At 42.5% G+C, this 72,089-nt stretch overlaps 2 protein-coding genes and 1 non-coding gene across 6 annotated transcripts in view; all 3 read left to right on the forward strand.

Annotated features, from left to right (window-relative positions):
• The first annotated feature begins 2,815 nt into the window (after positions 1-2,815).
• On the forward strand, positions 2,816-2,887 carry trnae-uuc (transfer RNA glutamic acid (anticodon UUC)). Its single transcript has one exon. It is a non-coding gene; the product is annotated as a tRNA-Glu (tRNA).
• A 5,119-nt stretch (positions 2,888-8,006) lies between these two features.
• Positions 8,007-54,501, forward strand: LOC106574335 (amyloid-beta A4 protein). 3 transcript variants are annotated; one of them, XM_014150193.2, is made up of 16 exons: positions 8,007-8,236; positions 36,092-36,259; positions 38,878-39,007; positions 39,145-39,257; positions 40,788-40,972; positions 42,032-42,306; positions 42,753-42,920; positions 45,585-45,718; positions 45,988-46,062; positions 46,253-46,411; positions 46,706-46,834; positions 47,236-47,335; positions 50,439-50,663; positions 50,893-51,038; positions 51,644-51,790; positions 52,473-54,501. In XM_014150193.2, the coding sequence occupies exons 1-16, from the start codon at positions 8,177-8,179 to the stop codon at positions 52,572-52,574; spliced, it is 2,316 nt and encodes a 771-aa protein (XP_014005668.1). In that variant the 5' UTR covers positions 8,007-8,176; the 3' UTR covers positions 52,575-54,501. The 3 variants fall into 3 exon arrangements, with proteins under 3 accessions (XP_014005668.1, XP_045553500.1, XP_045553502.1); XM_045697544.1 differs by having other exon boundaries at positions 46,262-46,411; XM_045697546.1 differs by lacking the exon at positions 42,753-42,920.
• A 15,689-nt stretch (positions 54,502-70,190) lies between these two features.
• The window catches only part of LOC106574334 (ATP synthase-coupling factor 6, mitochondrial), a 5,889-nt gene continuing 3,990 nt past the window's right edge, over positions 70,191-72,089 (forward strand). The window contains exons 1-2 of one of the 2 annotated variants that reach the window (XM_014150192.2): positions 70,191-70,300; positions 70,740-70,910. In XM_014150192.2, coding sequence (XP_014005667.1) covers positions 70,741-70,910 — 170 coding nt within the window. In that variant the 5' untranslated portion in view covers positions 70,191-70,300; position 70,740. The other variant, XM_045697547.1, reaches the window with a different exon arrangement.

A 72,089-nucleotide genomic window follows, 5' to 3' on the forward strand; every position in this document is an offset into this window, starting at 1 on the left:
GGTTGGTCTAGGTTGAGTAGGGAGACTGAAGCAGAGGCAGACAACAAACAGGACAGTTTTCAACATTTATTTTCACAAGGCATGGTTTCATTTCTGTAATCAAGTTTCAACACATTCTCAACTCATTTTTCACAATTCACTTAGAATGCTTCATTTCTGTATACCATTTTTCTCTTTGAGAAGGAGGTGAGGAGAGAGGACATGGGGAGTATGCAATTGGAGTTCTCCTTTGGGCAAACTCTGTCCTCCTCAGTGAGCCGGAAACTGAAAAGTGGTCAAGGAATGTTTCAGTTCATTAGTGGAAAAACGGAAGACGGTCCCTTCCTCAATTGCCTGCTTTTGGTGAGGAAGCACAACCTGAGTCCTTCGCGGAAGAGTTTGGAAAATATTTTACACCCTTTGAAATCAGCTATTGTTTACTCGAAGTAGAAAAGCATGCAACCATTTAAAAAAACAATATGCTAATGATCCTTTTATCTATAAAATGTATTGTACAACTATCTAAATTAGTTTTCTATCACTTTATACATTTATGACACACGATTGGAAAAAGAGAGTCTGATTTCATACAACCTCATCTTCGTTCACTATCCCTCTCCTAGCAGCATCTCTTCAATTAGCTTTGACCTTTTTCAAAAGGAGGTTAGAGAGGACAGGGGAGAGCGGATGCAGGAGTTGACCGAATCTATTTCAGAAAAGGGCATTGAGATTCTCCCAGTCATACAGCACAGACCCTGCGGCAAGGTAAAGTGACTAAGGGGACAGTTGAAATCGGTGAGGGGGACACACTTTTGGGGGGGGTTCTTGCATTGGAAATCTATTGAATTCTAATTATATCATGCTATACCACAATAAACATAAAGTTAAAATGCCAAAACTCTGAGACCATTGAGTGCTTTTGAAGTGACAGGTTGGCGCGAAATCTATAAACCCATCTCCGCTGCACTGTATCAGCACAATGGACAGCGCCTTACGCAGTAAAGCAAGGCCTATTTGGCAATGAATATAGGCTACAAGATAGATGGGGTAAATCACCTATTATAAACAGCCTAAATGAATGCAACCGAATACAATTAGTTTTTCTTTCCACAGTGCAGTGCATTTCAAATGCTCCATGCTTGATGCGTGCCTAGCGAATCCTTTGGTTTCATCAAAAGCTTGCTTCTAGTTAGAATACCCGCTTTGGGTGAAGGCCTTGTCTGCATTAGCAATGGACCCAATACTGAACTTTCGACATTGGAACCAAAATGCAGCATCTGCAGTAACTGAGTATTCCAGCCACTCTCCTCCTATGAAGCAGTTGATATTAAATTAATGTTTTTGGACAGAAAACATGCGGTTATGGTAGGATTCTAGGCTAACCTGGGCTGGCTCTTCCAAGATCGTCAGGAACAGTCAGGGGTGGAGGGGACTGTGGAGCCATTATCCTGGTGGCATATGTGAATGGGGGGGGGCTCTGGAGCTCAGCATATGGAGCTCAGCACCATCATTGCTGCTGGGCTTGGCGGCATCCTCGATGGTTTGATTTCTGATATCCATCGTGGCAGTGGCAGATTAGCTGGTTAGCGCTAAATAGGCTAATAACACAAACACCTTTTACAGCTAACTAAAAAGCTAACTAAACTCTGTAGTGGTGGGGCGTGAGGCAGAGTTGATTGAAGCTGCTTCAACTCTAAACTTGATCCCGTCCTTTTAAATAAACAAATATGACAGGCTGAGGCTTATCTCGTTATTCATAGCATACCACATTATTCACTAAGCAGCGTTTTTTTTCACACTTTCTATGGAAACCCAAAGAGTCATATCTAACTGCCCAGTGGCTTTCCATAGCTCCCCTACACATCATTTTGTTTAATGTTATTTAACCAGGCAAGTCAGTTAAGAACAAATTCTTATTTACAATGACAGCCTACCAGGGAACAGTGGGTTAACTGCCTTGTTCAGGGGTAGAACAACAGATCTTTAGCTCGGGGATTTGATCCAGCAACCTTTTGGTTACTGGCCCAATGCTCTAACAACTAGGCTACCTGCCGCCCCAAAACACACACACACTCCGCAGCACACCCTGTCCATGGTGCTGATATAGTGCAGCGCTGATTCAGATTTCGCGCCAATCTGTCACTCAATCATTTGAAAATGTCTGCTATTTTTATATGGGGACATAAAACTAAAACTACAACACAAGTTTCAACTTAGGGGGCTAAGCCTCCTAGTGGAGCCATGCCTGATACAGCGCAAAGTCCATTTGCCATGTGCTCTCATCGAACATTTCAGCCTTAATTTGGTATATTATTAGGATCCCCATTACCTGTTGCGAAAGCAGCTGCTACTCTTCCTGGGGTCCACACAAAACATAGCATAATAAAGAACATTTATTGACAAAAACAGCTCAACGACAGAACTACATACATTTAAAAACGGCACAGATAGCCTATATATCAATACATACACACAATTTCTAGGTCAAAAGGGGGAGAGGAGTTGCTTTATCAGTTTTTTTAAACTAGGTTTGCTGTTCATTTGAGCAATATTAGATGGAAGGGAGTTCCATGCAATAACGGCTTTATATAATACAGTAAGCTTTCTTGAATTTGTTCTGGATTTGGGGACTTTGAAAATACCCCTGGTGGCATGTCTGGTGGGGTAAATGTATGTGTCAGAGCTGTGTGTAAGTTGATTATGCAAACAATTTTCACGTTTCTTATAAAAAGAAGTGACACAGTCAGTCTCTCCTCAACTCTTAGCCAATAGAGACTGGTATGCATAGTATTTATATTAGCCCTCTGATTACAATGAAGAGCAAGACATGATTGGTTCCCATATGGTCTAGCGGTCAGGATTCCTGGTTTTCACCCAGGCGGCCCAGGTTCGACTCCCGGTATGGGAATTAACTGTTCTAATATTGGGCTCCCGAGTGACGCAGTGGTCTAAGGCACCACATCTCAATGCTGGAGGGGTCACTGCAGATACCCTGGTTCAAATCCAGGCTGTAACACAACCAGTGGTGTTTGGGAGTCCCGTAGGGTGGTGCACAGTTGGCTGGTGTAGGCTGTCATTGTAAATAATAATTTGTTCTTAACTGACTTGCCTAGTTAAATAAAAAAACATGGCACTATGTTCTTGCTCAACTAGGTCTTTCTTTGCACCACTTGACCACATGACTGGACAATAATCAAGATAAGCCAAAACTAGAGCCTGTAGGACTTGCTTTTTTGAGTGTGGTGTCAAAAAAGCAGAGCATCTCTTTATTATGGACAGACCTCTCTCCATCTTTACAACCATTGAATCTATATGATTTGACCATGACAGTTTAAAATCTAAGGTAACACCAAGTAATTTAGACTCCTCAACTTGTTCAACAGCCACACCATTCATTACCAGATTCAGTTGAGGTCTAGAACTTAGGGAATGATTTGTACCAAATACAATGCTGTTAGTTTAGGGATGTTCAGGACCAGTTTATTACTGGCCACCCATTCCAAAACTGACTGCAACTCCTTGTTAAGAGTTTCAGTGACTTCATTAGCTGTGGTTGCTGACACGTATATGGTTGAATCATCAGCATGCATGTACACACAGGCTTTGTTTAATGCCAGTGGCAGGTCATAAGCTCTGTTGCAACAAGGATCCACCATGCCTCTGGACTACATCCCTTCCTGTGGGGAAGGGGGATTTAAATAAACAATTCAATCACTTGATACGTTAACCATTCAATAGGAATGCTTGATTGTTGCACATGTAAAGTAGTGACTCCTGTGGCATTCTCACCCACTTTAAAATTAGTGTTTCCTCGCAGAGTGAGTGAAAACACTGCAAAATGACACACGTGCAATATTATGTTTGACACACCGATTAGCAAAAGCACTTTTTTTTAAATAAACCCCCCATATTTACTCAAAACAAACAACAAAGTCCCCTTGAACATAAAGGTCTCCAATACCTTCTAGCTAGCAGCTCTCCCACATGGTGTCCTAGGGCACCATTCTTGTTATCGTCTCCATCCACTGTTTCCTCTCTCCTGGTAGACCTGGGGCATCAGGTGGCCCCATCTTGGTCGCTTCAGCCCCATCGCTCACCTACTTTGAGTGGACCATTCCATCCAGCTCTCTGCGGGCCCCCATGGCAGTGTTATCCTGTCCTCTTAACTGGAACTTCCACCTCAGCTTCATCAGACCACACACATCCTTCAGCCATGTCCACAGAGCTGCTCAGTCTTCACTTATAGGGTACCTTAACACGCCAGGCCAGTTAGGTCGCACAAAGTCTCATAGACCAGCAGGGGTGGCTTCCTCTTCTGCCCCAGCTGCGTCCAGACCACCACGGGAGAGACTGCAGAACCTGGGAGGACACAGAAACACAAGACAGTAAAAGCAAAACAAAACTGTCCCCTGCTCCACAACTGCCCCTTCAATGGCCCAGACCCTGCACTTGTTAAGCCAAGTCTCACAAGGTAGAAAAGTGACAGGTTTTATAGGGACTGGGTTGAGCAAGCAGAGTGAAGCAGAGGCAAACAACTAACAGGACAGTTTTCAACATTTATTTTCATAAGGCTTGGTTTTCAAGTCACTGTTTCAGTAATCAAGTTAACATTCTAATAACATTTTCACAATTCAGTTAGAATGCTTAATTTCCATATACCATTTCCTCTTTACTTTTAACTTAATAACCATGCTACTTAAAATCATTAGAAAAACATACAAACTAAACCAAAGAAACAAAGGGGCACAGGAAGCAAAGCAGCCAGAAGGCAGGTGGCCATTTTTTCTCAAAAACGTAGTCATAAAGTGCTAAGTCCATTTGCCATGTGCTCTCAAACATTTCAGCCTTAAAGGGGAACTGCACCTGCTGATTTGGCCTCTTTTTTTTACTTGCTCCTCAAGAAATACTGGCGGCCATGACAGAAACCAAACGTGAGTTGACTTGGGGATGTGGTTTGATGTGGGTGTTTCTTGGGTGTGTCCTTGCCACCTCCAAGACACACCCATCAGTCAGAACCTTACCTGCAGCTTTTTCCACCCACTCAGTCACAACAAACAAATCTCCTGCAATGTTGAGTTCTACAGGCAGATGTATGGTGAGATTCCGGGGGAAGCTTTGGGCTTTATTAAATCCACATTGCAGAAGTTCAGCTAAGTGTGATTGAAATTTAAAGACAATGTTCCTGCTTTAGCGGAGACTGCATTTATGATAAACGGTGCATATGTCGGCTCAATCAATTTTGCTCTCAAGTGGCACAGCGGTCTAAGGCACTGCATCTCAGTGCTAGAGGCATCACTACAGACCCTGGTTCGATTCCAGGCTGTATCACAACTGACCATGATTGGGAATCCCATAGGGCGGCGGACAATTTGCCACCGTCATCCGGGTTAGGGTTTGGCCGGGATAGGCCGTCATTGTAAATAAGAATTTGTTCTTAACTGATTTGCCTAGTTAAATAAAGGTAAATTGTTTATTTTTTTTACGTCTGGCACCCAACTATGTACTTTGTCTAACAGAAAAACAGGGTCAACGATTGTCATCATCCCTCAATTATACATTTAGCTAGAGAAATAACAATCTCATTTGGAAGCTAATTCTATGGTTTACAGATGGCCGGTGACACCGTTACGCTATGCAACAAACTGTGACATGTTTTGCTATGGCCCTGGGTTGGTTTCAGTTTGTTGCTGCCAGTTAGTACAGTGTTGTAGTCAGACATGAGTTAGCTATTAACACGATAGCTGCATCCAATATTTATTTGTGTCCTAGTAGGCTGGACAATAGAACGAGTCAAAACTCACCCAAGGCTTAAAAATGGCCAAAGAACGTTGGTTGAGCTGCAACACCAGCGCGAGGTCATAGCAAATGAATTGATACGAACCATCGCTGAGCCTCTACTGACTGGAGTGATCCTTAGAATTGCATTTTCCCTAAATGGCACCAAAAATTGTCTACCTTTTATTTTACAACTACAATCTGTCTTTAGGATTAAGCTGAAAAATAACAACTTGTGTAGAAAGTAAACATCCGCACCTTTATGTTGCCAAGTGTGCTTTTGTCGGCATAACAAAGAGGTAGAGAAAAAAAGCTTTTGTGGCGCGATGGGTAACGCAGTTGTTGATGTGTGCAGAGGGTCCCTGGTTCAAGCCCGGGTTGGGGCGAGGAGAGGGACGGAAGCTAAACTGTTACACCAGCATGCCTCTCCATAGGAAAACAATGGGGGAGCTGTGTTCTAGGGCTAGCATTTCATGACAATAGAGTACGCTGCCCAGCCTTACATCATTACAAAGAGGAGATTCTCATTATTAAAATGGTGTCCGACTTGAAAAAATATAAATATACACATTGCGAGATACTTGGCGAAATAGACAGGCATTTCCTTATTTCCCCAAAACAATGGCAGTCTGAAAGTTCTAAGAGCAGTCTTTTTTATATAATTAACTAAATGTATGGTGTTTTTGGTTTGTCAGTTTCATTGTTTATTGTTATGCTATAAATTGTTATTTAATGTTTTTAACTGATAAAATGAACTACAGCATTTTATATTTTGGAATTTTTAGTAATTACGACATTGGTAAGTATATACACTTATTCTGTATTACTGCAATTAATAAATTATTCCAATAGATGGCAGCATAAAGACAATGAATGACATTTTGGAAGATTAGTTATCTCCCTGGATACACCACTCCCACACACAAGAAAACTCCCGCACACGTTTTTTTCTGTACCTTTCCACACTGCTAATGCAAGAGGAAGGACTGAAAAAGCATTTAACAGATTACTGTGAATTAATATAATGATCAGGGGTGTAACATTGGTTTTAGAAGTGTGGGGGGGGGGGGATATCCAGTTGAAGTGGAGTGTTTATCCAGTCGGATAAACACTCCAAACAACCTACCCTACCGATCGGAGGCGTCCGCATCACATTCCAATGATAAAACTGGGGGGGACAAAAATGCAATTTCAGAATGTGGGGGAAGAAGTAAGAAGAAGAGACTTGCTTGGGCCAAGAAACACGAGCAATGGACATTAGACCGGTGGAAATCGGTCCTTTGGTCTCATGAGTCCAAATTTGACATTTTTGGTTCCAACCGCCGTGTCTTTGTGAGACGCAGAGTAAGTGAACGGATGATCTCCTTATGTGTGGTTCCCCAATGTGAAGCAAGGAGGAGGTGTGATGGTGTGGGGGTGCTTTGCTGGTGACACTGTCAGTGATTTATTTATTGTTCAAGGCACACTTAACCAGCATTGCTAACACAGTTTTCTGCAGCGATACGCCATCCCATCTGGTTTGCGCTTAGTGGAACATTCATTTGTTTATCAACAGGACAAGGACCCAACACACCTCCAGGCTGTGTAAGGGCTATTTGACCAAAAAGGAGAGTGATGGAGTGCTGCATCAGATGCCCTGGCCTCCACAATCAGCCGACCTTAACTCGATTGAGATGGTTTGGGATGAGTTGGACCGCTGAGTGAAGGAAAAGCAGCCAACAAGTGTTCAGCATATGTTGGAACTCCTTCAAGACTGTTGGAAAAGCAGTCCAGGTGAAGCTGGTTAAGAGATTGCCAAGAGCGTGCAAAGCTGTCATCAAGGCAAAGGGTGGCTACTTTGAAGAATCTCAAATATAAAATATATTTGTATTTGTTTAACACTGGTTACTACATGATTCTATATGTGTTATTTTATAGTTTTGATGTCTTCACTATTATTCTACAATGTAGAAAATAGTACAAATAAAGAAAAACCCTTGAATGAGGAGATGTGTCCAAACTTTTGACTGGTACTGTATATATATACACACACACACCAGTCAATTTATTTATTTATTTTTACATAGAATTAAGCATAATCATTATGGCTCCAGATTGCAGGAAAAAAACTGTTTCAGGTGTTTGAAAAATGCTAAATTCAGGACACAGCCCCCCTCGGGACCAGCCCCAAACCATCCTCATGTACTTTGTGCCCCTCAGATTTTTGGGAGCATGGCGCCCCTGCACATACACGCACATGCATACATACACCCCCCCCCTCCCCCGGTCAGGTGACCTGGCACTCGAGCAGCTGTGCAGCCTCATTATCGTTCTCCATTAAACCAACACAGTCAGCCGCACAGCCACGGAAAAGAGCTCTGAATACATACCGACGGAACATAGAATAAACCATACATAGGACGCGTTCTGACAATAATTCGCCATGTGGGACCGTATGGCTTTGTTGCTGCTGGTTGTTGCGACCACGGCGCTAGCAGTTGAGGTAAGAAACCGGGGAAAGAAAGACGGGATAAGGCTGAGCTCCATGCCTATTCTTCTTCTCTTCCGCTGCTATTGATGGAGGGAGCAGCCGGGTGATTCCAAACCATGGGGGCTAATTACGCATGAATAGAACAAAATGAAACCAGTTATTCAGCAAGGCTGTGAACATATTCCACGCCTGAATACATGCTGGACAGCTTTTTATCTAATTTAGTCTGACTCGAAATGATAGTAGAATAGCCGGTGTTCAGATCCCTTGTTCTTTTTGCTCAGTGCTGTTATAAACTGCTCTGTCATTGCTTGAATTGAAATCTAGTTCTATAGCTTTTGGATAAGTTTTACTTTTAATAATTCAATGTGAGAAATCATTACATTTATTTTACACAAAGACCTGATGAAGCTTTCCAATCTGTAGGCTACGGCTGAGATTCCTGTGTAGCCTATGTAAACGAACGTGATTTGTTTCTGTGCATAATTGCGCTTCAACACAGCCTAGTCCAAACAGGTTTCTGTAGTGGCAATATTGATTATTGTATCCGGAGTTTATGGGTAATGTGATCACCATTTTGTAGCCACTTGTGCAGTGGTTTTTTTTTTCTTCTTCATGGCTCAAATATATATTTGAGGTGGTGGGCGTGAAAATAAACATCTATACTGGGTTATTCTTTTCCTTAGATTGAGCTTTCTGTAGCCTAAAGACATAAATTACTCCACAAAAAAGAGCCGAAGAGTAGACCTATGGCCCATTAATTCTGCACATTGCGTCCTTGGATAAGGGTAAAATCGCCTGTTTTCCCTACGTCAACCTGTTTCATGTAAGCTAGAGAATAAAGATAATGTTGTGAGACAGAAGTAAGATGGCGGCGGTGCACTGCAGCATTCCATGAACACAGGCAGAGATTTTGCACATAATCACCGATCATCCGTCTCTCTCTCAGGCGATATGCGATGTCGGTGTGAATTTGGCCTTGTAAAGAGAGAGACCACATTTTGTTCTCTTACGACAGTCTTAGTGTTACACAAACGTTACACTGCAATTGCGGCTGAGTTGCTAGATTTGGTATGTCTGAGTGTGGGAACTGCGGTTTGAATTTAACAAATGATTGCAGGCAGTAGCGGATACATTTGATGTGGGTGATACTTGTAACAGGTCGATGCCGGTCTGTGGGCTAGCTAGGCTAACCACACAATAAACATTACTCTTCACCCACCTCAAGTTCAAGATGTCAATGTCACTCAGGTTTTACTAGGCCTTTTCACCTCCAGACAGCTTACATATCTAGTTGTTGTATGTAGTACCCCTAGTGTTTCTGACTATGTATCAATTGTTCTTAATCTTAGTTCAGTATAGCCAAAGGGTGTTAGTGATATTTCAACATATTAAGAGACTTTAAATCAATTAAATGCCAAATGGGCTATGAAGTTGATGTTCAAACTTCCCAATACAGAAGTTCAGTTAGTTGGTATTTCCCCATATTGTGGGTTGTCAATAATTGACATTTCATGATTTTTTTGTGGGGTGAAAAGAAAGCTGATTTAGGCTATAATGCTTTATTGCTTGGTTTACACATGTATAAGCCACACATTGAACAGTCTAAGGACTCAGAGGACAGGGCTCTTGTTAATCCGGCCTTTATACAGACTGGAGTGTACGGTGTGGGAGCTGAATTCCAGTTTCCCATCCTTGAAAAATTGAAAATATAACCCAGGCAGTCTGTCAATGCACTGCAGTCATTCAAGCCCAAAGCAACACAGCCTCACGCCCATTAACGTACATTATAACCATTGTCTCCCTTTGGCATCCACTGCTCATGTTGCAGCTTCGTCCAACCATCCATTTAAAGCGCCAGTTTCCAATAGCGCTTTAAAGGGACAATTAGCTCTATGTTGCAGTCTCTACAATTCTTACCCTTGTAATGGTTAGTTGTTGTGTGCCAATCATTGTCTCTGTTTTGGGATGTTTCTCATGCCATGCCAACCATCCTCCATCTTAAGCCTCTTTTTATGTTTTGGTGGCGGTGCCTCTTTTTCTGCCTGCCAGACAGAAATTCCTGGCCCTTTATGGTGTTGTCATGTTACGTTTGTGTTGTTATGGGCTGTTGTGTTCTCCCCACGTTGGGATGTTCCTCCCCTTTCAGGATTTGTTTTATTTTGAACCCTCTCTCTCCCATGTTGCCACACTGGACATCCTCACCTTTAACCTGTTGAGGACAGATGTTCCGCTAGCGGAGCCCCGTTCCGTCTGCGGAACCCCTAGCCAATGGCATCGCACGGCGCGAAATACAAAACCAACTAAAATACCAAAATTCAATTTTCTCAAACAATCAACTATTTTACACCATTTTAAAGATGAGACTCTCGTTAATCTAACCACATTGTCCGATTTCAAAAAGGCTTTACAGCGAAAGCAAAACATTAGATTATGTTAGGAGAGTACATAGACACAAATAATCACACAGCCATTTTCCAAGCAAGCATATGTCACATAAACCCAAACCACAGCTAAATGCAGCACTAACCTTTGATCTTCATCAGATGACACTCCTAGGACATTGTTATACAAAACATGCATGTTTTGTTCAATCAAGTTCATATATCAAAAACCAGCTTTTTACATTGGCATGTGATGTTCAGAACTAGCATACCCACCGAAAACTTCCGGTGAATTTACTAAATTACTCATGATAAACGTTGACAAAATACATAACAATTATTTTAAGAATTATAGATACAGAACTCCTTTATGCAATCGCTATGTCCGATTTTAAAATAGCTTTTCGGGGGAAAGCACATTTTGCAATATTCTGAGTACATAGCTCGGCCATCACAGCTAGCTATTTTGACATCCGCCAACTTCGGGGTCACCTAAACTCAGAATTAGTATTAGAAAAATTGGATTACCTTTGCTGTTCTTTGTCAGAATGCACTCCCAGGACTTCTACTTAAACAACAAATGTTGTTTTGGTTCCAAATAATCCATAGTTATATCCAAATACCTCCGTTTTGTTCATGCGTTCAGGTCACTATCCGAAGGGTAACACGCGAGCGCATTGTGACAAAAAAATTCCAAATATTCCATTACTGTACTTAGAAGCATGTCAAACGCTGTTTAAAATCAATTTCTCGTAAAATAGCGATAATATTCCAATCGGGCAACGTTGTATTCATTCAAAGAGAGAAAGAAAAACATGGCGAGTTCTCGTGACCTCGCATCTCCAGTCTCACTGTCCCCAGGCTGACCACTTACAAACTCTGCTCCTATACTTTGCCCAGAGACAGCAGACACCCCATTCCACTTTCTGGCGGCTTTAGAGAGCCAATGGAAGCCTTAGAAAGTGTCACGTTACAGCACAGATGCTGTAATTTCGATAGAGATGCAACAGAAGGACACCAAATTGTCCGACAGGGCACTTCCTGCATGGAATCTTCTCAGGTTTTGGCCTGCCATATGAGTTCTGTTATACACAGACACCATTCAAACAGTTTTAGAAACTTTAGGGTGTTTTCTATCCAAAGCCAATAATTATATGGATTTTCTAGTTACTGGGCAGGAGTAGTAACCAGATTAAATCGGGTACGTTTTTTATCCGGCCATAAATACTGCCCCCTATCCCAAAAGTTAAGTAATGTGTTTGTCTGAAACGGTCATGTCACCTATCCCTTCAATGGCATAGGTTTTCAGGGGAGCTGATCACAGTGAAAACACCTGGCATGGCGGTGTAAGGCCGGCTTTGTGCGCTGTAACCTGGCCTTTCACATAGCATACATGGCTGGTTATCTCTTGCTAGCCCTGGGCCGTGTTCAGTTGGCATGAAATGGAGTGAAACAGGGAGTGACTACCTGTACTTGTCCAATAAGAGATGTTTGTTTTCACGTTGCAAAACATTTTGCGACGGTGTGTCCTAATGAACACAACCCTGAGGAGCTTCCCAGAGCAAATATATCATGGTATCATCTGATATGAATTGTGCAGCAGTCTCTGGTGCAGACCACATTTAGAGGATCTCACAACATCAGGATGGGCTCCATTGAGAAGCGACTCAAGCCCACTCTTCACAATCCCTCATCTATACAGATCGGTGGTTCTTTGCAGGTGCTGTTCCATTCCAATGAAACCTGGATGAGTTATCAGGGACCCCACCTCCAACCAGGAGAGAATGGGTGTGTTCCAGGGTGTCTTTTTGCAGTCACGCTGCACACCTCATCATAATAAAGTAGCTCCTGAATCGTTAAACGCTTCTCCAGGCTTTGTGAGTTCTGATCATCTGCAATAATGATGACCTGGAACGCACCCTATAGCCCTGCTGCTATGACAACCCCAGTGGATCACGTCTTAACCTGTTAGGGCTAGGGGGCAGTATTGACACGGCCGGATAAAAAACGTACCCGATTTAATCTGGTTACTACTCCTGCCCAGTAACTAGAAAATCCATATAATTATTGGCTTTGGATAGAAAACACCCTAAAGTTTCTAAAACTATTTGAATGGTGTCTGTGAGTATAACAGAACTCATATGGCAGGCCAAAACCTGAGAAGATTCCATGCAGGAAGTGGCCTGTCTGACAAGTTGTTGTTTATCTTGGCTCTTTTTATTGAAGTCTGAGGATCTTTGCTATAACGTGACACTTCCTACGGCTCCCATAGGCTCTCAGAGCCCGGGAAAAAGCTGAACGATATCGAGGCAGCCTCTGGCTGAAACACACTATCGCGTTTGGCAAGTGGCCGATCAGAGTACTATGGGCTTAGGCGCGTGCCCGAGTCGACCCCATGCTTTATTTTCTTTCGTCTGTTTACCTAAACGCAGATTCCCGGTCGGAATATTATCGCTTTTTTTAATGAGAAAAATGGCATAAAAATGGATTTTAAACAGCGGTTGACATGCTTCGAAGTACGGTAATGGAATATTTACAATTTTTTTTTGTCACGAATTGCGCCATGCTCGTCACCCTTATTTACCCTTTCGGATAGTGTCTTGAACGCACGAACAAAACGCTGCTATTTGGATATAACAATGGATTATTTGGGACCAAATCAACATTTGTTATTGAAGTAGAAGTCCTGGGAGTGCATTCTGATGAAGACAGCAAAGGTAATAACATTTTTCTTATAGTAAATCTGACTTTGGTGAGTGCTAAACTTGCTGGGTGTCTAAATGGCTAGCCCGGCATCACAGGGCTAGCCTTTTATCTACAGAGAATATTGCAAAATGTGCTTTCACCGAAAAGCTATTTTAAAATCGGACATATCGAGTGCATAGAGGAATTCTGTATCTATAATTCTTAAAATAATTGTTATGCTTTTTTGTGAACGTTTATTGTGAGTAATTTAGTAAATTCACCGGCAGTGTTCGGTGGGAATGCTAGTCACATGCTAGTCACATGCTAATGTAAAAAGCTGGTTTTTGATATAAATATGAACTTGATTGAACAAAACATGCATGTATTGTATAACATGATGTCCTAGGGTTGTCATCTGATGAAGATCATCAAAGGTTAGTGCTGCATTTAGCTGTGGTTTGGGTTTATGTGACATTATATACTAGCTTGAAAAATGGGTGTCTGATTATTTCTGGCTGGGTACTCTGCTGACATAATCTAATGTTTTGCTTTCGTTGTAAAGCCTTTTTGAAATCGGACAGTGTGGTTAGATTAACGAGAGTCTTATCTTTAAAATGGTGTAAAATAGTAATGTTTGAAAAATTGAAGTTTTTGCATTTTTGAGGTATTTGAATAACGCGCCACGGGATTACACTGGCTGTTGAGTAGCCCATAGAGGTTAACCGTCAGTGTCACCGTCATGGCAGCTGCGTGACTGAAGTGGCGTGTCGTGTGTATGTGTGAACTTCACGTCCGCACATACAAACCTGGAACTTGATAATCTGAGCGACCAAGCGCAGTCAAAGAGCCTGGTGGAAACTAATCAAGCTGTGATGGTTGTTCGTGGTGATTTCTGTTCTTAGGGGGCTGACTTACTGTGGCTTATAGTTTTATTGAATGATTCCCAAATGGCACCCTATTCCTTATGTCGCCTTTCCAATAGGGCTCTGGTCAAAGTAGCGCACTACATGAGGAGTACAGTGCCATTTGGGACGTAGACGTAGTCCACCGTTAACCTGTTAGGGCTAGGGGGCAGCATTGACACGGCTGGATAAAAAACATACCCGATTTAATCTGGTTACCACTCCTACTCAGTAACTAGAATATGCATATACTTATTACATATGGATAGAAAACACCCTAAATTTTCTAAAACTGTTTGAATGGTGTCTGTGAGTATAACAGAACTCAAATGGCAGGTCAAAACCTGAGAGATTCCTTTACAGGAAGTGGCCTGTCTGACCATTTCTGGAACTTCTTTGCCATCTCTATCATTTACTAAGGATCTCTGCTCTAACGTGACACTTCCCACATCGTCCATAGGCTCTCATAGCCCGGGAAAAAAGAGAATGTCGTCATTCCAGCCCCAGGCTGAAACACATTATCGCCTTTCTCAAGTGGCCCATCAAGAGACACTAGCTTATGCGCGTGACCCCGACCGCCCCCGCCTTTGGGATTTTTTTCCTCTGTTTGCCGAAAAGGAGATTCCCTGTCGGAATTTTACCGCTTTTCTACGAGAAAAATGACGTAAAAATTGATTTTAAACAGCGGTTGACATGCTTCGACGTACGGCAATTGAATACTTTGAATTTTATTGTCAGGAATTGCGCCAAGCGCGACACTTCTTTACTATTTCGGATAGTGTCTGGAACGCATACGAACAAAACGCCGCTATTCGGATATAACGATGGATTATTTTGGACCAAACCAACATTTGTTATTGAAGTAGACGTCCTGGGTGTGCATTCTGACGAAGACAACAAAAGGTAATGACATTTTTATAATAGTAAATATGATTATGGTGAGTGCTAAACTTGCCGGGTGTCTAAATAGCGAGCCCGTGATGCCTGGGCTATATACTTAGAATATTGCAAAATGTGCTTTCACCAAAAAGCTATTTTAAAATCGGACATATCGAGTGCATAGAGGAGGTCTGTATCTATAATTCTTAAAATAATTGTTATGCTTTTTGTGAACGTTTATCGTGAGTAATTTAGTAAAATGTTAGCGAATTCCCCGTAAGTTTGCGGGGGGTATGCTAGTTCTGAACGTCACATGCTAATGTAAAAAGCTGGTTTTTGATATAAATATGAACTTGATTGAACAAAACATGCATGTATTGTATAACATAATGTCCTAGGGTTGTCATCTGATGAAGATCATCAAAGGTGAGTGCTGCATTTAGCTGTCTTCTGGGTTTTGGTGACATTATATGCTGGCTTGAAAAATGGGTGTCTGATTATTTCTGGCTTGGTACTCTGCTGACATAATCTAATGTTTTGCTTTCGTTGTAAAGCCTTTTTGAAATCGGACAGTGTGGTTAGATTAACGAGAGTCTTATCTTTAAATGGCTGTAAAATAGTCATATGTTTGAGAAATTGAAGTAATAGGATTTTGAAAATCGCGCCACAGGCTGGCAGTGGATGTTACGTAGGTGGGACGAATTCGTCCCGCCGGTCCCATAGAGGTTAACATATAGCCACAGAGTACCAGCGAGATGGAGAGAAAAAAATAGGGAGGGCAGTAAGGTCAATATGATGTACATCGATGTATGGGACAGTGATCTGTGTGACCCGTTGATTGAGCGTACGTGGATATATTAATTAATAATACATCCGATGGCAAAATGCTCCTGACATACACGCAGACAGTTAGACACACATGCACACTCACTCTACACAACGCCAATACACAATCACACAAACGCAGCAGCATGTGTCTTAGGAATTATGCTGCGCACTTGTCCCTCTGACTACAAAATGGCCACTTCTTCTTCAGCCTCCTTTATTCTTCATTGATTTGACCTACTTGACCAAATGTCTCCCAAAGCAATCAAATAAATACTCTAAAACATGTATTTTCTGAATTTCAAATCGACCCCTAGCCCCTACCGTGTACAGGCTACACACCTAGACACTCCTGTAGATCTGACTGTTTCTGAAAGAATTTGGTAGGTATTGGTAATAGCTTACTTTTACCTTCATTTAGCTAGGGTGTAAATATCGCCATGTTGATTCTACCGACCTAACCATCCAATCCTCTCAGATCGACAGGAGTGTATAGGGAGTAGGGGGCTATTCCTTCCTTCATCATTTATTCCTCCTTCTCCCATGTTGTTGGGTCTCTTTTTGAAATGATTGAGCTGCCCACCTCCTCCCTCCTTCTCCTGTGTTTTGGTGGCGGCAGTGCCCTCCCCGGTCGCCTGGCACCCTTGCTATAATTAGAGCACCGCCTCCCAGAGATATTCCTGTCTCTTCTCTCTCATGCTTTCTTCCTTTCATTCCTTCCTTTTACTTAAGTCTTCTTTTTTTTCACTGCCTTTTTCTTCAGAATGAGCAGGCCTATGTCTTCCCTCGTTCAATATCTGCTCTTGCTCCCATTCCTCCCTTTTCATTCCCACCTTATCTCTTTTTACTGCCTTTTTCTCCAAGACAGGCCAATCCTTCCCTCGCTCAACCCTGGACAGGGTCCCTCTGTATATTGGCCTTATGTATATTTATTGCTACATGTACTGTGAAGGGAGTTATTATATGCGTATCACTTTACAAACTTTCAGTCAACTATGACCTGACATTTGCAGAATCGAATCATTGCAGGTCTAAATGTTGATTTAAGCTTCGACTTAATGCGGTTGCTCAAAATTGCGTTGTTGATTATAGTCTGCTGTTTAAAATCTCTAATATCTCTAAAAGGTCCTCTTTGTTTCATGAACTAAATTACTTAGCAGAACTGTGAGTAGCATTGTGTGTGGCGTCAAGGAGTGGGATATTTTTGGCTGTGCCCTGCTATTCTCACTTCCTGTTTCCTTGTCCCCACCATTACCTGGGATAGGTTTCCTGTATTTGTGTGACGCATGAGACAAACAGCCTACTGTGTGCATGACAGTAATGGAACATGGGTGTGTGTTTACATTTGAGTTTGTGTGTGCGGGCATATTTGTCTCGCACTTGATTAGTTGTGTATCTCCCGTGGGTATGCATTTACATTTTACTTGATTAATTTGTTTGTTCAGTGCCCCACTAAGATATGTGGGACGGGTAAGCAAAGCATCACTGCAAGGGTATGCTGCTGACCCCATGCATTACCTTAATTTTCAGTATGGGGAGCTAGTTCTTGGAAACATGCAAACATATATCATACTCTCATACATTGAGACTTCACATAGTAGACTTGTTCCATTGTCCTAGGCTTAGGCGGTATCCAGAATGTTATACCTTCATTCCGACACTGAACACAAGGGGTGGTGTTTTCAAACCCCTCTGATACTCTGTAATTCGAAGGTTAGCAATGCTAACAAGTACATGTAAAATCCCATAGAGATCGCATTGCTAACATTTTATACAGTTTCTGACCTAAACTATGCAAGTGACTCAAAAATGCTACTCACAGTTTGCTGCACGCACAAAACAACTATTAGCCAGCAAGGTCTCTTGATCCAAAAGGGGTTTCTCTGCTGTTACCAAGCCTCCCGAGTGGTGCAGTGGTCTAAGGCACTGCACCTCAGTGCTAGAGGCATCACTACAGACCCTGGTTTGATCCCGGGCTGTAACACAACCGGCTGTGATGGGGAGTCCCATTTGGCCTAGCGTCATCTGGGTTAGGGGATGGTTTGGCCAGTGTAGGCCCTCATTGTAAATAAGAATTTGTTCTTAACTGACTTGCCTAGTTAAATTAAAGTGAATGCTTGATTTTGGAAGAAGCTAACCACTTACAGTACCTAGATAGCTACTAAATCAGCAAACCAAATGCGTAACTGCAAAGCATTTAGCACATTTTAGACAGTTAACATAATTGTTGTGAATTGCATACTGTAATTAGATCACCTGGCGCATGCTGCACAAAAGTGAGTGATTCAAAAGGCTCCCGTCTCTTGTTGTGTGCTTGTAAACAAACACCAGGTGACTGGGGACTACTATAACATTATTATGACTAGTGAAATGAAGAACACAATGTTCATCTCGTAGCATATTGCACAAGTTGACTACAGGTATTTACTTAAGTAGCTACAAATATTTATTTATTAAAAAACGCTTTTTTTCAAACACCCCGGTACACTGTATACCGCCCAAGCCTAGCTTGTACACACACACTAGGGCTGTCCCCGACTAAATAAAAAGTTGGTCAACCAAAAGTCGTCTGTTCTTTTGACCATTTGATTGGTCGAATTTAAAAAAATATATATATATTTTGGGGATTTACATTTTTTTTTATGTGTTTTTAATAAAATCAACTATATGCATTGAGCTTGTCTGATGCTTTAAGCGCACTGTTTGATGAAATAAGACACAAATGACTTGGGAGCCAGATATCTGGATAACCATAAGAAGGGAAAAAAAAAACTTAACCTGACCCAACCATTCTCCTCCCGCTCTTGCTGACTTTTGCAGATTCTGCCATTTACTCTCCTGAAGTGACCGGTAATAGGCTACATGAGGATTCGTCAACCTTTCTCATGTGGAATGCAAATTTATCTTACAATATCTACAGATCTGCGTGCCAGTTCTGGTTTTCATATTCATTTCGTACAACAGATTAATTTCATTTATAATAACGTCTTCATATCTCAATCATTGTCGTGGTTAATCAAAATTCTATGCAAATCTGAATGTAAATGATACAAACCTAAAGTCATTTCTGGCCTCCCGAGTGGCGTAGCGGTCTAAGGCACTGCATCGCAGTGCTTGAGGCATCACTATAAAAAAATAAAGAAAAACCCTTGAATGAGATGTACGTGTCTATCTCACACAGTTGATTCAGAAAGTAATCAGACCCCTTGACCTTTTCCACACTTTGTTACAGCCTTGTTCTAAAATTGTTTTTTTAATCAATCTACACACAATACCCCATAATCACAAAGCGAAACAGGTTTTTAGACATTTTTGCAAATACAAAACAAAGACCTTATTGTAAATAAGTATTCAGACCCTTTGCTATGAGACTCAGTTGAGCTCAGGTGCATCCTGTTTCCATTTTTTTTCAGAATCTACAGGGAACGCTAAGCAGTTCAAGACCCCTTGGGTGCTGCCGTAGATTTAGATTAAAAGTGCCCATATCCAAGATGGCTCAAGAATGCCACAGACAAAATCACATATCTAACATAGCTTTGCTTGGACTGATCATGTCAACATTGAAACTTTTTAATCTTAGCTAGCAAGCAGTCATGAAACATATCGACAATCTACTGTCAAATCCTTTTCAATCCCTGTCTAATTAAGAGAAATTATAGATAAAAACGTATCGGTGCTCATCAGCCAATGGTCCTATACATTACACAAAGTTGGATCTCGCAAATTCAACAATGAGTGTTTTGAAAGAATCAGTGTCTAACTGCAAGCGTTGCAAAGCAAACCCTATTTTGCTTCCCTGCCTGCTAGTCGGTGGAGAGGGTCTATAGTCTGAGTGTAAGGATTTAAATCTCTTTGGAAGTATTCAGACCCCTTGACTTTTTCCACATTTTGTTACATTCCAGCCTTATTCTAAAATGAATTAAATTGTTTCCCCCCATCAATCTCTACACACTACCCCATAATGACAAAGTAAAAACAGGTTTTTGCTCATTTATAAAATATCACATTTACATAAGTATTCAGACCCTTTACTCAGTACTTTGTTGAAGCACCTTTGGCAGCGATTACACCATGGTGTCTTCTTGGGTATGATGCTACAAGCATGGCACACCTGTATTTGGGGAGTTTCTCCCATTCTTCTCTGCAGATCCTCAAGCTCTGTCAGGTTGGATGGGGAGAATTGCGACTGGGAGACCCATGCCTGGGAGACCCATGAGGCAGCGAACAATTGTCCCAGTGTCGTCCGGGTTTGGCCGGCTGGGATGTCCTTGTCACATTGCTCTCTAGCGACACCTCTGGCGGGCCGGGTGCATGCACGCTGACATGATCACCAATTGTACGATATTTTCTCCGACACATTTGTGTGGCTGGCTTCCGTGTTAAGCGAGCAGTGTAAAAACCTGTTTCGCTTTGTGATTATGGGGTATTGTGTGTAGATTTATTTAATCAATTTTAGAACAAAGTGTGGAAAAGGTCAAGGGGTCTGATTACTTTCAGTGCACTGTGTCTATATACACACGCATTTATGCAGTACCAGTCAAGTCTGGACACATCTACTCATTCAAGGGTTTTTCTTAATTTTTTTATATGAAATAACACATGGAATCATGTAGCTTTGCACACCCTTGGTATTCTCTCAACCAGGTTCACCTGGAATTCTTTTCCAACAGTCATTCATATGTGGAGTTCCCACATGGCCACTTGTTGGCTGCTTTTTCTTCACTCTGCGGTCCAACTCATCCCAAACCATCTCAATTGGGTTGAGGTCGGGTGATTGTGGGGGCCAGGTCATCTGATGCAGCACTCCATCACTCTCCGTCTTGGTCAAATACCCCTTACACAGCCTCGAGGTGAGTTGGGTCATTGTCCTGTTGATAAACAAACAAATGATCGTACTATTAACCTCTCTGGGAAATGTGGGACGCTAGCGCCAACAGCCAGTGAAATAGCAGAGCGCCAAATTCAAAACACAAATCTCATTATTCAAATTTCTCACATACAAGTATTATACACCATTTTAAAGAGACTTCTCGTTAATCCAACCACAGTGTCCAATTTCAAGAAATCTTTACGGCGAAAGCATAGCATTAGATTGTTAGGACAGCACCTAGACAAGAAAAACCACACAGCCATTTTCCAAGCAAGGAGAGGCGTCACAAGACAGAAATACAGCTAAAATTAATCACTAACTTTTGATCTTCATCAGATGGCACTCATAGGACTTCATGTTACACAATACATGTATGTTTTGCTCAATAAAGTTCATATTTATATCCAAAACCCCATTTTTACATTGGTGTGTAATGTTCAGAAATGTTTTGCCTCAAACTTCCGCTGAATGAGCACATCAATTTCCAGAAATACTCAAACTTTGATAAGATACAAGTGTTGTGCACAGAATTATAGATAAACTTATCCTTAATGCAACCGCTGTGTCAGATTTCAAAAAAGCTTTACGGCGAAAGCACACTTTGCAATAATCTGAGTACAGCGCTCAGACACCAAAACAAGCCATACAGATACCCGCCATGTTGTGGAGTCAACAGAAGTCAGAAATAGCATTATAAATATTCACTTACCTTTGATCTTCATCAGAATGCACTCCCAGGAATCCCAGTTCCACAAATGTTCGATAAAGTTAATCTTTGTCTAAATACCTCCATTTTGTTTGTGCGTTTAGTCCAGCACTCCAAATTCACTAAGCGTGAGTTTTAGTCCAGACAAAGTCAATAGTTACATTACAGTTTGTAGAAACATGTCAAACGATATATAGAATCAATCTTTAGGATGTTTTTATCATGAATATTCCAACCGGACAATTCCTTTGTCTGTAGAATTGAAAAGAAAGGCAGCTCGCTCTCATGGCTGCGCGCATTATTGAGCTCATGCCAATTTTCCAGACACCTGATACAATCAGCTCTTATTCTCTCCCCATTCATAGTAGAAGCCTGAAACAACGTTCTAAAGACTGACATCTAGTGGAAGCCTTAGGAAGTGCAATATGACCCCACAGACACTGTGTATATTGGAGAGGCAATCACTTGAAAAACTACGAATCAGATTTCCCACTTCCTGGTTGGATTTTTTTTCTCTGGTTTTTCCCTGCCATATGAGTTATGTTATACTCAGACATCATTCAAACAGTTTTAGAAACTTCGGAGTGTTTTCTATCCAAATCTACTAATTATATGCATATTCTAGCTTTTGGGCCTGAGTAGCAGGCATTTTACTTTGGGCACGCTTTTCATCCAAGCTACTCAATACTGCCCCCCCCCTTTCCCAGAGAAGTTAAGCACAAACCAGATGGGAAAAGGTATCACTGCAGAATGCTGTGGTAGCCATGCTGGTTAAGCGTGCCTTGAATTCTAAATAAATCACCGACGGTGTCACCAGCAAAGCCCCCCCAAACCACCTCCTCCATGCTTTACAGTGGTAACCACACATGCAGAGATCATCTGTTCAGCTACTCTGCGTCTCACAAAGACACGGCAGTTGGATCCAGAAATCTCAAATTTAGACTCATCAGACCAAAGGACATATTTCGACTGGTCTAATGTCCATCGCTCGTGTTTCTTGGCCCAAGCAAGTCTCTTGTTATTGGTGTCCTTTAGTAGTGGTTTCTTTGCAGAAATTTGACCAGAAAGGCCTGATTTCAAATAGTCTCCTCTGAACACTTGTCTGTTTCTTGAACTCTGAAGCATTTATTTGGGCTGCAATTTATGAGGCTGGTAACTCTAATGAACTTATCCTCTGCAGTGAAGGTAACTCTGGGTCTTCCTTTCCTGTGGCGGCCCTCATGAGTACCAGTTTCATCATAGCGCTTGATGGTTTTTGCGATTTCTTTTTTTTTTTTTTTTTTTTTCACATTGCCCTAAAGTAATGGACTGTCGTTTCTCTTTGCTCATTTGAGCTGTTCTTGTCATAATATGGACTTGGTATTTTACCAAATATGGCTATCTTCTGTATACCACCCCTACCTTGTCACAACACAATTGATTGCTCAAACGCATTAATATGGGAAAAAAATCCACAGATAAATTTAACAAGGCACACCTGTTAATTGAAATGCATTCCAGGTGACTACGTCATGAAGCTGGTTGAGAGAATGCCACGAGCGTGCAAAGCTGTCAAGGCAAAGGGTGGCTACTTTGAAGAATCTCAAATCTAAGCTGTATTGTGATTTAACACTTTTTTTTTTTGGTTTTGGTTACTACATGATTCCATATGTGTTATTTCATAGTTTTGATGTCTTCACAATTATTCTACAATGTAGAAAATATTTTTTTTTAAATACACAAAAATGTAATGTGTAGGTGTCAACTTTTGACTGGTACTATGTGTGTGTACAGGGGGTAGGCTGCCATTGTAACTAAGAATTTGTTATTAACTGACTTTCCTAGTTAAATAAAAACAGTGCATTCGGAAAGTATTCAGACCCCTGACCTTTTCCAGATTTTGTTACGTTACAGCAGTCTTATTGCTTGCCGACGAGGTTGTCAACTGTCATCATAGGGACACAGTAGCACATCTCGACCAGATGGGAATAGACGTCATCGTCATGGCGATGGCCACTGCAACCAGTCTTCCGTTCCCGGGTGCAGGGTGTAATTGGAATGTTGGCAGGCAGGGCGTGAGGGAAACGAGGGGCTGACTGCCCTCTAATCACTGTAACACACTCTCACACCCAACCCACCGGAGAATCCGGTCCCAAAGACTAGCAGATAGACTTACACAAACGCACGCACACACAGCCACACACTCCAAAGACCAAGCACATGTACCATTATACACTCTCATGCATGGAGTGTCTCTCTCACACGCTCACACACTGATAGGGTTCAAAGATGAGCTCAGGCTAGGGGTTTAAGTCACAGCAGGCCCTGCTTGGCAAGTGATTAGTGGATGTGTGTGTGCTTGCCTGTTCACGTTTCTCTGTAATTCTGCCGGCTGTCATTCGGTCACCTCTCCAGCCTTATCTAATTAAGTCGTGACTGATTTCCTTCCTAACTAGTTTCCCATGGCGTCCAACCGGTATTTCAAACATAAATAAGGCTCTGTCCTCCAGGGCAGTGGTGGGAAAAAGTACTAAATTGTTATACTTGAGTAAAAGTAAAGATACTTTCAGTGGAGTCATTTTCTATGAAGTTGAGTCAACCAGTAAAATACTACTTGAGTAGAAGTATCTGGTTTTTAAGGTACTTAAGTATAGTGGTGGAAAAAGTACTCCAATTGTCAGACTTAAGTAAAAGTTTAAAGTAAATGCTATTCATCAAATTCCTTATATAATACAAACCAGATGGCACAATTTACATTTTTTTCCTTTTGATATAAGGACAGCCAGGGGCACATTCAGACACAATTGACATACGCAATATTTGTGTTTAGTGTCCAACAGATCAGAGGCAGTAGAGATGATAGGTGCGTGAATTGGACCATATTGCTCTCCTACCTGAGCATTCAAAATGTAAAAAGCTATTTTGGGTGTCAGGGAAAATATATGGGAGTAAAAAGTACCTTTTTTTAATTTTTTTATTTTTGAATGTAGTGGAGTAAAAGTAGTTATAAATAGTAAAGATAACTACTAAAGTAGTAAGTTCAAAGTATTTTGACTTATTTAAAAAAAAAAGTGTGTTTTTATACAAGGCCTCTGGCTATTTCTCTTTCCTCCCCAGTCATTGTTGATGTGTGTCTGTCTACTCAGTATCTGTCTGTCATTCTTATCGATCTGTTTATGGTCTGTTTCTATACTGCCTGGCTGCATCTACAATGGCATCTTATTCCCTTTTAGAGTGCACAACTTTTGACCAGAGCAAATTTCAAACACAGCCAGGGAGCTAGACAGTGTTGTACTAGTAGTGCACTACATGGGGAATAGGGTGCCATTTTAGACGCACCCGCTGTCTCTGGTGGGTAGAGACAGGCAGAGGACACTCTCCAGACATTATAGCTGATCTCAGGCGACACTCGCACCGCCAGGGGGTCTCCCTAGGTCTGAAAGCTGATCCCAGATCCCAATGGCAGGCCTGGGACACAGATAACAGCTCACCGCAACAGAGCCACAATTAATGCCGCCCCGGGACTTTGGGACTGGTTCACAGAACAGGGCCCGTGAGGATTAAATCAAATCAATATTATACACTTGGTCTTTGTGTGTGCGCGTTTATGTACAACACTGCACGTGCATGCACGTTATGCATATGAGTGCGGGCGTGCATCTTCATGCTAATGTGAATAGAATGACTAGGGAGAGGGTGGACCCAGCCAGAAGAAGATTTAACCCCTGGTCAAAACCCACAAGATCCCCATGCAAACTGATGGGAAGCACCCTATACCCATTGGTAGAGCTAGAGGAACAGTCAGTGCCCCACCAATAATAGCATAAAGACACACACAGAGACACATTCTCACTGGACAATAGGTACCAGGCAAGTTTTCTGTTTAACCAAACGAGTCAATACTGACTCAATGTCTGTGGCTTTTAGATACAATATGGAGCAAAGATCATGTGTGATAGAGACCTGGTATGTTTGTCTGGTTTCAATATAGGTCACCGAACGAGGTCACCCAACTGAAATGCGGCCATGATCCAATTAAAAAAAACTTTATTTGTCCTGTGTAGGGCTGACCCCATTTTGTCGACTGGTAATGTTTTTAGTCGAGCAGTTTATTTTTTTACGGTATGTGTTTATTGACACCTTTTTCTCAGTGGACTAATCCATTGCGGAGGCCGCGGGGGATGGCTCACCAGTAGTACATTTACCATTAATTCCCATAATTTCAAATCTACAATGTTTGTTTGGTTACTGTAATTTCTGTTAATGCAATATACCCAGGTCTGCTTCCCTTACACACTGTCCTAGAAAAACTATCAATGTGGCTTCTTCTCTCTGTGTTATGGTGGATATGTAAGCATGTTGACAGTACGTTCCTACTAGCACCAGCTGGCTAGGCGCATTCCAAAGATTGGACGTGGGTTTAGGATTGACTGACTTTATTTTCAGAAACGGACACTGTCTGTTTCATTGCCTACATTTTAGGATGAGGCAAATCTTCCCTGTGTTTTCAGGCGGTGGCCGGCTCTATTGTAATGTGTTCTAGTTTCCATGGCATCAACTTTTTGTTGGTGGATCTGTGTGCAACTGGGATCATTAACCCATGCAATGCATCAGGGCGAAAGGCATGATTGATTAGAGTTCTCCACCAGTGCTGTGCTAGTAAGGCTAGTACCACTACCAAGCTTTGGATTAAGGTCGATTTTTACATTGTGGAGTGCTGAGTAGACTTGGCCGCATGTCGAATGCCTTTCTACCCAATTCTCCCAGAGTCACCCGATGTGCTATCACTTTTCATTTGGTGTGGTTGACCATTAATTGCACAGGTATAAATTGTTTGTTGGCTGTGTGGGGGGGGGAAACTCTATGTTGCGAGCTGTGACTGTTATTCCCATATTTTCCTGATTTTTAAATTAAACTTAAATCAACTGTATTAGCCTTTTACTGTGTGCTTACGACAACAGTACATAGGTCTGTTACCTCAAATATGGTCCTATATGGGGTACTTTACATTAAATATCTAGTTGGATGGAACAGTATCTTGTTGTGACAGCAGCAGGAGGGTACCATGGGTGGTATCAGTGTGGATTGGGACCACTGTGAGATATCTCAGCCAGGCAGCTCAGCGTAATCCCCCTACCCAGATTACTGCCGGCAGGCTGGCCAGCCGATAGATGAGATTGCAATGCTGGCGATGGATGAGAGTGGGCAGAGGCAAGCGAGGGAGCAGGTGGCTCAGGGAAAGCCCTGTCTCCTCTCATAATGTCCACTACTCCTCTGTTCTCTTTTTCTCTCTCGCTTTCTCTCTCCCACTCTCCCATCTTTCTTTCCTTTCTCACTTATGTTTTGAACCCTGCACCTAGGAAACCATTACTGTTAAACCTCTCGACTGTTTTGTGCTCCAGGGTGAAGTTTTCCCTAGGTACATATCTAGGATCTGCTTTCCCTCCCCCAATCCTAACCTTAAACGTTGGGTCAGCTTTATATTTCCTGTACTAAGATCAGGGTCTAGGGGCAACTTCACCCTACTCCACTGGGGCTCATAGTTTATACACCTTACGTACATCACCTTACTTGAACCTCATACGCACAAAGCCTCATTGTCCATTTATATTACGCCCTCTTTCGTCTCTCACTTTGTTGCTTTCTCTCTTTCTAACCTTTCCATTCCAAACAGTCTGATTTATAAGACTGCAGTGGGATTTGGCTGCTCCCCAGGACACCCCCCCCAACTGTTTGCAGCAGGATGGAGAAGAGAGGGAATAGAGGAAGGACATTATTTACAAGGCAAAAACAGATGAGGTGATTTTGAATACTGGGAAAGTGGTTGAGTGCAAGGGAGGGAGAGCAATTTCCCTTTAGTGTTCACACATCAGAGCAGCGGGTAGGTCTAAAAGCAATATGGGGATTGCTCCACGTAGGCCTCCATTCCAATTTCTTCACGTTTAAGACACTTAACATCTAAGTGATAAGTAGGGGGTGGGGGGCTGACATGGAACTGGGTCAAATTTCAAACAATTATTCTAAAGTCCTTTTTACATCAGCAGTTGTCCAAGTGGAATTGGGTCATCGTATAACAATAACCTTTTTCAAACTCGTGTCAACCTGAACTGTGCTCTTTTGGCTCGCTTTCCAGTGAGTACTGACTGGGATGATGGCCAGCCTGCTTCTTTCCAGCATGATTTGAATGGGGCATGGCAAGCTAACTATGCCTCTATTCACTTTGGGCTGGAAATAGAAATGTTATGGGGCCAGCTCAGCTCGCTTTTAGTGGCTGGACCTAGCCATGTGAAAAGAAAATATCCAAGCAATACGGTTTGGGTTGGGACGATAATGTGGGTATAGGAGCATCATGTCATATCTGACCCTATCTACTCCAGGGTTCTACAACTCCAGTCATTGTTGTGCATACTTTCGATCCAGCCCTGCAGTAATGCACATTATTCAAATGTTAAACTAATGAAGGTTGTCTCTCTGGAACTGAATTAGCTGAATCAAGTTTGTCAGTAACTGCAGGGGTGGATCAAAAGTTGGAAAACCCTGTTCTACACCATTGATTTCTTGTAAAGCAGAACTAAGACTCTCTGATCTTGCACACACATCACAAGCGAGGTATATACAGAAGACAATGCTATGACTGACAAGTAGATGTTTCCTCTAACTGCATATCTACCCACTGGGCAAAGACATCAGTTCAACGGCTGGTTTTGATTTACATTTGAGTTCAATGTGAAATCGACAAATGTTAACCATGAAATTGGATTTAGTCTTAAAGTTGAGTGAAAACACAACAATTTCCCAAAAACCTTTTACGTTGATTACATTTTAGCCATTTAGCAGATGCTCTTATCCAGAGCGACTTACAGTAGTGAATGCATACATTTCATTTTTTTATATATTTTTTTATATTTGTACTGTTGATGACTTCGTATCTCACAGTCATTGTCATGTGGTTAATCAAAATTATATCGAAATGAAAATGATACAAACATTAAGTAACTTCTATTACCATTGACAACTATGTAAAAAAAAATTCAAAAAAGCCTACATAAAGCCTTTCAAATATAAACATTTCATCCTGCAGGTAAAAAATATCCGGATTTTTAAAAATAATATCCTATACAGCACAGTGGGCTGTCTGCAACGAACTTGAAACATTGTATCAGCTTGGGTCTGGCCTGAAGCTTGCAGCATTGTGTAAACTATGAATGTGTATATACACTTTTAAAAATAAATGTGTGTGTGTGTGTGTGTGTAAAATATATATATTACACACTACCATTAAAAAGTTTGGGGTCACTTAGAAATGTCCTTTTTTTTGTAATTTAAAATAACATCAATTTGATCAGAAATACAGTGTAGACATTTGTGTAGGTTGTAAATTACTGTTGCTGGAAACGGGTGATAAAACATTTTTATTTTAATGGAATATCTACATAGGTGTACAGAGGCCCGTTATCAGCAACCATCAGTCCTGTGTTCCAATGGCACATTGTGTTAGCTAATCCAAGTTTATCATTTTAAACGGCTAATTGATCATTTCAAAACCCTTTTGCATTATGTTAGCACAGCTGAAAACTGTTGTGCTGATTAACCTCTCTAGGGGGTGTGAGACGCTAGCAGTGAAATTGCAGAGCGCCAAATTCAAAAACAGAAATACTCATTATAAAAATTCATGAAACATACAAGTGTTTTACATGGGTTTAAAGAAACTTCTTGTTAATCCAACCACAGTGTCAGATTTCAAAAAGGCTTTATGGCAAAAGCATACCATGCGATTATCTGAGAACAGCCCCAACAGACAAATCGTAACAAGCCAAGTAGAGGAGTTGCATAAGTCAGAAATAGTGATAAATATAATCATTTACCTTTTGATCTTCATGTTTGCACTCACAAGACTCCCATTTACTCAATAAATGTTCGTTTTGTTTGGTAAACGTCCATGTTTATATCCAAAAACATCAGTTTTGTTCAATAATCCACTGTCTCAAACAACATCCGGTGAAATTGCAGAGCGTGAAACTCAACAAAACAGAAATTCTCATAATAAACATGCATAAAAGATACAAAATCAGTCTTCAGGTTGTTTTTGTCATAATCAATAATATTTCAACCGGACAAAAGCTTCGTCAATAGAAAAGGAGGAACAAAGAGAGCGCGCTCCCGGTCATGCGCTGGACTCATGTCTGGAAATTTCCACTGTCCACTCATTGAAAGTGCTGTATCTCCCTCATGTTTCAGAGTAAAAGCCTGAAACAATGCCTAAAGACTGGCTACATGTAGAAGAAGCCATAGAGATCGTGAACTGGGCCCAAAGTCTTTGTATGGTGGATAGGCTTTCAATGGAAAAACAGCCTTTTAAAATAAAAGCACTTCCTGGATGGATTTTCCTCAGGTTTTTGCCTGCCGTATCAGTTCTGTTATACTCAGACATTATTTTAACAGTTTAGGAAATTGAGTTTTTTTCTATCCAAATCTACCAATTATATGCATATCCTAGCTTCTGGGCCTGAGTAGCAGGCAGTTTACTTTGGGCACGCTTTTCATCCAAAGTTCCGAATGCTGCCCCCTACCCTAGTGAAGTTAAAGAAGCAATAAACTGGCCTTTTAAACTAGTTGAGTATCTGGAGCATCAGCATTTTTGGGGTTTGATTACAGGCTCAAAATGGCCATAAACAAAACTTTCTTCTGAAACTCATCAGTATATTCTTGTTTTGAGAAATGGCTATTGACACCCCCCCCCCATTATTCAATTTCTGTTAGTCACGTGTCTGTGGAACTTCTTTTCAGTTTCTCAGTTGAATCTTATGTTCATACAAAAATGTACACGTTAAGTTTGCTGAAGATAAACGCAGTTGACTGTGAGAGGACGTTTCTTTTTTTTTGCTGAGTTTATATATAGCTTTGAAAGGCTATACATTTATTTTTATTTAACTAGTCAAGTCGGTTAAACTAATTCTTATTTGCACTAACCCGGACGACACTGGGCCAATTGTGCGCCGCCCTATAGGACTCCTGATTACGGCCGGTTGTGATACAGTCTGGGATCGAACCAGGGTCTAGTGACTCCTCTAGCACTTCGATGCAGTGTCTTAGAACGCTGCACCACTCAGGAGCCTCCACCCAGCTTTGGAGTAGTTGGAAGGTCTATTACCCGACACTGGCTATTGTACCGGGAGACTTCTAGCAATTGCCCTAATCTAGTGATATGCTAACTTCAATAATCTCTAAACTGCATGCAGAGACACAAAAATTGTATTCATGAGTTTCTCTAAGTAGAAAAACGACCTGAATCTTGCAGAATCCCTTTAACCCTGCACTTTGAGAGTTGTGTGGGGAGTTGATTCTCCACCCCTCTCCGGCTCCCAGATGGCACTGTAGGAGTTGTGGTGCGGTCCCCATGTCACCTCCCTCACATCCTCTGCGGGATCGGTAAACAACTAGATCCCGGTTTTCAGTAGAAATGGAAATAGAGCCTGTGATGTGACTTCCACTTTTGGACATTAGCAAGGCAACACTCCATCTTAACTCCTCCTCCACATTTACTGGATTGGTTGAACAGTGCAGAACAGAACCTCTCCCAACAGGAGTTTTTTTTTTTCTCATCAGGAGCTGAAAGGAACACCGCTCAGGCATTTTATGTTACACCTGCTACGTTAGGTTACTTCCCTCATTACAGATACCGGGGTGTTTTGAAATACACACTATGATTTTCAACACTGTTAAAAAATAATATATGTATATACTTTTTTGGGGGGGCCCATCACTACTTAGAACTATAAGTTAAGTATAAATCTAAGATGTGACCATTCCTTGGCCTTCTACACTCTCTTTATTGAAAACTGAGGATCTCTGCTGTAACGTGACACTTCCTACGGCTCCCATAGGTTCTCAGAAGGCGGCAAAACGTTGAATGATGCCTTTGCAGGCCATGGCTGAAAAACAGTAGCGCATTTGGATAGTGGTCGATCTGAGAACAATGAGACTGGGGGCGCGTGCACGAGGAGACTCCATGTTTTTATTTTCAGTCTTTGAACGAAAACAACGACTCCCGGTCGGAATATTATTTCTTTTTTACGAGAAAAATCGCATAAAAATTGATTTTAAACAGCGTTTGACATGCTTCGAAGTACGGTAATGGAAATTTTGAAATTGTCACGAAACCCTTCGGATAGTGTCTTGAACGCACAACAAAACGCCGCTATTTGGATATTAACTATGGATTATTTGGAACCAAACCGACATTTGTTATTGAAGTAGAAGTCCCGGGAGTGCGTTCTGACGAAGAACAGCAAAGGTAATCCAATTTTTCTTATAGTAAATCTGAGTTTGTTGAGGGCTAAACTTGGTGGGTGTCAAAATAGCTAGCCCGTGATGGCGAGCTATCTACTCAGAATATTGCAAAATGTGCTTTCACCAAAAAGCTATTTTAAAATCGGACATAGCGATTGCATAAAGGAGTTCTGTATCTATAATTCTTAAAATAATTTGGTTTTTGTGAACGTTTATCGTGAGTAATTTAGTAAATTCACCGGAAGTTTCGGTGGGTATGCTAGTTCTGAACGTCACATGCTAATGTAAAAAGCTGTTTTTTGATATAAATATGAACTTGATTGAACAAAGCATGCATGTATTGTATAACATAATGTCCTAGGAGTGTCATCTGATGAAGATCATCAAAGGTTAGTGCTGCATTTAGCTGTGGTTTTGTTTTTTGTGACATTATATGCTAGCTTGAAAAATGGGTGTCTGATTATTTCTGGCTGGGTACTCTGCTGACATAATCTAATGTTTTGCTTTCGCTGTAAAGCCTTTTTGAAATTGGACAGTGTGGTTAGATAAAGGAGAGTCTTGTCTTTTTAAAATGGTGTAAAATAGTCATATGTTTGAAAAATGGACGTTTTTGGATTTTTGAGGACTTTGTATTTCGCGCCACGCCCATCATTGGATATTGGAGCAGGTGTTCCGCTAGCGGAACGTCTAGATGTAAGAGGTTAAAGCAGAGACATTCAATCCCCTCCTGGAACAAGATCCCTGTTTCCTAAATAGCTTTGTGGGTTGCATTTTTCTTTTTTAAATAGCGACCCTTGTGTGCACATTCTGTAATGAAACGGTATGACTGAAAATCTAGATACCGCCCAACCCTAGTTTACTGTACACATGGACGAATACATTCACACACGCTAATCTTTTAACTTGTTTGTCGGTTTTATAACAATCTGGCCTTAAAGGGCCATGTACTCTTATCTCCACCCAGCACAGCCAGAAGAGGACTGGCCACCCCTCAGAGCCTGGTTCCTCTCTAGGTCTCTTCCTAGGTTCCTGCCTTTCTAGGTAGTTCTTCCTAGCCACCGTGTTTCTACATCTGCATTGCTTGCTGTTTGATGTTTTAGGCTGGGTTTCTGTATAGCACTTTGACCTTTGCGGATGTAAAAAGGGCTTTATAAATACATTTGATTGATAGAAGACACTAACACAAGTGATTTCACGTGGTTTTTCTACTGATTCCGTATGAGCGACCGTGTGGGAGTTACAGATTTCCATGGCGCTAGGGCATGTGGCCTTGAACTTAACTTCTTTAGGCGCCACATCCGTCCCTCATAGAACTACACTGCAATCTGGTCTGTCTGAGTTTGTTTGTGCGTGTAGACGTGCATGCCAGAATGTGTGCATGCACAGTGCACTGAGTGCGCATGCATATTAATGGACGTGTGTGCGCGAGTGTCTGAATGAATGTGCGTGTGTGTGCATGCGTCTGAATGAATGTGCGTGCACTGTGTGTGTGGATAAGGATTACATTGTGCATTAGCTCGTAAGAGAATCAACTCCATTTACAGTACGTCATCCTCTACTTCACAAACATTTGTTTTACTGCCAAACCACTAACAAGATTATAGAAAAACACAATGCAATCGGTCTCTCTTTCTCTCCTCTCGCTCTCCCTCTTTTTCCTCCCTCGTTCCCTAGTACAAGGCTGTCTTTCAGTCTTTCGTTTGTCCCCACCTCCCTTACAGGATTCTCATTACAAAACCTCCTTATGCAGTAGCAATGGACACACTCACATACTCTCAGATAGCTGTATACAGTTACATAATATAATTAGTACCCGTGAATAGGCACCGGATGGACAACAAAGGCTCGCGAAGCCAAGCATGAAAACCCCTTGGCAGGCTGGCATACTACAGTACGTATTCTTTCTCAGTGCTGCCACCTGTGGGATATCTAGGATATGTGTGCAGTGAGTGTGTGTGCATGCTATCCAATATGTTTGCGTGCGTGTGTAAAAGCTTAATAGGTTTGGGAAGGTTTCGTAAGAGTCTGCAGTGGTGCTATGGGTTTGTCAATCACAATTCAGTAGGAAAGTCTACAGTAATCTTTTCTCTCACCATCAAAGATCCTCAAAGAAAGCCTCTTTTACCATTGATGGGTGGGTGTAGTGGGAATTTTCCCCTAGGACGCAGTATTGCATTTCCCACACATCGTTAAGGTTAGGATTGGGGGAGGGGAAGCTAATCCTAGACCTGTACTAAGGGGAAAACTCACACCGGAGCCTTGTTGATGTAACAAGTCAATGCCTGAAACGGCACCCAAACTCTAATCTGTGCCTCTATCCCAAAGGGCACTCAATTGGGCCCTGGTCAAAAGTATTTTACTAATAAAGGGCCTATATCTCCTCCCTCAACCCTTTTGTCTTTTCCCCACTTACACCTCAAGCCATCTTCCCCCTATTTTTCCATCTTTGTTCTCCTCTTATTCCTGCCTCTCCCGCTTTTTTTTTCTTTAATCATTGCCCCGTTCTCTCCCTTTCTTACACATTTGTAGTTTTTTTTTTCTCCAGTCTTCCATCCCTCTGTCCTGTCCATCCCTTCTCTACATCATTATGATGTTTTACGAAAATGTATTTTTAAACATTCTTTATTATATTGTTCTACGTGTCATGTATTGTCAATTCTTTGTGGAGCATCTGTTAACCCCTGGTCGGGTGGGATGGACATCCAGCGAAAAATCCTATCGCCATTAGCATAACGAAATTTAATATTTTTTTTCAAATATAGGACTATGTTATATCGTTTTATAGATACACCTCTCCTGAATCGAACCACGTTGTCCGATTTCAAAAAGGCTTTACAGCAAAAGCAAAACATTAGATTATGTTAGAGGAATATATCGTAAAAGTAGCCACACAGCCATTTTCCGACCAACCACATGCATCACAAATAACCAAAAAACAGCTAAATGCAGCACTAACCTTTGACAATCTTCATCAGATGACACTCCTAGGACATCATGTTACACAATACATGCATTCTTTTGTTCGATAAAGTTCATATTTATATATAAAAACAGCATTTTACATCGGCGCGTAACGTTGACTAACTATTTTCCCTCAAATGCATCCGGTGAAACAGCGCTACAATTTACTAAATTACTATTCGAAAACATTTTTAAAATGTAATATTGTCATTCTAAGATTTATAGATGAATATCTCTTGAAAGCACCTGTAATGCCAGATTTAAAAAGAACTTTACTGGGTAATCACACTTTGCGATAAAAGGGGATGCGATACTCAGAAAAATAGGCTACCGTTACAGGTCAGCGCCATCTTGGAACAATCGCATATCAAATCTAGTCTTGTATACTATTGTCAATAATCCCTTACCTTTGATTATCTTCATCAGAAAGCACTTCTAGGAATCCCAGGTCCACAAATGTATTTTCGTTCGAAAAAGTTAATCCTTTATGTTCCAATAGCTTGTTCTTGTTAGCGCGTTCTGAAGGCTGCACCAAAAGTTCCGTCGGCTGCGGGACTACTCTTTCAATAAAATGCATTTTTTTTTTAATTTAGGTTCGTTCAAACATGTCAAACGTTGTATAACAAATCTTTAGGGCCTTTTTCAACCAGAGCTCCAATAAGATTCAAGGGGGACGATTGCATTGTGTTTCAAAACGTTTCAAAAGGGGAGGGTTGCCAGGGGCACCGGCGTCATAATGGTGATGGCCCTCTCCGTGTGACCACGTTCCACTGCGTCTCATTCATTCAGTTTTCACAGTAGAAGGCTCAAATCACTTTGTAAAGACTGGGGACATCTAGTGGAAGCAATAGGAAGTGCTCAATGAACCATTGCTCACTGTGTGATTTACAGGCAAACTGATGAAGTTGAGTCTGCAATTCAGAATTCCACTTCCTGTTACGATCAGTCTCGGGGTTTTGACTGCCATATGAGTTCTGTTATACTCACAGACACCATTCAAACAGTTTTAGAAACTTTAGGGTGTTTTTCTATCCACAAGTATTAATTATATGCATATCCTAGCTTCTGAGTTTGAGTAGGAGGCCGTTTAAAATGGGCACGAATTTCTTTCAAAAATCGCTGTAGCGCCCCCTATCCTAGGCGAACGACAAGAGGTTAAACTGCTGCCATCTTGAACGGTTCTCCCTGGCAAACAACAATGACAGTAACCTGTAGAAATGAAAGGAACCTATTTAGTAAAATGTTGTATCAAGTCTTTGCTGCTGACCATTTGGGTTTCTTACTTCTCACACATGCCTACCTGTATAGGTGCCATTGGCACATTGTAATACTACAGAAGGAGAGTAAATGAACATCTCTTGTCTCTCCTCCCTCCCTCCTCTCAAGGTGCCGACAGATGGTGGGATGGGCCTGCTGGCGGAGCCCCAGGTGGCCATGTTCTGTGGGAAGCTCAACATGCACGTGGATGTCCAGAGCGGCAAGTGGGAGTCAGACCCTTCCGGCACCAAGAGCTGTATCGGCACCAAGGAGGGCATCCTGCAGTACTGTCAGGAGGTATGGAGATTGGGGTTGGATACAATATGATACGATACAATAACTTAATATACACTTCCAGTCAAAAGTAGAACACTTAATAATTGAAGGGTTTTTCTTTATTTTTACTATTTTCTACATTGTAGAATAATAGTGAAGACATCTAAACAATGAAATAACACATGGAATCATGTAGTAACCAAAAAATCTAAATATATTTTATATTCTTCTCATAGCCACCCTTTGCCTTGACAGCTTTGCACACTCTTGGCATTCTCTCAACCAGCTTCACCTGGAATGCTTTTTCAACAGGAGTTCCCACATATGCTGATCACTTGTTGGTTGCTTTTCCTTCACTCTGCAGTCTGACTCATCCCAAACCATCTCAATTTGGTTGAGGTTGGGTCATTTGTGAGGCCAGGGCATCTGATGCAGCACTCATCACTCTCCTTCTTGTTAAAATTGCCCTTACACAGCCTGGAGATGTGTTGGGTCATTGTCCTGTTGATAAACAAGTGATAGTCCCACTAAGCCCAAACCAGATGGGATGGCGTATCGCTGCAGAATGCTGTGGTAGCCATGCTGGTTAAGTGTGCATTGAATTCTAAATAAATCAGACAGTGTCACCAACGAAGCACCATCACACCTCCTCCGTGCTTTACAGTGCGAACTACACATGCGGAGATCATCCGTTCACCCACACCGCGTCTCACGGAGACACGGTGGTTGGAACCAGAAATCTCCAATTTGGACTCCACACCAAAGGACATATTTCCACTGGTCTAATGTCCATTGCTCAGGTTTCTTGGCCCAAGCAAGTCTCTTCTTATTGGTGTCCTTTAGTAATGGTTTCTTTGCAGCAATTCGACCATGAACAACTGATTCACACAGTCTCCTCTGAACAGTTGATGTTGAGATGTCTGTTACTTGAACTGTGTTTAGCATTTATTTGGGCTGCAATTTCTGAGGCTGGTAACTCTAATGAACTTATCCTCTGCAACAGTGATAACTCTGGGTCTTCCATTCCTGTGGCAGTCCTCATGAGAGCCAGTTTCATCATATCGCTTGATGGTTTTTGCTACTGCACTTGAAGAAACTTTCAAAGTTCTTGAAATTTTTCGTAATAACTGAGCTTCACGTCTTAAAGTAATGATGGACTGTCGTTTCTCTTTGCATATTTGAGCTGTTCTTGCCATAATATGGACTTGGTCTTTTACCAAATATGGCTATCTTCTGTATACCTTGTCACAACACAAGTGATTGGCTCAAACGCATTAGGAAGGAAAGAAATTCCACAAATAAACTTTTAACAAGGCACACCTGTTAATTGAAATGCATTCCAGGTGACTACCTCATGAAGCTGGTTGAGAGAATTCCAAGAGTGTGCAAAGCTGGCATCAATGCAAAGGGTAGCGATTTGAAGAATCTCAAATATAAAATGTTTTTTTATTTGTTTAACCCTTTTTTTTTTTTTTTTTTTGGTTACATAGTTTTGATGTCTTCACTATTATTGTACAATGTAAAAATAAAGAAAAACCCTTGAAATGAGTAGGTGTTCTAAAACTTTTGACTGGTAGTGTTTAATAATAAAATGTATTCCATTTTGCAGACGCTTTTATTCAAAGGTGACTTAGTCAAGCGCGCATACATTTTTAGCAGATACCCATAGACTTCCAGTCATTGCGCTACACGCTAGTCAGTATTAGCTTGCGAAACTACCCCTAACTTCCTTCATACTGGACACAGAGACATAATGTTACCCACGAGTTCATCTGACTCTAGAGAATTAGATAGTAGCCTCGTTGGCAAAATCCCAAAGTATCCCTTTAAGAGTGTTGGGCCAGTAACCAAAAGGTCGCTGATTTGAATCCCTGAGCCGACTCTGTGAAAAATCTGACGTGCCCTTGAGCAAAGCACTTAACCCTAATTGCTCCAGGGTCACTGTCAGTAATGGCACTCTCCGAGGGTATCTCAGGGGGAGTGGAATATGCAAAAAACGAATTTCCAATTCACACATGCGTATAATACACACTTGCACGCGTATGAAATGGGACAATTGTAAGCACCAACATTATTATTATTAGTAGTATCAGTATTCTGCCATTGCAAGTGCCATGCTCTACCAACTAAGCTACAGAGGACCAACTATAATATCCATAGAAATACATTTTGTTAGGTCACCATACTAAATACACATTTATGTCATTTAGCAGATAATCTTATCCAGAGGGACTTACAGTAGTGAGTGCATACATTTTCATATTTGTTCGTACTAGTTCCTCATGGGAATCGAACCCATAACCCAGGCGTTGCAAGTGCCATGCTCTACCAACTGAGCCACACGGGACCTACGCACAATATCAATACACTATATAATGGGGAGGGGGAGAGAGGCATTGGTAGTAAGTGAGAAAGAGGGCTGTGACTGGATGGTAGGGACAGATGGGAGGATGTAGACGAATAGTGATTGGGAGAGAGCGAAAGAGTGCTCACCGCCCTGTGAACGGCTGGTGGGACAGATGGGTAGTGATGTGGGAGAGAGGGATGTGGAGAGGGAGAGATCAATCATAGATAGAAAATGGGATGGGGGGGTGAAAGGAGATAATGATAGACAGACTCCGTGTTTTTTCTTCTCCCAGGTATACCCTGAGCTGCAGATCACCAACGTGGTGGAGGCCAACCAGCCAGTCAGCGTCCAGAACTGGTGCAAGAAGGGCCGCAAGCAGTGCCGCAGTCACCTGCACATCGTGGTGCCCTACCGATGCCTAGGTATAAATTGAGATTTATGTGTGCGTTTGTACTATTTCAGTTCCATCCCTTAGTAAAAAGTGGTTATTTTGTTGGCTTTTTTATTTTTCTTTCTTTTCTTATGTCTGTATATTTGGCTCTGTCTGTGTATGTTGCAGTGGGGGAGTTTGTCAGTGATGCCCTGCTGGTTCCTGATAAGTGCAAGTTCCTGCACCAGGAGCGCATGGACATGTGTGAGAGCCACCTGCACTGGCACACTGTGGCCAAAGAGGTGAGATCACGCGTACACGCATACATGCTACACATTTTACAGAAAGCCACTCCATCTGCAGTAGGGGCAGGGGCGCACCCACAAGTGTTGCCCCTCTGTCTGTCTTGATTGTTTGTATGTCTGTTTGTCTTACAGGGTAAAATAAGAAAACGTTTTCTTATCTTTATCTATCTTAGTTGGATACAGAGTACTTAATAGTTCATGTAGGCCATATACTATCCCCATATACACCACCCTGAAGTGCATAAAACAAAAACATCTATGAAATTAGTGTATAGTTATACAAAAGTATGTGGACCCTTTTTAAATTAGTGGATTCTGCTATTTCTGCCACACCTGTTGCTGACAGGTGTATAAAATCAAATTTCTGCCCTGCTAGAACTGCCCGGGTCTATAACTATAAGTGTTATTATTGTGAAGGGAAATGTCTAGGAGCAACAACGGCTCAGTCGCGAAGTGTTAGGCAACACAAACTTACTGAATGACCCCGCCGAGTGCTGAAGCGCGTAGCGTGTCAAAATCATCTGTCCTCGGTTGCAACACTTACTACCGAGTTTCAAACTGCCTCTGGAAGCAAGGTCAGCACAACAACTGTTCGTCGGGCGCTTCATGGGCCAAGCAGCCGCACACAAGCCTAAGATCACCATGTGCAATGCCAAGTGTTGGCTGGAGTGGTGTAAAGCTCGCCGCCGTTGGACTCTGGAGCAGTGGAAACGTGTTCTACGGAGTAATGAATCAAGCTTCACCATCTGGCAGCCCAACGGACTAATCTGGGTTTGGCGGATGCCTGGAGAACGTTACATGCCCCAATGCGTAGTACCAACTGTAAAGTTTGGAAGAGGAATAATGGTCTGGGGCTGTTTTCCATGGTTCGGCCTAGGCCCCTTAGTTCCGGTGACTGGAAATCGTAATCCTACAACATTCTAGACAATTCTGTGCTTCCAACTTTGTAGCAACAGTTTGGGGAAGGCTCTTTCCTGTTTCAGCATGACAATGCCCCGTGCATAAAGCGATGGCCATACAGAAATGGATTGTCGAGATCAGTGTGGAAGAACTTGATTGGCCTGCACAGAGCCTTGACTTCAACCCCATTGAACACCTTTGGGATGAATTGGACCGCTGACTGCAAGCCAGGCCTAATCGCCCAACGTCAGTGCCCGACCTCACTAATGCTCTTGTGGCTGAATGTAAGCAAGTCCCCGCTGCAATGTTCCGACATCTAGTTGAAAGCCTTTCCATAAGAGTGGAGGCTGTTTATAGCAGCAAAGGGGGGACCAACTCCATGTTAATGCCCATGATTTTGTAATGAATGTTTGTCAAGCAGGTGTCCACATACTTTTGGTCATGTAGTGTATAATTAACAAAACCTGGAGCAGTATGGATCAATTATCTCAGTACCGATCTAGGATCAGTTTTGCCTTTTACATCACCATGAATGACATGGACGGGGGGGAACTGATCCTAGATCAGCACTCCTACTCTTGAAACACGCAGCCCTTGATTTAACTGCCCCATCCCTCTCTCACCCAGTCCTGTGGAGACCGCACTTTAAATCTCCACGACTACGGGATGCTGTTGCCGTGCGGCATCGACCGTTTCCGGGGGGTGGAGTTTGTGTGCTGTCCGTCAGACAGGGAGACCGACAGCACTGAGCAGGACGAGGACGACTCGGATGTGTGGTGGGGAGGAGCCGAGACTGACTACACTGACAACAGGTACACACAGGAGCTCATACGGTACTCACTTACATTCATACTGTCCTCGTCCCCAGGCTATTGCGCACAGTGCATATCAGCCTGGGATATCAACGATTCAAAGTTGGCCTTAGTGGGACAGACCATAGAATTCTATGGGAGTGACCTACTGAGTAAAGTATTTGTTATGTAATTTTAGCTAATCACACGACTGCGAGGCGCAACGTAAACTGAAGTGCGCAAGACGCATACAGGGGAGAGCTAGGGGGAAGGTGCTGTGGGAGATGATTGGTTGGTACATTAAGCCAATGCCTATGCGCCTGGAGTTTCTACCGGTCTTTCTGTGTTGGCTAACAGCGGCCAAGTTTGACACGCTGGTCCACCAGACTTTTTGCCCATTTAGGCAGAAGTGTCTGGGAACGAGGTTCTACTTATACTAGCACTCACACTGTCATGAGAATTCTGTTCCCAATGTTCATAAACTGAACTTCAATTAAACTACTCAGTCTGCACCCCAGAGTTTGTAAGATTCTGGTTAAATGACAGACGGCGGTACAGCTTACAATAGTCAACAATGTTTATTCAAGAGGGCTCTGAATCTCATACAATGTACACAGCCTTTTATACCTGACATTTGGTCATATCAATGCCCCTCTCTAACACTGCTGTTTACAAGTTTTCTACCACATATACATTGCTTATCACATCCTGCACATGTTACATAATCTACTGTAAGCCTAAAGGTTTGGGGAGACCTTCCTGTTATCAGTTTCACAGTGGTCACAAGTTGTCTGCTGTCAGTTAACAGTTCCCCTTTTCCTTGAATGTCTCACTTACATTGCTAAATAGTAAAGTCTTAGCTTGTCCTATGCACACACAGTTATAGAATTAGTCTTATCACTCAGTTATACATTTTCAGGGTGGAATCATTTAGTCAACCTTAAACATATAAATTATTTTATCACACACATGCAGTACACTCACTCATAACATTACTCACACACATCCTCACCCCCCCTATTTCGCTCCCTCTCTCCACCTACCTCCATCCCTCTCTCCCTCCCTCCACCCCTCTCTCAGTATGGCAAGGGGGGCAGCAGAGCCAGCTGAATCCACGCCCCAGCAGCAACAGGAGGAAGAGGAGGAGGAGCCGGCCCCTGCCATGGTAGAGGAAGATGATGAGGTGCTGGACAACGACCAGGATGGAGACGGGGACGAGGACGACGAGGAGGAGGAGGATGATGATGACGACGACGACGTCATTGACGAGCGCGACGATAGCGAGCCCACCACCAACATCGCAATGACTACCACGACAACTACTACCACTGAGTCTGTGGAGGAAGTGGTCAGAGGTGAGAGGAACTGGGAAGGCCAGGGGCCGTGTGTGTACATCATTTACTGTCCATTTTACTCTGCTTGTCTATTTAATGGTTGAGTGAGTGTATGCAGGGGTGGAATTGGGGGGGGGAGCCAATCCATAAACTTACCACTGTAAATCAGTAGGAATTCAGCAAAATCTCCCCCCCATTCCACCCCCCCCATATTTCACCCGAGTGTATGACATTACAGTAGTGTGTTTGTGTGTAAATTCACACACCATTGGTATGCTCATGCCTGTAAGATTATAAGTATGCTTTCCAAATGGCACCTTATTCCCTATATAGTCCACTACTTTTTGACCAGGTCCCATAGTGCACTACTTTTGACCAGAGGCCTATGTAGGGAATAGGCCGGGTGCCATTTGGGACTCACCCTGTGTGTGTGCGTATGCTGACGGCTCCTCGCCCCCCCCCACCAGAGGTGTGTTGGTCGAATGCGGAGACGGGCCCATGCCGTGCCATGCTTGCACGCTGGTACTTTGACCACGAGGAGGGCCGCTGTGCCCAGTTCATCTATGGCGGCTGCGGTGGCAACCGCAATAACTTTGAGTCGGAGGAGTACTGCCTGTCTGTATGCAGCAACGTCAGTAAGTCTGTCACACAGACAGCGTCCTGTCTACCTGTCTGTCTGCGTGTCCACGTCTGAAAGCTAGCCTCTGCCGTTAGCCCTCTGGCTAGCTAGCTGCTAACCACGCTAATACTACTTCACGTTACATGCTAACCTCTGGTCTCACTAACCACCACTTGTACTGCCTGGCTGCACTGTTAGTAAGTCAGTCACACAGACTACTTGTCTGTCTGCGTGTAGTGTCCATGCCGGCTAGTTATCTCTGACTAGCTAGCTGTTAACCACGCTAGTTCTCACTAACCTGTGGTCTCACTTAACTACATCTTGTTCTACTGTCTCTGTCTGCAGCATCATCAGTAAGTCAGTCACACGGACAGCAGAGCTTCTTGCCTAATTGTCTGTCTGTGTGTAGCACTGTTAGTGTTCACATCTGCTAGCTAGTTTCTGGTTAGCCATCAAGCTAGCATCTGGCCCTAGCCGTCTGGCTACCTTGGTGCTAACTACAATAACCATGTCAGCTAGTCGCTAACCATGCTCGCTAACCACTCAAGCATTGTGTGTTTACTGTAGGCTTGGGCGATATACCGTATACAGGGGTATTTTGAAATACAGACAGTATGATTTTCAATACCGTTAAAAATAATATGTATGTGTGTATATACTATACCCCTGTCTTGTGGGGTTGTGTGCTACACCACGGCTTATAACCAACCATAAGTATAAATATAACAAATCTAAGATGTGTCAAATAAATGTTATCCGGTTTGCTAACTGCTAGCTAAGGGGCTAGATGTAAAGATGAAGCTTGTTACCTAAATTGTTTTGGGTCGCTTTAAAAAAAAAAATAGAACCCCCCCCTGTGTGCATATTCAGTAATACTGTATACCCCGGTATGGTACAGAAACGGTATGACTGAATCTAGATACCGCCCAACCCTAGTTTACTGTACACATGGACGAATACATTCACACACACACACTAATCTTTTAACCTGTTTGTGGGTTTTAGAAGACACTAACAAGTGATTTCACCTGTTTTTCCACTGATTCCGTATGACCGAACACTGTGGGTTTCTCTCTCACGCTGATTTGAGTGTTGGAGGCAGTGTGTGTGTGTGTGTGTGTGTGAACGAGAACATATGATCCAACCAGCGACGGTTCACTCTCACCTCCCCCCCCCCCTTACTTTCTATACAGTCTTCTCACTAATTCTGTTTTTCACTCCATCTCACCTTCTCTGTAGCAGCCTCTGAAATTCTGTGCGGGTATGCACGCGCGTGTGAGATTTCCACTTGGTTGAACGTATTGGAGGTGTGAAAGACAGTTCTGTAGTATGGGAACAAGACTACAGCTTGTGTTTCCACCAACTAGCAACCCTCTACCCTCACACACTCCCTCACCTTTCACATGGTCGTTGAGCGGTCACTGCATGATCAACAAGCGTTCAGTGGGGTCAAAGCCAAGGGATCACACTGCGGTCAGACCTAAAGACGGGACTCCCTTGTTTAGGCTTAGCTTGTATGACTGTATCCATTAATTACATCATGGCCACATAGACCGAACACAGGGCAGAGTCCAATTTAGACATTTCACAGACTATTGAGTGTCTGTGAAATGAAGTCATGTGCTAATCTCTGGGAGACAAACTAAAAACAAGCTACACACACACACACACACACACACACACACACAGGTTCCGAAGTATCAAATCAACGCTTAATTGATGTATATATGTAAGAAATAATAAATTTATGCAGTTTCATGTTAAATTAAGGACTTTAACCAAGGACTGATGATGGGTATGTCACGTAATGTTATACACACACATACATACTCTGTTTAACCTGAGGGTATTTCACAACATCGTTACACTCAGAATGATATTACATAAATGAAAGCGATTTTTACTTTTTAATGTCAAACAGATAGATACAGGTCATGCAAGGTATCCCAGCCTTAAGGCATAACAGCTTTTTAGCAGGTTCTTCTGTAGTAGAATAAATAGGGGAATTGCTAAAGTAACTATATTCTAGAGAGGGTTTTAATCACACATCCAAATGACTTGGAATGTCTATGGCAGTCACATTAATGGAAGAGACTAGGATTAAAAGAATTCTGGTAACTACCCAAAAAGGTTTTGCAGAAATCGCGGTTGTAAGATTCCCAGAATCAGGAGGGAACAAGCAGGAAATCTGGAGTCCTCCAACCAGGACAGAGACACCCAAACCACCCTTCAAACGCACACCTCTGCTTTTTTACTCTGTATTGTTTACTCTCGTTCACTCGCTCGATGAATCACTAACCAACCTGTTGTTGCTAACGTTATTATTGATCACCTAGCCTTAGTGTCTGCTATTATGGAGCTGCTATATAGTGTTGGTAGTTTGGAACTTCTGTGTTTTTACTTTGTTTATTGGTATTTATTGGCCTCCGGTTCCTTATTGCAATCAAATCAAGTAATCTGAAGGCACTTATTGTAAATCACTCTGGAAAAGGTCTGGATTTTGAAGAAGAAAGCAATGAAACAGAAAAAGGAATGGGGGGAGGTGAAGGAATGATGGGGATATCTGAAGACCATATTATAGAAGTAATTTTCAAAATTTCTCTCCATCTCTCTCCTCAATTACACTCTCACCCTTACCCCTCTCCTCCATGTCCATCTACCCTGCTCCTCCACCACCCAGTGCCCACCGGCACCCCCAGCTCTCCCGACGCCGTGGACCGTTATCTGGAGACGCCCGGGGATGACAACGAACACGCCCACTTCGCCAAGGCCAAGGAGAGCCTGGAGGCCAAACACCGCGAGAGGATGTCCCAGGTAAGATGGAGGGAGCGGGAAGTGTAAGGTCAGAGAAGAGAAGTGGGGGGGGGCAAAGGTGGAGGGTGGAAGAACGGGGGAAAGGGGGAGGGAAGGAGAGGTTGAGAGTAGAAGGGGTGAGGTTGGGAGGGTCGAGAGTGAGGAAGGGAGAGGGAAGGATGGAAGCGAAGACACTGTCGAGGTGAAAATACATGGAAGGAAAGAGAAGGGTAGGGAGAGGAAGGGGTTAGATACAGCAGTAACCTGTCTTTCTTCTTGCATGTGTGTAGGTGATGAGGGAGTGGGAGGAGGCAGAGAGGGAGGCCAAGAGTCTACCTCGTGCTGATAAGAAGGCTGTCATCCAGGTCAGACACACAGAGGATACTCAAACATATTAATAAATGCTAAATCAGTGACTGTCAATGTCCATAGGTGTTGTGTGTCTGAAATATTTGATAATAGCGTGGTGGTGTTAGGGATTCTTACTGTCTATCATTTTTATTTGTGTGTGTGTATCATATACGATGTGTGTCTTATCGTGAACCTATCACACAGCGTTTCCAGGAGAAGGTGGAGGCCCTGGAGCAGGAGGCAGCCAGTGAGAGGCAGCAGCTGGTTGAGACTCACATGGCCCGGGTTGAGGCCCTGCTCAATGACCATCGCCGCCTGGCCCTGGAGAGCTACCTGACCTCCCTGCAGGCCGAACCACCCAGGGTAGGTAGAGCGTACAGAGTATAAACACACAGGAAGAGAGTACAGACACACTTGGTTGCCTGGCCTTGTAGAGCCAGCTAATGGCCCTGTAGAGCCAGCTAATCGCCCTGCAGTCCCAGCCACCCACCCAGGGTACGGACACACACACTATACAGACACATACAGTAGATATGGATCATCCTACCATTGTCTTACTCCTCCCACACAGACCGACGTTCTGACTCATATCTCGCTCTCCCTCTCACTTTTTCCCTTCTCTCCTTCCCTCTAACCCCCCCCCCCCTTTCTCTCTAGCCTCGTCATGTGTTCAGCCTATTGAAGAAGTATGTCCGTGCAGAGCAGAAGGACAGACAGCACACCCTTAAACACTTTGAGCACGTCCGCATGGTCGACCCCAAGAAGGCCGCACAGATCCGACCCCAGGTAATAAGCCCACTAAGGCCCCTTTTTTTAAACACATTTTAATGTGTTTTACATGGTGACAGTAATTTTGTTGTCATTCTCGTGAAGGCCGAAACGATTTGATTTGAGCTTGAATTAGATGAATAAAGATTTTTATTGACGCTCTTATTACTTTTTGCATGCACCTCGTTTCACGTTGGTTGAGCGCCTTCTACTCCTCTCCAGTGCAGAAACAAAAAAATATTAGCCATTTGTACCAAATAAAATAATAAACCTAGAAACAACAGTTCTCATCCACTCCCAATGACAAATGTGCTCACACACATAAACACCTATACACCACTGAAGGGTATTTTGGTAACTTCCTGACATGTAAGGCTCACAGAGAACTTTTATTAAATAGCATTCAAATATACTTGTAGGTACTGACCCACCTGCGTGTGATTGAGGAGAGGATGAACCAGTCCCTGGGTCTGCTCTACAAGGTGCCCGGAGTGGCCGACGATATCCAGGACCAAGTTGGTGAGTGTTGATTTTCAGTCTCATCTCCTTCATTAACCAGGTAAAGGTTGACCAGGTCTGTGTGCAAGCATTAACTGATATGAACCAGTAACCTGCCCTCATCCACACTGTCACCAACCACTATCCATAGTTTATATCCACAAAACCCTCATCCATTTTTACTGTCATTCGTGATACAGATAATCATATAACATCGTGACATCTCTCAATTTTCACCTACACCTCCATCAAATCAATAACTATAACTTCTCCTTCCCACTCCCTCCCTCCCTCTCTGTTTGTCTGGGTCTTGAGTTGTGTGCGTCACCGAACCATCTGTGTCTGAGTCAGTCTCAGACTCTGTCTAGTTTCCGCTCTCAGGCTGCTCCCTTGCCCTCTGCACACACACACATACCGCCTCCCAGCAACAGACGTTGGTTTGCTTTTCTCCTTTCATTAAAACAAATGAGAACAGAGTGTGACATTGTGTTTCAAGTGAAGTGCCTGAGGAAGACTTAGTGTGGGTCCCAAATGGTACCCTATTCCCTATATAGTGCACTGCTTTTGACCAGGGCCCATAAGGTACCTACAGAGCATTCTGAAAGTATTCAGAGCCCTTGACTTTTTACACATTCTGTTAAAAATGCCTTATTCTAAAATGGATTAAATCGTTTTTCCCCCTCATCAATCTACACCCAATACCCCATAATGACAAAGCAAAAACAGTTTTTTATACATTTTTACAAATGTATAAAATAAAAAAATCACAATTTCATAAGTAGTCAGACCCTTTACTCAGTACTTTGTTGAAGCACCTTTGGCAGCGATTACAGACTTGAGTCTTCCTGGGTATGACGCTACAAGCTTTGCACACCTGGATTTGGGGAGTTTCTTTCAATCTTCTTTGCAGATCCTCTCAAGCTCTGTCAGGTTGGATGGGGAGCGTCACTGCACAGCTATCTTTCAGGTCTCTCCAGAGATGTTCGATCGGGTTCAAGTCCGGGCTCTGGCTGGGCCACTCAAGGACATTCAGAGACTTGTCTCAAAGCCACTGCTGCGTTGTCTTCAAATCAAATGTTATTTGTCACGTGCACTGAATACAACAGGTGTAGACCTTACAGTGAAATGTTTACTTACAAGCCCTTAACCAACAATGCAATTTAAAAAAATAAACTGAAGTAAAAAATAAGACAAATAGAAAAATAATTAAGGAGCAACAATAAAATAACAGTAGCGAGATGCTATATATAGGGGGTACCGGTACAGAGTCAATGTGCAGGGGCACTGGTTAGTCGACGTAATTAAGGTAATATGTACATGTAGGTAGAGGTAAAGTGACTATGCATGGATAGTAAACAGAGATTACCAGCAGAATAATAATGGAGATGGGGACAATGCAAATAGTCCGGGTAGCCATTTGATTAGCTGTTCAGGAGTCTTATGGCTTGGAGGTAGAAGCTGTTAAGAAGCCTTTTGGAGCTGGACTTGGCGCTCCGGTACTGTTTGCCGTGCGGTAGCAGAGAGAACAGTCTGACAGAGAAGCTATGACTTGTAAGACGAGGGGTGGGGGTGTGTGTCTTTTTTTTGTTTGTCAATAACAGATGGTGCACGATGTCTAATATTAAAGAAGTCTAGAGGTATTGCTCGCCTGAGGTAGAGTACCCTATGATAAGCTGTAGACCACACTATCTACCAAGAGTTCTCATCTGTATTATTCGTAGCTGTCTATTTACCACCAAAGACCTATGCTGGCACTAAGCGTGCACTCAACCAACTCTATAAGGCCATAAGCAAACAAGAAAATGCTCACCCAGAAACATCGCTCCTAGTGGCCAGAGACTTTAATGCAGGCAAACTTAAATCAGTTTTACCACATTTTTACCAGCATGTCACATGTCCAACCAGAGGAAAAGAAACTCTAGACAACCTTTACTCCACGCATACAAAGCTCTTCCCTGCCCTCCATTTGGCAAAACCAACCATAATTCTATCCTCCTGCTTACAAGCAAAAACTAAAGCAGGAAGTACCAGTGACTTGCTCAATACGGAAGTGGTCAGATGGAGCGGACTGTTTTGCAAGCACAGACTAGAATATGTTCCCGGGATTCATCCAATGGCATTGAGGAGTATACCACCTCAGTCATCGGCTTCATCAATAAGTGCATCGACGACGTCGTCCCCATAGTGACCGTACGTACATATCCAACCAGAAGACATGGATTACAGGCAACATCCGCATCGAGCTAAAGGCTAGAGCTGCCGCTTTCAAAGAGTGGGACACTAATCTGGACGCCTATAAGAAATCACGCTATGCCCTCAGACGAACTATCAAACAAGCAAAGCGTCAATACAGGATTAAGATTGAATCCTACTACACTGGCTCTGACGCTCATTGGATGTGGCAGGGCTTAAACTATTACGGACTACAAAGGGAAACCCAGACGCGAGCTGCCCAGTGACACAAGCCTACCAGATGAGCTAAATGCCTTTTTTATGCACACTTCGAGGCAAGCAACACAGAAGCATTTGAGAGCACCAGCTGTTCTGGATGACTGTGTGATAACGCTCTCGGTAGCCGATGTGAATAAAACCTTTAAACAGGTCAACATTCACAAAGCCGCGGGGCCAGATGGATTACCAGGACATGTACTCAAAGCATGCGCGGACCAACTGGCAAGTGTCTTCACTGACATAGTCAACCTCTCCCTGACTGAGCCTGTAATACCTACATGTTTCAAGCAGACCACCATAGTCCCTGAGGCTATAACGTAACAAAACATGGAAAATTGTAAAGGGGTCTGAATACTTTCCGTATGCGCTGTATATAGGAAATGGTGGCCATTTGGGACTTATCCATATTCTAGTGATCCTATTTTATTGTTGTCTTTGTATGTACTAATAAATAATCGTAATTGTTCAGTTAGTCATTTACCACTCTACTGCAACGTTGTTTTCTCTCCTTTTCTCTCTACCCTGGTTTTCCTTGTTTCTTACACCTTCCATCCTCCCCTTTCTATTCTTATCTCTCTCTCTTCATCCTCTCTCTGCTGCTGTCTTTCTCCCACCTTATTCTCTTCCTTTTCCTCCATCTCCTGTTCCCCTCCCTCTCTCCTTCCCTCTCCAGAGTTGTTGCAGAAAGAGCAGGCAGATATGGCCCAGCAGCTGTCCAACCTGCAGAGTGACGTGCGGGTGAGCTACGGCAATGACGCCCTGATGCCCGATAGTCTTCCAGACAGCACCAGGGCTACCCTGGACCTGCTGCCCCAGGAAGAAGACCTGGACATGGGCCTGGACGGACTGGGCTTCATCCACCCCGAGAGCTTCAACCAGGTCAACACAGATATCCAGGGTAGGTGTGCCTAAAGCTATGATCAATACACCCAGAATCAGGGTAGTGATAGTACAGACTACCAGGGTATACACCCAGAATCAGGGTGGGAACAGACAGAACCAGGGTAGGTGTACTATACATAGAACCATGTTATGTATGCATGTATGTACCGGATCCATAACTGATTGTAGTGAAACTATATTAAGAAAATACTCATCCTCCCTTTTCACTTTCGCTCTCTCCCAAGTTGAACCTGTGGATGCCCGCCCTATTCCTGATAGAGGCTTTCCAACACGACCAGTGTCTGGTCTGAAGCCAGAGGAGATCCCTGAGCTCAGGATGGAGGCAGAGGAGAGGCACAGCACTGGATTCGAAGTGCACCACCAGAAACTGGTACACACACACACACACACACACACACACATACCACCAAAGCTGGTACACATACACCACTCCATTTTGTATATTTGCACTCTTTTCATAAATGGCCACAGATGCAAGCATCATGGAGTTATCCCAGACATATCCATGACTGTATCCATGCCCATATGGGTATATCCATATGTATTGGCTGACCATTGACATGGTAACCAAGGCCTGCCGAGACAACCAGGGTTGGTAACTGGCGTCTGCGATGCCAGGATCTTAGTTTCACACCAGCGCTAATTTATAATTGTCCTCAGATGAACACTGTCTGAAATTGAAAACGCGACACACACACACATTCACACTTCCAAATATGAGTTTCGTGCCCAATTAAATCTTTTATACATTTATAATTTTCCTCATTAAATAAGGAAAAAACCTTAATCATGTCTTTTGTATTCCGTCCAAACCCCAAATTATTCCTACTCTCCAACTTAATTTCACCTTAATGCCTTGAACTCCTGACCCCAGACCTGTCTCCATAAATCCAGTCAGTATTTGTGATTGGTTGTGCAGTGTGATTTACAGTCCCTCTTTTTCTCACTCTCCCTCTGTTTCTCTCCTCTCTCTAGGTGTTCTTCGCCGAGGATGTCGGCTCTAACAAGGGCGCCATCATCGGGCTGATGGTGGGAGGCGTCGTCATAGCGACCGTTATCGTCATCACCCTGGTGATGCTGAGGAAGAAGCAGTACACATCCATCCACCACGGAGTCGTCGAGGTGAGGGGTAGAGGAGATGTGTGTGGACTTGTATTACTATCCTAGTGGGTACCGGAAATCCCCTAAACGTCCCCACAAGTGAAACAAGGGAAATTCTCCCACGAGAAGAAAGGCTAGGGTTAGGAGGTAGGGTTAGGTTTGTGATTAGGACAAAAGGATTTTGAATGGAAATCAATTTTAGGTCTCTACAAGGATAGTAAAATATATGCTATGCATGCATGTACTGTTTTTGACTTTGGCTCAGTGTTTCCTGTCTCTTTCTGTTTGAGTTTGTTTGAGACTTGAATCTAAAGTCTGTGTAGAAGGTAAACAGTGCACATGTACCGTGTCAGCATGGGTACGAATCCATCCTACTGCATCAGTAAACATGTAAGGAGTGGGAACCGCCCCCGCTCGTTTAACAACAACAACAACAAAAAAACGGCAATAGTGTATGACACATGTCAAACTCATTCCACGGAGGGACGACTGTCTGTGGGTTTTCGCTCCACCCTTGTACTTGATTGATGAATTACGGTCACTAATTAGTAAGGAACTTCCCTCACCTGGTTGTCTAAGTCTTAATTGAACTGAAAAAACAAAAACCCGCAGACACTTTGCCCTCCGTGGAATGACTTTGACACCCCTGGTGTACGTGGGCATACCATATTTTGTGTGTAACACATCTCTCTCTGTTCTGCAGGTGGATGCAGCAGTCACCCCTGAGGAGCGCCACCTGTCCAAGATGCAGCAAAACGGCTATGAGAACCCCACCTACAAGTTTTTTGAGCAGATGCAGAACTAAGGAATGACAAACCCCCCTCACCCCTTTGACCTCTACCCAACCCCTCTAACCCTCCACACCCCTACGCCCTTAACACTATCCCCACTCCAAACCAACCCTATCCTACCCTCAAGCAGTGCAGGTTGGAACCAGGCACCACTATCACTCCTGGTGTAGATGGAGACTGTCCCCTTCAACACTGGTCCAGAGTCAGTTTTTAGTTTGACTTGAAATGAGTTGAGTAATGGACTTCGGTAGGGAGATCTGACTCCAGACCAGTTATTTAAGGGTGCATTCTCTGGCTGTAGTGCCAGCCACACTGTCCCCTATTACACTACTGCATTCTCTCTATACACTGGGGAATAGGTGAGGTCAATGAAGCCTCCTCCTATCCTTCCTTCCTCCCGCTTTCCTTCTCTGTGCGTTCATACGACAGCTGTGCTGTGTTAGGTCACACAAGGCTAAAATGATAATGATGATGATGTACTCTGAATGAGCTCTTTATTTTAGTTATTCTATCGTTTCCAGTTTTGTTTTTCAAAAAATAAATGAAAATTAGAAGAAAAAAATCATATGTAAAGAGAAAAAAAATGTCTTTTTTAAAATTGTGTGTAATGTAACAAAGTAGCTGTTCCTATTTAGTGCATGATGACAAAAATTACGACGGGGTTATTATTGGTAAATAAAAATATCTTTCTGCGTCTCCAGAGATTCTCACATAGAGATACTCATTCTAGCAGGATTGTACATTTATCTTTCTCGTGATCACGTGACTTAAATGACGTTGGATAAAAAATGTATATGAATCTCGGTGAATGGGCTCTGCTTGGATATCATGTTAAATACACTGTAAGAGATCTGTGATTTTTGGATTTGAAAGTTTCTTCCTTGTTTTTTTTCAACCATGCTATGTTCCTAAAACTGCGGGGGGCTGGCTAGATCTGTATATTATTATAATTATTATTATTATTAGATTTGATTATTATCTTTAGTTTATTGCGTTGACATCCTATTGCGTTTTGCAGCCCTATTTAATTTTGTATTTCTTTTTTTTTTTTTTATTCCATGTTGTCGTGTTTTTTTTTTTTTTAAGATGTGGCGGGGAGGCTGGTTCCAGCCGGGGGAAGGGGAGAATGGAGGGAGGGGGGTGGATGATTCTGTGTGTGTTCTCCAGTCTAGTTAGTGTTCTTGTTCTGGTTCTATGTTTCTGCAGAAATAAACAACACTCTTCTCTGTACATTGTTTGTGATATACAAGAACAACCCAATACCATTTTGGGCTTACTTACTCTTCCCAATCGGTTCCTTTCTTCGGCTCATCTTTCTCTCTCTGCTGAGACTATAAACAGAGCAGGATCAGTGCCTGGGGGGTGTGCATGTGAAAGATTGAGAGAAGGAAGAATTGAGGTAGAGGGAATTACTAGCTGTTCCAGATGGATAGTCAGACAATCAGTCTGTAAAATGAATTTCCAACCACCCTCCTCCCGTCTTTCCCATACTTCACACATGCTACTCACCTCTCTCAAGCACTTGTCTAGAGCCAGCCATACGACGACCTCTACCATTGCCTATAAGGCAACTTTTAGGGGGTAGCCGGGCCATCAATTGGATGGACTACAGTTTCAGTGAGGAGTAGTGCAAAATATCGGCTGGGGATAGGGTGCCATTTTGCGACACAGTACTAGAGGTAGGCAGTGTTGTGGTGGTGTGTAAAGCTGTGCATCACACACTGCTGCAGGTGGGTCAGTCCTTTGCTTGGGTTTTCAGAGGATGCATTACCTCACTATAGCCAGAATAAGGCAGTATGGAATTAGAGGGAGCAGGGTTTCTTTCTTTTTATTTCTCTGTGGCTTTATTTCCACTGTGTGTAATTGTGCAAGCCATTTGCTTTGACTGGAAAAATGCTTTCTACACTGTATTCCATAAATAAAGTTTTGAATCTACATACAGCTCTCACTGAGTCATGGCTCCTAAGTCTTGGGGGTTGGATATTTTCACTGCCGTCAACGCCCATTAGAATTATAGTGTGTGTTTATGAATTATGCACTACCTCCTTTTAAGCACAGGACCAAATGATTCCCTGATCTAGATTTTGTTTTCTACTGATACTGAAGGTACCAAAGGAGAAAAAATAAGTGTTGTCCCCTAGTGGATGCACAAAGACCACACCTTAATTACCCATGTGTGTGGATTCACAATCACACACACTTAACATTCAATTCATTCTGGTCACTGCAGTCCAAATGTCGGCAGGCACTGTTGACAGACACGGTTAGGGTACAGTATTGTTCCCTGGGTTACAAAAGATCAATATACGCAATGTACCTTTGAAGGTACATTTCTGCTTCCCAGGGTGGACGTGGGTTTTCACTAACCTTGAATGGATGTGTTGTACCAGTTTAAAGTGGTGTATTGTTATATTAAAGTTTGAGCATGTCTGGTGCCAGTTCTGAAGTCTTTCTAAAGGCTTACATAAGAGCATGTGACAAATAACTAATTTAATATTGTAGCGACCTCTTGGTTGTAATGGTTAGGGTATTAGCTTGACAATTGCAGTGCCCAGGCTTGAGTCCTGGACTGGGCTTCTCCCTGAATTTGCTTCGTTGGTGTCAAAATTGGTATAGCAAAGAGGTGTGTACATGTGAGGGACTTGATATAGAGAAGAGATACATTTTTGCCACTTAAAAAGAACAAATGGCTTTATCACTGTGGTGGTACCCTAAAAAGGCAAAAGTATATATTTCTAAACGTACAATTTTATACCTGTGGACTATATGGTACACTATTGGCTCCTTTTAAGGTATATAAGCACCCTATGTACTGCAAAGTACCATAATTGCGGACAGACCTGAATGAATAATGAGTGCGAAAGTTACAGATAAACAAATGTTATACCCAGTGGTGACCCATCATTCAGGGCAGGTGGGGAAGAGCACCAACTGTTTAGCTAAAATAAACTTTTTTTTTGCGTGCTTTGCATGTATTAATGCTCAAATAACATGTCACATATCAGTTTGCAACAAAAACAAATGTATAATTGAGTTAATAGTTTAGTTTTTTGCTTTCTTGAGTAAGGCAGCTCCAAAATGCAGGTGTTTCGGCCTAGCTCAGTGCTTTCTGTGATGGTGGGGCAACCAGCGGAAAATACGGAGCATAGGGGTTGGTAATGTTCTCTAGTTGTGCTGTGATTGGCTCAGTGTTCTGTCACTCATGGGGACTCTACAGTACGTCACAGCAAAATCTACAGAGAGAGCTCGAAAATTTAAGCACCTTGGGTGCTGATATAGATTTCAATCCAGCACGACTTCTGCCACGTTCAAACAACTGGAAACTCGGAACTGGGAAATCTCAGACTTCAGTCAGTTCAAGACAACTGGGAACTCCGAAAAAAACGAGCTCCAACTCGGTCATACAACTCGGAATTCCAAGTCGGGAACTCGGGCCTCTTTCTAGAGCTCCGACCTGAAGATCACTGATGTCATGATTCGACCTTGTTGTCATTCCCAGTTGTCTTGAAAGCACCAAAAATCCAGAGAATGTAAGACATTGATGACAAAGTTTGCTACCTTCCTTCTTAAGTGAGCACAGCACAACAAGTTGAGTCCAAAAATGTCTTGTATGCTGCTGCATAAATGATGTAATATGCCAGGGATATATGTATACTGTAGCTAAGAAAGTAATACTAAGTGTATGTTGTGTAGTAAGCTGTTAGTAGCCCTTGTGCCTCACCCTAATAATTTGGTCCCTTTCCCCCTCATAACTTAGCCTACTGTTCTGCACATGTAGCCTATAGCATGTTTTAGAGAAATGTAATCATTGAATATTGTAAGAACTTTCATTGTCTGCTTCTATACCCCCTTTATTTATCTTATGGTTCCGACTTGTTGTACAGGGAGAAAACTGTAAGAATGCCCCATGTTCTCAATTCTGTCGCTGTATATTTCAAAAGTGCTGAACAAATAGTTACAGTTGAAGTGGGAAGTTTACATACATTTATGTTGGAGTCATTAAAACTCGTTTTTCAACCACTCCAAAAATGTCTTGTTAACAAACTATAGTTTTAGCAAGTCAGTTAGGACATCTACTTTGTGCATGACACAAGTCATTTTTCCAACAATTGTTTACAGACAGATTATTTCACTTATAATTCACTGTATCACAATTCCAGTGGGCCAGAAGTTTACATACACTAAGTTGACTGTGCCTTTAAACAGCTTGGAAAATTCATGGCTTTAGAAGCTTCTGATAGGCTAATTGACATCACATGAGTCAATTTGAGGTGTACCTGTGGATGTATTTCCTACCTTCAAACTCAGTGCCTCTTTGCTTGACATCATGTGAAAATCAAAAGAAATCAGCCAAGACCTATATATATTGAAGCAACATCTTAAGACATCAGTCAGGAAGTTAAAGCTTGGTTGCAAATGGGTCTTCCAAATGGACAATGACCCCAAGCATACTTCCAAAGTTGTGGCAAAATGGCTTAAGGACAACAAAGTCAAGGTATTAGAGTGGCCATCACAAAGCCCTGACCTCAATCCTATAGAAAATGTGTGGGCAGAACTGAAAAAGTGTGTGAGAGCAAGGAGGCCTAAAAACCCAACTCAGTTACACCAGCTCTGTCAGGAGGAATGGGCAAAAATTCACCCAATTTATTGTGGAAAGCTTGTGGAAGGCTACCCGGAATGTTTGACCCAAGATAAACAATTTAAAGGCAATGCTACAAAATACTAATTGAATGTATGTAAACTTCTGATCCACTGGGAATGTGATGAAAGAAATAAAAGCTGAAATAAATCATTCTCTCTACTATTATTCTGACATTTCACATTCTTAAAATAAAGTGGTGATGCTGACTGACCTAAGACAATTTTTACTATGATGAAAAGTCAGGAATTGTGAAAATTGAGTTTAAATGTATTTGGCTAAGGTCTGACTTCAACTGTATCAGCGGGAATAAGAGTGTATAAAATCGCAATGAAATCCATCAGATATCCAAATAGTTTTTTTAAGTGGTTTAAAAGTGATATGCTCAATGCTGGATACAAATCTGGGAGGGGCAGCTTGTTCCTCCGAATCATGGGTTTCAGAGATGGAATGTCCACCGACCTGAGGGTAAACCTGCGCCCCAGAACAGCCATCCTCTCCTCTACTGTTCTCAAGCCTGAAAGTTAATGTATTTAGTGTGTGTTTGTGTACGTGGCGAGTCTGTCTGCCATCTTGATGTCAAGGTTTTGAATGGTCTGAAGTTTTCTGACATGAGACCTCCCTACGATACACCAGGCTGGTGTAGCATTCTCAAAGAGCGTCCGGGTGTATCTCTGGTAGAGGTCGACCGATTATGATTTTTCAACGCTGATACTGATACCGATTATTGGAGGACCAAAAAAAGCCGATACCGATTAATCGGACGATTTTTATATATATATTTGTAATAATGACAATTACAACATTACTGAATTAACACTTTTATTTTAACTTTATATAATACATAAATAAAATCTATTTTGTCTCAAATAAATAATGAAACGTTCAATTTGGTTTAAATAATGCAAAAACACAGTGTTGGAGAAAAAAGTGCAATATGTGCCATGTAAAAAAGCTAACGTTTAAGTTCTTTGCTCAGAACATGAGAACATATGAAAGCTGGTGCTTCCTTTTAACATGAGTCTTCAATATTCCCAGTTAAGAAGTTTTAGGTTGTAGTTATTATAGGAATTATAGGACTATTTCTCTCTATACTATTTGTATTTCATATACCTTTGACTATTGGATGTTCTTATAGGCACTATAGTATTGCCAGCCTAATCTCGTGAGTTGATAGGCTTGAAGTCATAAACAGCGGTGTGCTTCAAGCGTTGCGAAGAGCTGCTGGCAAACACAGTAAAGTGCTGTTTGAATGAATGCATCGAGCCTGCTGCTGCCTACCATCGCTCAGTCAGACTGCTCTATCAGATATCAAATCATAGACTTAATTATAATAAAATAAACACAGGTCATTAATATGGTCAAATCCGGAAACTATCATTTCGAAAACAAAATGTTAATTCTTTCAGTGAAATACGGAACCGTTACGTATTTTATCTAACGGGTGGCATCCCTAAGTCTAAATATTGCTGTTATTTTGCGCAACCTTCAATGTTATGTCATAATTAATCGGTCGACCTCTAATCTCTGGTACTCTCTGATTTTATAGCTACTGTTTACTTTATAGCTACTGTTTACAGGCCTCCTGGGCCATATGCAGTGTTTCTCACTGAGTTCCCTGAATTCCTATCGGATCTTGTAGTCATAGCAGATAATATTCTAATTTTTGGTGACTTTAACATTCACATGGAAAAGTCCACAGACCCACTCCAAAAGGCTTTCGGAGCCATCATCGACTCAGTGGGTTTTGTCCAACGTGTCTCTGGACCTACTCACTGCCACAGTCATACTCTGGACCTAGTTTTGTCCCATGGAATAAATGTTGTGGATCTTAATGTTTTTCCTCATAATCCTGGACTATCGGACCACCATTTTATTACGTTTGCAATTGCAACAAATAATCTGCTCAGACCCCAACCAAGGAGCATTAAAAGTCGTGCTATAAATTCTCGGACAACCCAAAGATTCCTTGATGCCCTTCCAGACTGCCTCTGCCTACCCAAGGACGTCAGAGGACAAAAATCAGTTAACCACCTAACCGAGGAACTCAATTTAATCTTGCGCAATACCCTAGATGCAGTTGCACCCCTAAAAACTAAAAACATCTGTCATAAGAAACTAGCACCCTGGTATACAGAAAATACACGAGCTCTGAAGCAAGCTTCCAGAAAATTGGAACGGAAATGGCGCCACACCAAACTGGAAGTCTTCCGACTAGCTTGGAAAGACAGTACCGTGCAGTATCGAAGAGCCCTCACTGCTGCTCGATCATCCTATTTTTCCAACTTAATTGAGGAAAATAAGAACAATACGAAATGTCTTTTTGATACTGTCGCAAAGCTAACTAAAAAGCAGCCTTCGCAAATGGAGGATGGCTTTCACTTCAGCAGTAATAAATGTATGAACTTCTTTGAGGAAAAGATCATGATCATTAGAAAGCAAATTACAGACTCCTCTTTAAATCTGGGTATTCCTCCAAAGCTCCATTGTCCTGAGTCTACACAACTCTGCCAGGACCTAGGATCAAGGGAGATACTAAAGTGTTTTAGTACTATATCTCTTGACACAATGATGAAAATAATCATGGCCTCCAAACCCTCAAGCTGCATACTGGACCCTATTCCAACTAAACTACTGAAAGAGCTGCTTCCTGTGCTTGGCCCTCCTATGTTGAACATAATAAACGGCTCTCTATCCACCGGATGTGTACCAAGCTCACTAAAAGTGGCAGTAATAAAGCCTCTCTTGAAAAAGCCGAATCTTGATCCAGAAATTATAAAAAACTATCGGCCTATATCGAATCTTCCATTCCTCTCAAAAATTTTAGAAAAAGCTGTTGCACAGCAACTCACTGCCTTCCTGAAGACAAATAATGTATACGAAACGCTTCAGTCTGGTTTTAGACCCCATCATAGCACTGAGACTGCACTTGTGAAGGTGGTAAATGACCTTTTAATGACGTCAGACCGAGGCTCTGCATCTGTCCTCGTGCTCCTAGATCTTAGTGCCGCTTTTGATACCATCGATCACCACATTCTTTTGGAGAGATTGGAAACCCAAATTGGTCTACATGGACAAGTTCTGGCCTGGTTTAGATCTTATCTGTCGGAAAGATATCAGTTTGTCTCTGTGAATGGTTTGTCCTCTGACAAATCAATTGTAAATTTCGGTGTTCCTCAAGGTTCTGTTTTAGGACCACTATTGTTTTCACTATATATTTTACCTCTTGGGGATGTCATTCGAAAACATAATGTTAAATTTCACTGCTATGCGGACGACACACAGCTGTACATTTCAATGAAACATGGTGAAGCCCCAAAATTGCCCTCGCTAGAAGCCTGTGTTTCAGACATAAAGAAGTGGATGGCTGCAAACTTTCTACTTTTAAACTCGGACAAAACAGAGATGCTTGTTCTAGGTCCCAAGAAACAAAGAGATCTTCTGTTGAATCTGACAATTAATCTGGATGGTTGTACAGTCGTCTCAAATAAAACTGTGAAAGACCTCGGCGTTACTCTGGACCCTGATCTCTCTTTTGAAGAACATATCAAGACTGTTTCAAGGACAGCTTTTTTCCATCTACGTAACATTGCAAAAATCTGAAATTTTCTGTCCAAAAATGACGCAGAAAAATTAATCCATGCTTTTGTTACTTCTAGGCTGGACTACTGCAATGCTCTACTTTCCGGCTACCCGGATAAAGCACTAAATAAACTTCAGTTAGTGCTAAATACGGCTGCTAGAATCCTGACTAGAACCAAAAAAATTGATCATATTACTCGAGTGCTAGCCTCCCTACACTGGCTTCCTGTTAAGGCAAGGGCTGATTTCAAGGTTTTACTGCTAACCTACAAAGCATTACATGGGCTTGCTCCTACCTATCTTTCCGATTTGGTCCTGCCGTACATACCTACACGTACACTACGGTCACAAGACGCAGGCCTCCTAATTGTCCCTAGAATTTCTAAGCAAACGGCTGGAGGTAGGGCTTTCTCCTATAGAGCTCCATTTTTATGGAATGGTCTGCCTACCAATGTGAGAGACGCAGACTCAGTCTCAACCTTTAAGTCTTTACTGAAGACTTATCTCTTCAGTAGGTCCTATGATTAAGTATAGTCTGGCCCAGGAGTGTGAAGGTGAACGGAAAGGCTGGAGCAACGAACCGCCCTTGCTGTCTCTGCCTTGCCGGTTCCCCTCTTTCCACTGGGATTCTCTGCCTCTAACCCTTTTACAGGGGCTGAGTCACTGGCTTACTGGTGTTCTTCCATGCCGTCCATGGGAGGGGTGCGTCACTTGAGTGGGTTGAGTCACTGACGTGGTCTTCCTGTCTGGGTTGGCGCCCCCCTTGGGTTGTGCCATGGCGGAGATCGTTGTGGGCTATACTCGGCCTCGTCTTAGGACGGTAAGTTGGTGGTTGGAGACATCCCTCTAGTGGTGTGGGGGCTGTGCTTTGGCAAAGTGGGTGGGGTTATATCCTGCCTGTTTGGCCCTGTCCGGGGGTATCATCGGACGGGGCCACAGTGTCTTCTGATCCCTCCTGTCTCAGCCTCCAGTATTTATGCTGCAGTAGTTTATGTGTCGGGGGGCTAGGGTCAGTCTGTTACATCTGGAGTATTTCTCTTGTCTTATCCGGTGTCCTGTGTGAATTTAAATATGCTCTCTCTAATTCTCTCTTTCTGTCTTTCTCTCGGAGGACCTGAGCCCTAGGACCATGCCTCAGGACTACCTGGCATGATGACTCCTTGCTGTCCCCAGTCCACCTGGCCTGCTGCTGCTCCAGTTTCAACTGTTCTGCCTGCGGCTATGGAACCCTGACCTGTTCACGGGACGTGCTTGTTGCACCCTCGACAACTACTATGATTATTATTATTTGACCATGCTGGTCATTTATGAACATTTTAACAATTTAACATCTTGACCATGTTCTGTTATAATATCCACCCTGCACAGCCAGAAGAGGACTGGCCACCCCTCATAGCCTGGTTCCTCTCTAGGTTTCTTCCTAGGTTTTTGGCCTTTCTAGGGAGTTTTTCCTAGGGAGTTTTTCCTAGCCACCGTGCTTCTTTCACATGCTTTGCTTGCTGTTTGGGGTTTTAGGCTGGGTTTCTGTACAGCACTTTGAGATATCAGCTGATGTACGAAGGGCTATATAAAAATAAATTTGATTTGATTTGATTTGATGACTGTTCCGGGCGTTGCTCCTCCTTTTCTTCTGCAGAGCTTCCTTCCCTCTTTCTCCAGGCATTCTATGTGGGCACTCCCGGACATATTTTCCTGAAATGTGACCCCGAGGAACTTAACTATTGGGGTCGTCTGGAGTGCCTGTATATACAGTTTAAGGCGCACTTGCTTGGTTCTTTTGGGGTTTCTGGAGAAGAGTAAGCACTGGGTATTCAAGGGGTTGAGCTTGAGCCACCACAGATTGGCCCAGTTCTCGATCTCTGTTATGCTCCTCTGTAGCTTTTTTCCAGCATGGGCAAAGGCCCAATAATACAGGCCCAATAACAGAGATCTGCTGCGAACTGGGCCACTTGTCCCGCTCTTGTATGGGGGTAATAAATATCACAGATGTACATTAAAAACAGTAGAGGACTGAGGTAAAGCCAACTAGGAGAGGAGAGGTAATGCCAATTTATGCTTGCTCTGGCAATGCAACCCAGAGGCTCCGTACGGAGGGTGACGCAACACCAAATCAAGCTTTGTACCGCATCGCCACCCAAATTTTGTACAATGAGGAGGGCTCCGCATAGCTGCATATAGCTCAACATTGACATGATTGGTTGACGGTAGATGGGGGCGGTTTATCCTGTATAAATACAAACTCACTTCCTTGACAACAAACATGGAGTACTTTGATGAAAGGCTTTCAGAACAAATTCACAAATAAAAAAATATCTTTATGAAACCTTGTCGGGATTTCAAAGACACGAAAATGAGTTTGAACTCCTGTAAAGAGATCGGGGAAATATATGGAAATGTCTGCTCTACTCAAAATTACAACCAACTAATTGCAGCATTACCGCAAAAATGGAAAAGGCAAGTAGAAGGGGGAGAAAGTAAGGAACTTGTCTGTCGGGACCTGCATTAAAGACCAAAATTGGCTAAAGACAATTGTGATAAATAAAAAAGTATACCAGTTTCATTTAAGGACCCCAAAAAATGACTGCTGTGCCACATAGATTGCAAAATAGTTGGGAAGAGATTTTTGATGTACCGATTCCATGACACATGGAACTGATACACAAAATGAAGCCGGATTCAAAACGTAGAGATTTTCAATTTAAATTATTATACAAAATTCTTGCAACCAATAGAATGTTATATAGATACAACCATCCCAGCTCTGCAGATCTTGCTGCAACGAGACAGAATCATTCGATAATTTGTTTTGGTACTGTCCATATGTAGTTTTATGTTTTTGGTCGCAAGTTCAGGAGTGGCTGAAGAATTGCAACATTCACCTGGCGCTTACTCTGCAAATAGCACTGCTGGGTGATTTAAAAAGTAATAGTCAATCGATTAATAATATGATAATACTCTTAGTAAAAATGTTTATCTTTAATTTACAATATGTACAATCTATGAGAATATAAATGTTCTAAACTTTTGTGAAACATCAGAGTACAGTTGACAAATATATAGTAAATCGAAAAAGCAGCCATCAAGTGCTCAGCATATGTGGGAATTCCTTCAAGACGGCTGGAAAAGCATTCCAGGTGAAGCAGGTTGAGAGAATGCCAAGAGTGTGCAAAGCTGTCATCCAAGGCAAAGGGTGGCTACTTTGAAGAATCTCAAATATAAAATATTTTTTTATTTGTTTAACACTTTTTTGGTTACTACATGATTCCATATGTGTTATTTCATAGTTGATGTATTCACTATTATTATACAATGTGGAAAATAGTACAAACAAACAAAAACCCTGGAATGAGTGGGTGTGTCCAAACTTTTGACTGGTACTGTATATTTACAACAAAAAATTGAAGGGACTGGAAACAATGCAGACAATTAGATTGATGGAAGGCACAATCTATCTGCATTATTAAAGCTGATCTACCCCCTAATACATATTTTTTTTTACAAAAAAGAGATCGGGGAGGTAATGAGGATAGGTGCGGTGAAGAAGTCAATGGAATGCAGACCATGGGGATAGAAGGATTGGCACACGTTCAATAAATCTGTTCTAACAAAGTGGATATTTGTCAAATCCTAATGATTGATGTATTGTAACAGGCCCACAATGTAGTTACAAAAAATCCGATTTGGATATAGTCTGCTGTTTCCGCTGCATAACATTTAGAAGTTGTCCCTTTTCAGGTACATTTTTTTGTTGTTGGTCAAATTAGTTTTTAACTGTATGGTAATGCAGTTAATTGATGACAATGACATGGCACCCATTCAAGGCTTGACATCCATACAATTATTATACTCCAATTTTTACCTCAACATAGTGTTAAATACACATACAGTATAAACAATAGCCTAAATGTAGGCACATTTTGCTGTGGTGAAATGGGGAGATTTGGGATGGAGATGCAGGTGGGACAACGGTGAAGTTTTTTTTTTACTTCATGCTATCTTTGCTGAGCTCCTGTGTCAAGCACCGGGAAACGGAATCCATTATCTCAGACGAGGTAAGGTGTTGTCTTTTTTGTTTAGCCAATTGCTTGTAATTACCTGGATGGCTATAGAGATTAGCCCTGAATCACTACGAGTGGTGTGGATGCCTATGATAGCTCCCCGAAGCGCCAGAAGTATGGACGCTCTGACTTCTCGCTCCTTGCCGCATCGCTGTGCGCTCCCCAACTGTTTTAACAATGCGGAAGGGCTCTGTATAGCTCCGCATTTACGTTATAGGTTGACGGTAGGTGGGGCAGGAGGTCCTACATAAACACAAGCTCACTTCCTTGCCAAATTCCTTCAAAACAGCTCTGCGAAGCGCAAGAGGTATGAATGCTCTGACTTCTGCGGAGGCCCCATCACACTAAATGCTGAACGACGACCGTTTACAAATAATCTACGGGACAATTTTTTTTATTTGTTAATCAAATAAACGTGTATTTATCATATGCGCTGAATACAGGTGGGGCAGACTTTACAGTCAAATGTTTGCTTACGAACCTTTCCCAACAATGCAGAGTTTAAACATAATAAAACATGTAATAGAAACTAACACAATAAAATACAGTACCTTCGGAAAGTATTCAGACCCCTTGACTTTTTCCACATTTTGTTATGCTACAGCCTTATTCTACATTTTTTTTATTTTGTAAATCCTCAACAATCTATACACAATACCCCATAAAAACCAAGCAAAAACATTTGCTAAAAAAAAGTTAAATAAAATGCTGAAATATCACATTTACATAAGTATTCAGACCCTTTACTTTGTTGAAGCACCTTTGGCGGCGATTACAGCCTTGTGCCCACCAGTCACCAGTATTTGGGGAGTTCCTCACATTCTTCTCTGCAGATCCCCTCAAGCTCTGACAGATTGGATGGGGAGCGTCGCTGCACAGCTATTTTCAGGTCTCTCCAGAGATTGTTCGATCAGGTTAAAGTCCGAGCTCTGGCTGGGCCACTCAGGGACATTCAGAGACTTGTCCCGAAACCACTCCTGCATTGTCTTGGTTGTGTGCTTAGTGTCGTTGTCCTGTTGGAAGGTAAACCTTTGACCCAGTCTGATGTCCTAAGCGCTCTGGAGCAGGTTTTCATTGAGGATCTCTCTGTACTTTGCTCTGTTCATCTTTCCCTCGATCCTGACTAGTCTACCAGTCCCTGCCGTTGAAAAACATCCCCACAGCATGATGCTGCCACCACCATGAGATGGTGCTAGGTTTCCTCCAGACGTGACGATTGGCATTCAGGCCCAGAGTTCAATCTTGGTTTCATCAGACCAGAGAATCGTGTTTCTCATGGTCTGAGAGTCTTTCTGTGCCTTTTTGGAAACTCTAAGCAGGCTGTCATGTGCCTTTAACTGAGGAGTGGCTTCAGTCTGGCAACTCTACCATAAAGGCCTGATTGGTGGAGTGCTGCAGAGATGGTTGTCCTTCTGGAAGATTCTCCCAGCTCTATAGAGGGACTCTGAAGCTCCTTCAGAGTGACCATCGGGTTCTTGGTTACCTCCCTGACCAAGGCCCTTCTCCCCCGATTGCTCAGTTTGGCCGGATGGCCAGCTCTAGGAAGTGTCTTGATGGTTCCTGTCATAAACGTCGTAAGGATAGGACCAAGGCGCAGTGGGCAAAGTGCTCATCTTCTTAATTTATTTAAAGAAAACACTTAAACAAAATAAACAAACAACAAAAACAGTTCCATAAGGCTCCCAGGCTATACAGAAAATAACCACTCACAAAACACAAGTGAAAACAAACCCAACTAAATATGGCCTCCAATTAGAGACAACGACAACCAGCTGCCTCTAATTGGATGTCATTGCCAAAAACCCAACATAGAAATAGAAAACTAGATATACACATAGAAATAGAAAATATAGAACATAAACCAAAAACACCGAAACACACAAAACAAACACCCCCTGCCACGCCCTGACCAAACTACAATGACAAATAACCCCTTTTACTAGTCAGGATGTGACAGTTCCAAACTTCTTCCATTTAAGAATGATGGAGGTCACTATGTTCTTGGGGACCTTCAATGTTAGAGATATTTTTTGGTGCTCTTCCCCAGATCTATGCCTCGACACAATCCTGTCTTGGACATCTACGGACAATTCCTTTGACCTCATGGTTTGGCTTTTGCTCTGACATGCAATGTCAACTGTGGGACCTTATATAGACGTGGGTGCGTTTCAAAATCATGTCCAATCAATTGAATTTACCACAGGTGGACTCCAATGAAGTTGTAGAAACATCTCAGGGATAATCAATGGAAACAGGATGCACCTAAGCTCAATTTCAAGTCTCATAACTACCGAGGTCCTGGATGGCCGGGAGCTTGGCCAAAATGATGTACTGGGCTGTCCGCACCACCCTTTCTAGCGCTTTGTGATCAAGGGGGGTGTAATTGCAATACCAAGTGGTGATGAAACCAGTCAAGATGCTCATGATTGTGCAGCTGTAGAATTTTTTGAGGATCTGAGGGCCCATGCCAAATCTATTCAGCCTTATGAGGTGAAAGAGGCACTGCCGTGCCCTGTTCAGGACTGTGCGTGTGTGTGTGTGGACCATGTTAAGTCCTTAGTGATGTGTACGCCAAGGAGCTTGAAGCTCCTAACTTGCCCCACAACATCCCTGTCGATGTGGATGAGGGCGTGCTGTCCCCTCTTTCTCCTATAGTCTACTATTAGCTCATTGGTCAAACTGACGTTGAAGGAGAGATTGTTGGAGAGATTGTTGTCCTGGCACTACACTGCTAAGTCATTGACATTCTCCCTAAGTAGTCTCTGACTGCTCACTCCCAACCGCTGCATGAAAAATGCAGACTGCGCCGCAATGATCTCTGTCGGGTCCCGCAGGTATCACATGGGAATGCAGCCCTCTAGTTTGTACCCATTTAAGTAGGCCTAGACTAGGCTACAATTATGTACCTCTTTTTCTGAGAGAGTAGGAAGGTATGTAATTGAAAAGATATGTATGTTTTTGTCCTGTTTGATTTTGCTTTGATCAACACCACATGATTGCTCATCCCCCTCTTCAAAGGGGGAGACACTCTAGACCCAAACTGTTATAGACCTATATTCATCCTGCCCTGCCTTTCTAAAATCTTCGAAAGCCAAGTTAACAGATCACCGACCATTTCGAATCCCACCGTACCTTCTCCACTATACAATCTAGTTCCCAAGCTGGTCATGGGTGCACCTCAGCCACGCTCAAGGTCCTAAACGATATCATAACCGCCATTGATAAAAGACAGTACTGTGCAGCCGTCTTCATCGACCTGGCCAAGGCTATCGACTCTGTCAATCACCGCATTCTTATCGGCAGACTCAATAGCCTTGGTTTCTCAAATGACTGCCTCGCCTGGTTCACCAACTACTTCTCAGACAGAGTTCAGTGTGTCAAATCGGAGGGCCTGTTGTCCGTACCTCTGGCAGTCTCTATGGGGGTGCCACATGGTTCAATTCTCGGGCCGACTCTTTTCTCTGTATATATCAATGATGTCACTCTTGCTGCTGGTGATTCTCTGATCCACCTCTATGCAGACGATACCATTCTCTTCACATCTGGCCCTTCTTTGGACACTGTTAACAAACCTCCAAACGAGCTTCAATGCCAGGTTCTGATTTAGAATATGTGGACAACTACAAATACCTAGGTGTCTGGTTAGACTGTAAACTCTCCTTCCAGACTCACATTAAGCATCTCCAATCCAAAATTAAATCTAGAATTGGCTTCCTATTTTGCAACAAAGCCTCCTTCATTCATGCTGCCAAACATACCCTCGTAAAATTGACTATCCTACTGATCCTTGACTTCGGCGATGTCATTTACAAAATAGCCTCCAACACTCTACTCAGCAAATTGGATGTAGTCTATCACAGTGCCATTAGTTTTGTCACCAAAGCCCCATATACTACCCACCACTGCGACCTGTATGCTCTCATTGGCTGGCCCTCGCTACCTATTCGTTGGCAAACCCACTGGCTCCAGGTCATCTATAAGTCTTTGCTAGGTAAAGCCCCGCCTTATCTCAGCTCACTGGCCACCATAGCAACACCCACCCGTAGCACGCGCTCCAGCAGGTATATTTCACTGGTCATCCCCAAAGCCAACACCTATTTTGGCTGTCTTTCCTTCCAGTTCTCTGCTGCCAATGACTGGAACAAATTGCAAAAATCACTGAAGCTGGAGACTTTTATCTCCCTCTCTAACTTTAAGCATCTGCTGTCAGAGCAGCTTACCGATCACTGTACCTGTACACAGCCCATCTGTAAATAGCACACCCAACTACCTCATCCCCATATTATTCTATATATTTTTTTGCTTTTTGCACCTGTGTCTCTACTTGCACATCATCATCTGCACATCTATCACTCCAGTGTTATTGCTAAATTGTCATTATTTTGCCTCTATGGACTATTTATTGCCTTACCTCCCTAATCTTACTACATTTGCACACACTGTACATACATTTTTCTGATGTGTTATTGACTGTACGTTTGTTTATGTGTAACTCTGTGTTGTTGTTTTTGTCGCACTGCTTTGCTTTATCTTGGCCAGGTCGCAGTTGTAAATGAGAACTTGTTCTCAACTGCAGTGGCGGTTCTAGACCATTTCAACTGGGGGGGCCAAGCTGGGGCCAGTTGTACTGTTAGAGGGGCCAGTTACATTAGACGTTATTATTGTCATATCGTTTTCTTCACTGCATTGCAGGCATTAGCAGGCAAAAGACCATGTTCATAATCATCATCGTTGCCACTGTCTAATAACGGACGTAAAAAAAGAACGATAGCAAAAATTAGTTATGTAAAAATTATTTCATACTCCACATTTAGGGGGCCACAAGGGGGTCCAAAATTGTTGTCACAGGGGCACTGCCCCCCCCCCCCCCCCCCCAACCGCTAGTGCTGGTTAAATAAAGGTTAAATAAAAAATATACAGTATTTATAGTATTATAATATTAATTATAGTATTACAATTATCTATTTTATTTCAGTAGGAGATCATATACAACTAAAATTAGATTAATGAGATTAATACAATCAGTAGATTACTGCACATCCAAATTTCAATAGCCTAAAGAAAAACAAAACAGATTTAGAGGACTGTACAAAGAAGTTGAGAGAAAGACGAAATCAGTTGTGTAAATCCAGCAAGTATGTTTTTTTTGTGTGACAGTTGTTGCTTTGCCACAGGGGCAAAGATATGCACCTTCAAGGCATTGACTAGTTTGATTTTCATTTCAGAAATAAAATACTAAATAAGATAGCAAATAAAGCATAATTATTATGTCAGTGGTATGAAAGCTGTGCACATTGCTATGATAAAAAATGTGTAGCGCTGAAAAGAACATCGCTGTAGAGATGCGCAGCCAGAACGAACGTTGATGTTCGAGAACACCGACCGATTGAAAAATACCCACAATGCAAAGCGGCGTATCACATTGGAAGTAATCACTCTGAGAACGAGTGTCAAATTCAAGGTGAGTGGTGTTTTTCAGCAGAGTTAAACGCATTCTAATCCTTTTCATTGTATTAACGACAAATCTTACATGTTCGTCATCTTCATGCTAATACAATTTATAGCTAGCTGGTAAGAGACACATGATAACGCGAGTGCTAAGCTAGCTAGGGAACGTTATCAAGGGTCGACTAATACTGTTAAGTTAGCTAGTGTCATGTCTTTTGTTGTTGCTTCAGATGCATGTATGGAAGATATGTACAGTGTTGGGTTTCCACAGCCACGTTACCGCCGTCAGCTATCTACAGTAGCTAGTTAGGAACCGTTAACTTCGGCTAACTACTGTACATGCACTGTTTAGCATCCGCCGGTAATATAACGTTCCATGTTCAGTTTAACTAGTTTGGTAGCGTTACTGTCAAAGTTAACTGTTGTAATTTGTCCTTCTCTCTGTTTGACAGTATGGCGCTTCATAAACTATTCCGTCTGTCCTCGCTGTTCCGCTCCGCCGTGTCATTGACACTGCGCAGGAATGTCGGCCTGTCTGCTGTTCTCTTTAACCGGGCCAAGGACTTGGACCCTATCCAGAAACTATTCCTAGATAAGATCCGCGACTACAGCACCAAGAGCAAGTGAGTGCAATAAATAACCGCACTATTTGTCCTACTGCCCTACTCTAATTGACATGTTTCTTCATGTTGGTAGGCTAAAAGTTAGCTAGGCTTAAGTGGAATGACCCGTGATGTCATGACAGATGGTGGCAGGGAGTCTGCACTTCCTTTTAGCACTGCAGAGCTATTTGCAGAAGGCTGGGCCATATGTTCAGTGGGTGAACGTTGTGGGACGTTGCAAATAGAAATGTCAGGAACAGAGCTGGCACACTTGATTCTTGATTACACAGTACATGTCAGAGTAGTGTTTATTCTACATACTATATTTCTATCTGAACGTTCCACAATGCTGTGCCCCTTCTGAACCCGGCCCTATATGTCTAGATGGCAAGATTCATGAAACACATAGGATGCTGAAGGTGTGTTTATAGGGTATACATGTCTGACTCATTATAGGGTATTATAATTATAGGGCTGACTACTTATGCGGTTTCTTGAGCTCACCCAGTGCAACAACAGACTATTAAAAATAGTCGAATTTGTGAAGTTGTTTCCTTGACATGTCGTTGTGATGCTTGGTGCTCACGGAATAAGTAGGCTATTAAACAAACACTCAACAGAAGCAAACACAACTTTTTCCACATTTTGTTACGCTACAGCCTTTTTAAAAAAATGGATTACATTTTTTTAAATCCTCATCAATATACACACAATACCCCATAAAAGCGAAAACAGGTTTGTAGAAATTTTTGTAAATGTATTAAAAACTCGAAGTTGAGCTCAAGTGCATCCTGTTTCCATTGATCATCCTTGAGATGTTTCTACAACTTGACTGGAGTCCACCTGTGGTAAATTCAATTGATTGGACATGATTTGTAAAGGCACACCTGTCTATATAAGTTCCCACAGTTGACAGTGCATGTCAGAGTGAAAACCAAGCCATTAGCTTGAAGGAATTGTCAGTAGAGCTCCGTGACAGGATTGTGTCAAGGCACAGATCTTGGGAAGGGTACCAAAACATTTCTGCAGCATTGAAGGTCCCCAAGAACACGGTGGCCTCCATCATTCTTAAATGGAAGAAGTTTGAAACCACCAAGACTCTTCCTAAAGCTGGCTGCCCAGCCAAACTGGGCAATCAGGGGAGATGGGCCTTGGTCAGGGAGGTGACCAAGAACTCGATGGTCACTCTGACAGAGCTCC

This window comes from Salmo salar, chromosome ssa16 (assembly GCF_905237065.1).
Source record: "Salmo salar chromosome ssa16, Ssal_v3.1, whole genome shotgun sequence".
NCBI lineage: Eukaryota > Metazoa > Chordata > Actinopteri > Salmoniformes > Salmonidae > Salmo > Salmo salar.

What these genes read in the sequence shown, in the direction of transcription:
- LOC106574335 (XM_014150193.2), top strand. Translation starts at nt 8,177, where the DNA reads ATGTGGGACCGTATGGCTTTGTTGCTGCTGGTTGTTGCGACCACGGCG. An exon ending in GGTGCCCTACCGATGCCTAG is followed by an intron (nt 39,008 to 39,144) that starts GTATAAATTGAG and finishes TGTATGTTGCAG; the next exon opens with TGGGGGAGTTTGTCAGTGAT. An exon ending in GGTCAACACAGATATCCAGG is followed by an intron (nt 50,664 to 50,892) that starts GTAGGTGTGCCT and finishes CTCTCTCCCAAG; the next exon opens with TTGAACCTGTGGATGCCCGC.